Here is a 72,089-nt window from a genome sequence, read left to right on the forward strand (position 1 = left end):
ACGTACCTTGTTCGAATGTCCCTGGCGGCGGCGGCTCTGGCGGCGGTTCGGGGCAGTTTGGTGGTGGCGCCAGTGGCAGCCGGTCTTCCGACTGACTGCTGCCGCCACCATTCCCAATTAAAACAAACAAACAAACATGATAGGCTACGTAAAGATTTATGTAGCCTATTACGGCTAGATTTTTAAAAAACACTGTGATAGGCTATGTAAATATTTACGTAGCCTATCACGGCTGACTTTGGGGTGGGGGAAAAGCGCGTACGCAAATGTTTCATATAACAGAAGTATGATGTAGTGGTTAGAGTCCAGCCCAAAATCACCCAGGGAGATAACTAACAGGAGGTTTACTAATGAGCTGGATGTGGAAATATAAAGCTGAGCTGGGAGCTAGTGGGGTGCTGACATGTGCAGGAGTAAGTTGCCTTGAACTCAGTAAGACTTACTTCTGAGTAGACATGCACAGAGTTGGTTCTCCTCTCCATTTTAGCCTCACAATGTCACCAACAAGTCTGGCTGTGGAAATAGAAAGCCTAGCAGAGGGAATAACACTTGTGCAGGTCTCCAGACCGGCACGGTCATTTTAAAAGGTTCTTTCTTTCTTTCTTTCTTTCTTTCTTTCTTTCTTTCTTTCAAACAGCGTTGCTTTAAACCAAGAGTGCATCGCTGAGGCACACCTAGGGCAGCCTTGTTTGGGAAGCCCCGAGGAGGAGGAAGCGTTTTGGCTGAAAGTAAACGGAGACGGAGGATTTCAATTGAAAAAGAACACCCACAAACAAGGCGGTGAGCACAATTCATTCTTTAAAATGCGTATTATTTGCGTATTATTGTCGGAATATACTACCTTGCATTTTTATTTACGAAAATTCTGCAACTCTGTGCAGATGACCAAAAAAAAGCCGCATGACTGCTGGCTCCGCAGGACCTCGTGGTGCCGTTCCACAGAGGATTCCGTGGCACAGACTGAAGGGAATTTGATCCCATTTCAGTCCGTGGCAGAATTCTCTGACATCCCTACCTCCTGGCTCCTCCCCAAATGGCCTGTCCCTCCCGCCACTGCTGCAATAACGGGGACAGGAGGAGTTGAGAGGAAGCACCTTTACTCTCCTCCTCCATCCCCTCTGCCGTGCCGGTGGCAGGAATAGGCTTTGGTCGTTTTCCCTAAGTGTCTGACACTTTTGTAAAAAGCTCTGCCTGTCGCCGTCCCACCCACCATGGTAGCAGAGATGAGAGGAGGGGAGGGGAGTGGCGCTCTCTTCTTCCTCTCCCCATCCCCACTACTGCAGCCAACTTAATGCTGGATTTTTGGTGCAAGTGTTTCCTACTCCCTGAAGAGGCTCCTTCAGGGACAAGAAAACACTTGCACTAAATGGCTGGCGCTCAATTGGCTGGCCCAGTCTTCTTGCGAAAATGTTTCCTGCTCCCTTCAGAGAGAAGGAAGCATTTCTGCCAAACGAGGGGATGCCACCACCAAGAAACTGCCTCCCTATGCCCTGCCTGTCAGAGCACTTTGCTCATGGTGGCAGAATCAGAGCCGAGAGGTTCCCATCCTGCTGCCGCTGCTTTCACCACCATCTTCGCAAGTGCTGAGCAACCTTGCCTCTCTCTGTCGGGCACTGGCAGAGGGACGAGCTGTTGCTCAGCAGCAGTGACCCCTCATGCACTTCCTTGCAAGGAGAGCATGAGGGGATGACTGACAGGTGGCAGGGCCAGGCTCGGGACCAGCCACAAGCTGTCACCAAGCACCCACAGATCACAGGGCAGCTTGCACCATGCCCTCGCTGGGGTCGGGTAAGGGGGGCAGCTGTAGCGAGCAGTGAGTGGGGTGAGTGTGCAGTATGACAATGGAACCAATGACCTAGGGAGGGGGTGGGCTCTCCCACACTGGAGGCATTCAAGATGAAGCTGGACAGCCATCTGTCAGGGATGCTTTGGATTCGATTCCTGCATTGAGCAGAGGGTTGGACTCGATAGTCTTATAGGCCCCTTCCAGCCCTACTATTCTATGTTTTTATGGTTCATGCATCCCTAAGTTTTGCCCCTATTGCATGAGGCTGGCAGGATTCATGCAGAATTGATGTTCCTGTCATGACGAGTTCCTTTTGAAGTAGGCAGTGAAGTGGCGACCATGTGGGGCTTTGACTGGGGAGGCCAGAGTTCAAATGCTGCTCATGTATGGCACTTACAGCTCAGGGGTCTTGGATGAGGCACTGGGCAGTCTCGACCTAAGCAAACACACAGTGGTGCAGGTAGAATCGGAAATCTTGATTTGTCCTGCCCAGAGCCATATGGAGGGCTTGGCAGAGAACGCATATGAAATTAATAAGGAACAAACTAAGATTGTTAATTAATTAGAACAAAATTAATGAGAACAAAATAGCATTGCCCTTATTTTCGCCGTAGTTTACGTGAATCTTTATGTAGACTACAGGGACCAAATAAGGAACGCGAATGGCGGCTCCCTAGGGGGGCCGCCATTAGCGTACGCGCTTTTTTTTTTTTTCAAAGTCACCCGTGATAGGCTTAGGGGTGGACGAAAGTCCCTTACCTTTTGTTGAAGGCCGTTCGCAGTGGGGGGGAGGCACTTCGCTGCTCCCCCCGCGAAGTTCAGGCCGGGGGGGAGGCTTCCCGCCTCGCCCGGCCGAAATTCAGGCCGGGGAGGAGGCGCCTCGCCTCGCCTGGCCGCGAACGCGAAAGTAAAAAAAAAAAAAAAAACTTCCCCTGATAGGCTACGTGACGATTCACGTAGCCTATCATGGCTAGATTTGCAAAGTCAGCCATGATAGGCTACATGAATCGTCACGTAGCCTATCACGGGTGACTTTAAAAAAAAAAAAAGCGCGTACGCGAATGGCGGCCCCCATAGGGAGCTGCCATTCGCGTTCCTTATTTGGTCGCTGTAGTCTACGTAAATGTTTACGTAGACTACGGCGAAAATAAGGGCAACGCAAATAGCATTGCCCTTATTTTCGCCGTAGTCTACGTAAACATTTACGTAGACTACAGCGACCAAATAAGGAACGGGAATGGCGGCTCCCTATGGGGGCCGCCATTATCTGTACACTTTTTTTTTTTTAGTCACCCGTGATAGGCTACGTGACGATTCACGTAGCCTATCACGGCTGACTTTGCAAATCTAGCCATGATAGGCTACGTGAATCATCACGTAGCCTATCAGGGGAAGTTTTTTTTTTTTTCTTTCATTGGAATGGCGGGGGCGGCAGCCGGTCGAAAGACTGGCTGCCGCTCCCGCCTCGCTCGAACACCCGCCGAACCGCTGGCCGGACCAGCCACCGGGAGGGACATTCGGTGAAGGTAAGTCCCGTCCCGGGGGGGGCGCGGGGGGTGGGGGGGTGCGGAGGATTTCTCCCCGAAACTTGTTCGGGGGGCCGAACACGTTGGTGCTCGGCCCCCCGAAGTTTCGGGGAGAAATTCTCCGCCATCCCTAGATAGGCTACGTGACGATTAACGTAGCCTATCACGGCTGACTTTGCAAATCTAGCCATGATAGGCTACGTTAATCGTTACGTAGCCTATCACGGGGCGTTGTTTTTTTTTACTTTTCTTGTAATGGCGGTGGTGGCAGCTGGTCGAAAGACCGGCTGCCGCCCCCGCCCCTGACGAAGACCTGCCGAACCGCCGCCGGGACCCACCGCTGGGAGGGACATTTGTGAAAGGTAAGTCCCATCCCGGGGGGGGGGCGGGGGGCGGGGGGGCATGGAGAATTTCTCCCCAAACAACCTTTGGAGGACCGAATGCGTTGGCACTCGGGCCCCCGAAGTTTCAGGAAGAAATTCTCCCCCATCCCTAGATGCAGCCCATTGCAACAAGTGTCCAGATGATGAGCATCCAAATAAGGACCGAGATCACTGTGTTCCTAAGCTTATACACTTCTTAAACTACAAAGACACTTTGGGAATCATCCTATCTCTCTTTTCCCTTCTCTTGTCCCTAACCACTGCACTTCTTTTGGGAATCTTCATTAAATACCGAGAAACTCCAGTAGTCAAAGCCAACAACCGTGACCTCACCTACATGCTCCTCATCTCCCTCATGCTTTCCTCCTTGTCCTCCTTCCCATTCATCAGTCGGCCCATGAAGGTGACTTGCCTTCTCTGACAAACCACCTTCAGCAGCATCTTCTCAGTTGCCGTTTCTCCTTTGTTGGCAAAAACCCTCACGGTGGTGGTGGCATTTATGGCCACAAAGCGAGGGAACAGGATGAGGAAATGGCTGGGGAAGAGTTTGGCCAACACTCTTGTCATTTCTTGCTCTAGTGTTCAAGTGGGCATCTGCATTCTGTGGTTGGGAATCTCTCCTCCATTTCCAGACTCTGACATGCATTCCCAACATGGGCAGATCATCCTGCAATGTAACGAAAGCTCTGTCGTCCTGTTTTATACTGCTCTTGGCTATATGGGCTTTCTGGCTGGCATCTGTTTCACTGTAGCTTTCCTTGTGAGGAAGCTGCCTGGGGCATTCAATGAAACCACGTTGATCACCTTCAGCATGGTGGTATTTTGCAGTGTTTGGGTGTCCTTTGTGCCAAAGTACCTGAGTACCAAAGGGAAATACATGGTAGCCATGCAGGTCTTCTCTATCTTGGCCTCCAGTTTGGGGTTACTGGGTTGCATCTTTATCCCCAAATGCTACATTCTTGTATGGAGGCCAGATCTAAATAAAAAAGAGCATCTGATGATGAAACTTAAAAATGACATCTGATGTTTGACTACAGATATTTTGTGCAGGAGGAAATAATGAAAGTGATGTACCTGCCTTAGCAGTGAAGGACTTTTAGATGCTATTCTAGCCAATCTCGATCTTCTCAGTGAACCTATGAAAATAAATGGGCTTTGAATAGTGATGAATGAATAAAGAAAATGGATAGCCATTTCATTGTAAAGAATTCCATTTCCTTTGTGCCAACCTACCTGCACATGAAAGGGAATGATATGGTAGCTGTGTAGGTGTTCTCTATCTTTTCCTGCATTTGGGGGTTATTGGGTTGCATCTCCATCCCCAAATCCCAGATTTGAATAAAAAAAGAGGATGTAATAATGAAACCTTAAATGGCGTCTATTTTTTAGTACATGTTTTGTTCAGCATGGTGGTCATAGAACCTATGTACCTTGCTTGGGTAACCAATCAAATTTTGAATGATAATGACTGAACAATGAGTAAGCTGAAATGCCACAGACCATTTTCTTTTAGAGATTGTAATTTAAAGTGAAGTTCTTTTGTATGTTATATTCTCATCTCTCCATGTACATAGTAGTACCTTCGAAAGTGATGTAGCATGCTAGATATCAGACTTTTACATATAAAGGATATTGGGAAAAGGAGTAGTTGAGTTTTCCTGGGGCAGTGCGGAAGGGATTTCACTTACCATCCATGTATTTTTTTGGGGTGGGGATTGTATGAAAAATAGCATACAGGGCTTTGGAAAATGAGCAGTCTGAGTCTCTGGGACCTCCAATGCATCCCTAAAGTTTCAGGATGTGCCAGATTTGATTCTGGATGCCTCAAAGGACATTTGCTTACCTCAGAAGAGCCCCTAATCTCTCTGAAGTAGCCTGATTTGGCTCAGGATTCAGTCAAAGCAAACGCACACCCTGAACATTATTTGACTTTGTTGGTTTTTATCCAGTGAATGCCCAACTAGTGTCACCGGACCAGTTTTGCATGATCTAATTTTAAAACGATACATGTGAAAATGATGGATTTTTGTAGTCCATCTTCCACACATAATTGTCAAGGAAACAGTTTTTGTGGCTCATGGTTCTGTACATATGTTCTCAAAGGTCCTCCTTAATGGGCTGCTGAAATGGTTTTTGCCTTTGGTCACTGTATGCAGGCAAACCCGAAATTCTATAAAATGCCTTGTTAATTCTCAGTCTCACAAATATTTTTGTTTTCCGTATTGGACATCTGATCTTCCTGTGCAAATAGGTATTCCTCACCACTTTAGCAAAGAAAGACTTTCCTTCTTATTAGTACCAGTGCTATGCACGAAGCCACTTAACCAATGTTTCATCATGACTGCATGAAACCCCTTTCTATTCTGCCCATCCAGCATTTCATTTGATTTTCAAGGCAAGCTGTTAAGGCTTACTACTACTAGGGTTGGCGGAGAATTTCTCCCCGAAACTTCGGGGGGCCGAGCACCAACATGTGGTCAATCGTCAATCGACACGTCAATGGTCACGTAGCCTATCATGGGTGACTTAAAAAAAAAAAAGCGCGTACGGATAATGGCGGCCCCCATAGGGAGCCGCCATTCCCGTTCCTTATTTGGTCGCTGTAGTCTACGTAAAGATTTACGTAGACTACGGCGAAAATAAGGGCAACACTATTTGCGTTGCCCTTATTTTCGCCGTAGTCTACGTAAAGATTTACGTAGACTACAGCGACCAAATAAGGAACGCGAATGGTGGCGCCCTATGGGGGCCGCCATTAGCGTACCCGCTTTTTTCTTTTTTTTTTAAAGTCACCCATGATAGGCTACGTGACGATTGATGTAGCCTATCACTGCTGACTTTGCAGATCTAGCCATGATAGGCTACGTTCATCGTCACGTAGCCTATCAGGGGGTGTTTTTTGTTTTATTTAAAACTTTCACGTTTGCAGCCGGGCGAGGCGGGAAGCCTCCCCCCCGGCCTGAATTTCGGCCGGGGCAAGGCGGGAAGCCTCCCCCCCATCCTGAACTTCGCGGGGGAGCAGCGAAGCGCCTCCCCCCCACCGCGAACGTCCTTCGAGGACAGGTAAGGGACTTTCGTCCACCCCTAACTACTACTACTACATGTGTTCTCAGTTCAGTGTTTTGTATTTTAATATTCGCCCTCTGTATTCAACTTTAATTTATTTTAATTATATATTATTATTGTTTTATTGTAAGATCCATTTTTAGGTATTTTGGAGGGCAAAAGTCAATATATAGATATCCTTACACATGAAATAAAATGTTGCATCTACCCTTTGCTGTGCCTCCTTACTTAAAACTTATTTTTCTTCCCTGTGGCATCTTAGAGCAGATCTTCTGATCCAGGGTTGCTCATTTGTTTTTAAAAGGCAAAACTCCATCTGTGGATTAGAAGTAGGGATGGACAAAAGTCCCTTACCTGTTCTCGAAGCTTGCTTCGCGGTGGGGGGGAGGTGCTTCGGTTCTCCCCCCGAAGTTCAGGTGAGGGGGGGAGGCGCACCGCCCCGCCCAGCCAAAATTCAGGCTGGGGGTGAGGCCCCCCATCCCTCGCCGCCGAAATTCAGGCCGGGGAGGAGCGCCCCATCTCCCAGCCGTGAAAAAAAAAGTAAAGTAAAAAAAACCCCACACACCCGTGATAGGCTACGTGACAATTTACGTAGCCTATCACGGCTAGATTTCCAAAGTCAGCCGTGATAGGCTATGTAAATCGTTACATAGCCTATCACAGGTGACTTTGGGGGAAAAAAAGCGTGTACGCAAATGGCGGTGCCCATGGGCACCGCCATTTGCATTCCTTATTTTGGCATGTCTAGTCTACATAAAGATTTACATAGACTACGGTGAAAATAAGGGCAACGCAAATAGCGTTCCCTTATTTTCGCTGTAGTCTACGTAAATCTTTACGTAGCCTACCCCTGTCCAAATAAGGAACGCAAATGGCGGCGCCCATGGGCGCGTGTTGTTGTTTTTTTTCAAAGTCACCTATGATAGGCTACGTGACAATTTACGTAGCCTATCATGGCTGACTTTGGAAATCTAGCCGTGATAGGCTACGTAAATCATTATGTAGCCTATCACGGGTGTTTTTTTTTTTAAGTTTACTTTTTTATTTTGTAATGGTGGTGGCAGCAGCCTGTCAGGAGACCGGCTGCTGCTCCCGCCGAAACGCCGCCGAAACACCACCGGGACCCACTGCCGAGAGGGACATTCGGCCACGCTAAGTCCCATCCCGGGGGGGGGCGGGGGGCCGGCGGAGAATTTCCCCACCAATTTCGGGGGGCTGAATGCGTTGGCATTTGGCCTCCCGGAGATTCATGGAGAAATTCTCCACCATCCCTGATTAGAAGATTCTATGAAACTCATGGCATCTTGAACCACAAACTCTGGCTGCAGCACCCAGGTGTGAAACTCCCCACACCTCCTCGCTAGCAAGGCAGATAGGGATGTATGAATTGTGCTCATACTGTCCCGCTTGACTTCCGCAGTTTGCGTCCTCTGTCCCGTTCCGCTGTCCGCAAGCCCCCAAATCCTCTTTTTCCCTGCCTCAGAAGTTACGTAAATAAATCTGTAGCAAATGTCGAAAAATCCTCCACACCCAACAGCCACCCATCCTGTTCCACCATTCCGTGAAAGACTATTCTTCGCAAATATTTACGTAGTTTCCGTTGGCCAGAACTGACCCTATGTAACTTCCGCCGCACTCGGCATTGTTTGTTGTGATTCCTAACGTATTCGTATTTTCTCCCTTGGAGGGAATCCCCCCGTAACTTCCACCGCACTCTAGGGATGTACAAAAGTCACTTACCTGGTCTCGCAGCTTGCTTCGCGGTGGGGGGGAGGTGCTTCGCTTCTCCCCCTGAAGTTCAGGCCGGGGGGGGAGGCTTCCCGCCTTGCCCGGCCGAAATTCAGGCTGGGGGGGAGGCTTCCCACCTCGCCCGGCTGAAATTCAGGCCGGGGAGAAGCGCCCCGTCTCCCCGGCCATGAACTTCAAAAAAAAAAAAAAGCCCCGTGAGAGGCTACGTAAGGATTTACGCAGCCTATCACGGCTAGATTTTCAAAGTCAGCTGTGATAGGCTATGTAAATCGCCACATAGCCTAACACGGGTGACTTTGAAAAAAAAATTAAAAAGCACGTACGCAAATGGTGGAGGCCCATGGGCACCACCATTAGTGTTCCTTATTTTGACACGTCTAGTCTACGTAAAGATTTACTTAGACTATGGCGAAAATAAGGGCAACGCAGCGTTGCCCTATTTTCGCCGTAGTCTACGTAACTCTTTACGTAGACTAGACATGCCAAATAAGGAACGCTAATGGCGGCGCCCATGGGCCGCCACCATTTGCGTATGCTTTTTTTTTTTTCCGAAGTCGCCCGTGACAGGCTACGTGACGATTTACGTAGCCTATCAAAGCTGACTTTGCAGATCTAGCCGTGATAGGCTACGTTAATCGTTATGTAGCCTATCACGGGGTTGTTGTTTTTTTAATTCAGCTGTAATGGTGGCGGCGGCAGCCGGTCGAAAGACCGGCTGCCGCCCCCGCCCCCGGACGAAAGCCCACCGAACCGCTGCCGGGACCCGCCGCCGGGAGTGACATTCGGAGGAGGTAAGTCCCATCCCGGGAGGGGCGGGGGGCGGAGAATTTCACCGCCGATTTCGGGGGGCCGAATGCTCCTTGAAGATTCAGGGAGAAATTCTCCCCCATCCCTACCGCACTCGCCATTGTTGTGATTGCCTGGGCCGGAACTTTCCCGCTATTTTCGTAATTGTTTACGTATTTTTTTTCATTGCCACCTGGAATGTTTCCCACCCTCTGTGCACTCCCCTGCTGTCTTGTTTTCTCAGACAGGGACAGGGACTGTGATTTTATTAACTTCTGTGTATTTGTGCTTGATGTTCCTCGCATTTACTGGTCTTGTTAACCTAACCATCTCCCAAATTATGAGAAAACGGGGCTGCAGCTCCGCTTCTGCAAAATCTGTCATCAACTTCCTGCCAACCTCCTGAATGTTGTCTGCATCTGCGTTTGCATCTGCATGGTGATTTGTGGGTGGAGTTCTGTTGTGTGGTGGTGGTTGTGTGTTAGTGGTGGTGCTTATTGGATTTGCTTGTGTCAGTGTTGTTTGTGCATTGTGGTGGTTTTGTCTGTTCTGTGTGTGTGTGTGTGTGTGTGTGTGTGTGTGTAGTTGTGCACTGTGGTGTTTTTGTCTGGTTTGGTCTGTGTGTGTGTGTAGTTAAGTGGTGGTTGTGCATGGCTTTCTGGTGTGTGTGTGTGTTTGTGTGTAGTAGTGTGGTTGCACTAAAATGGCTGCACCAGTGCTTGGCAGGAGGTGGGACCATGAGAAGACCAAGGCCCTCCTCATTAACATTAGGAGAAGCGAGGCGATGGCAGCTCTGTTTGGCAGCTGCTCTTGCCGCAATGAAGTTTATCGGGGCCAGATGAAGAGGAGGATGGAGCGAGCGGGCCACCATCGGATGATGGGACAATTGTGATCCAAATGGAAGGAGATTGAAAAGGAGGAGGAGGAAGAGGAAGAGGAAGAAGAGGAGGAGGAAGAGGAGGAGGAGATCCAAGAGCCCCAACTGCAGCCAGAGCCAGCAGCAAGAGGGGCAGCAGCTGTGGAGGAAGGCCACCCTTCTTCCACAGATGAAGCCACTCCTCTTGTGCTCCTGAGGTGTCTCTTGACAGTTGTCCAGAGGCTCAGCAGGACCTGTAAGTAGTACTGCAGAAGGGCACCTGAGCTAACAACTCTGCCTGCAAGATGCATATTACCACTGTGCTTTATTCTTCTCTTTCTACACACAGGTAGAAGGGTGGAGGCCATAGAGCAGGAACTGCATCCTCCTCTGAACTGATGCCTGCAGCCAGCCAGTGCCCAGCCCAATGTTTCAATTGTTTCTGTGTTTTGTTTTGATCTGTTCTGTTTGTATATAAAGTTCTTTCTAAAAAAAAAGTTAACAATTCCTTAGTTCAAGTCCACAGATGTAATTTTTTAAATCTAGATCATTTTACACAATGATCTCTGTGTTTGCTTACTGTTAACCGCAACAAGAATGCTTTCCCAGCCAAACAAGCCCAGCTGCTGTAAGCTTCCCTCACAGGGAGATGGTCAGTCAGCATCCCTGATGTTATGAAGTATGCTTTATTTTACATGGAGGTGCATATCACATACATGTAAACTAAACACATAACAGAGGGATCTTTTCACATAGAACTCTTGGTGCTTAGGAAAACCCAAAAGCTGAGGGAGTCCAGAGAGAGACCGCAACAAGGTCTTTGAAAGCAATTCCTTGATTTATGAAAGAAGAATTTAAAATGAATTAAAAGCACACATCAAGAGAATTAGAACTATATTAGAACTATACATACATGTGGGGGATCAGAATCATACAAACATTCAGAGGGGTAAAGATACACATATACAGTCAATAGCAAAGTACACTGGGATGCATAGAAAATTGTATGTGTGTGTGTGTGTGTGTGTGTGTGTGTGTGTAGTAGGGATGTACGCTGTTGCATAGTCCGCCACACACAGTCGGGCAGCGCAACTGGACTCTGCATGTGAGGTATTATAAAGCTCTGCCACATATCGCCAGTGCTTTGGGCTCTGCCCAGGCCAGACAGGGACTGCAGGTTTGGACAAAGTTCTGAGGGACACCTCAGTGTGACCACACTCACAATTACATGATTCTGCCTCATTGTCCCTCAGAACTTTGACTCACGTTAGCAGCAGTATCATCATCCCAGGGGTCCTCCTCGTCACTTGATGACTGCTCTACTCTGCTGACAGCTGGTGGTGGTGGAGGGAGGTGCTGCTCGGGAATCCATCCCCTGTTGGAGAGTATGAAGGCAAGGGTGGAGACATGTTCTGGTGTGAGTCTGCTTCGGCGGGTGGTGACAATGTTGCCAGTGGTGGAGAAAAGCCTTTCAGAGGACACACTCGAGGGAGGGCAAGATAGATGCCAAATGGCGACTTTGGTCAGATTTGGCCAAACGCCACGTTTTGTCTCCCAGTATAGGAGAGGATCACTCTCTGAGCTGCTCTGCATTCCCGAGAAACTCTCTGTGGCATAAGCTTCCAGTTCCTGGATAGCCACATCATAAGTTGATCCTTTCCTGGCTGCTTTGGCACATTTCCCCTGCCCGCTCCCGCTTACACCGAGCTCCACTGCCATTGAGGAGTGCAGGTAGAACTTTCCACAAGATGCCCCTGTATCTGTACGTTGTGTTGGTGGTGCAGCTGCTGTGGCGTCATCATCGCCCCTCCTGCTGGTGATGGTGCTACTGCTGCAGATATTATCTTCAGGGGAGGTAGTAGTCCTACTAGCCTCACTCTTCCCCAGCTCCTTCTCATCCAGAACATCTCTCTGGCAGCACTCCATGACTTTTTCATCAAATAGCTTTTTAGACTTTGGAAGTCAGGGTTCTGGTTTGGCAGCACCGCCCTGGTTGTGCTATCCTGGAACCGTGGTTCAAGGAATGTGGCAGCAACATATTTCATGTCCCCCCTCATCGAAGTGATGTGTTTGTTGGTGCCCAGCTCCTGCAGAAGGAATTCAGCAAGCCTAACTGCAGGATTGGGGACTTGACTGCCTACAGCACTGGTGCGCTCACAAAGCTCAGCATGGCGTTTTCTCAGCACCCCCTCTATAATCTTCAGCACAGGTAGAACTTGGCCCAGTGTAGCATAGTCTGCACTCAGTAGCATTGTGCATTCATCAAATATGTTTAAAAAGTCCACCAGGTCTTGCATCCGGAGCCATTGATGTGGTGTGACAAAAAATTTGGAGTGGTGTTGTTTCTCAGTAATATAGTCGTTTATAGCTGATCTCTGCTCACAGAGTCTCTGAAGCATATGCAGTGTGCTGTTCCAGCATGGGCACACATTCAAAATGAATTTGTGTTCTGGAAGGCCAAGGCTACGTTGGATGGCACCAATTGCCTCCATTGCTGAGCAGGACTGCCTGAAGTGGGTGCAAATGGATCGGGCCACCTTAAGTAGCTTGCCTATTTTAGGAGATGCATTGCTCATAGGTATGGTGGAGAATTTCTCCCCGAATCTACGGGGAGTCGAGCGCCAACGCATTCAGCCCCCCGAAATCGGCGGTGAAATTCTCTGCCCCCCGCCCCCCCCCGGATGGGACTTACCTTTGGCGAATGTCCCTCCCGGCGGCGGGTCCCGGCGGCAGTTTGTCGGCCTTTCGCTGGGGGCGGGGGCGGCAGCTGGTCTTCTGACCAGCTGCGGCCGCCGCCATTACAAAGTGTAAAAAAAAAAAAAAACCCGTGATAGGCTACGTAACGATTTACGTAGCCTATCACGGCTAGATTTCCAAAGTCAGCCGTGATAGGCTACGTAAATCGTTATGTAGCCTATCATGGGTGACTTTGAAAAAAAAAAAACACGTACGCAAATGGCAGCGGCCTATGGGTGCCGCCATTTGCGTTCCTTATTTGGTCCCGGTAGTCTACGTAAAGAATTTTTTTTTCAAAGTCACCTGTGATAGGCTATGTAACGATTTACATAGCCTATCACGGCTGACTTTGGAAATATAGCCGTGATAGGCTACGTAAATCATTACGTAGCCTATCACGGGGTTTTGTTGTTGTTGTTTTTAGACTTTGTTTTGCGGCCGGGGAGACGGGGCGCTTCTCCCCAGCCTGAATTTTGGCCGGGTGAGGCGGGATGGCTCCCCCCTCTTGCCTGAACTTCGGGGGGAGAAGAGAAGCGCCTCCCCCCCACCACGAAGCACCCCTGCGAAAAGCTAAGTGACTTTCGTACATCCCTAGTTGCTCAATCTGGAATGCACCACAAGGTTCAAACAGTGCGCAACGCACTGAACGTGGTTTAGCCATGCGATGCGGGCTGCTTTTAGGTAGTTGGAGGCATTGTCTGTTGCTACACAGCCCACTGTTAGATTTAAGGGGGCCAACCAGGACTGAACAACACCACTGATGCTACTGCTGATGTTTTCTGCTGTGTGTGTCCCTGAGAGCATTGTGAGGGCCAATGTCGCTGTTCTACGAGTCAGTTGGCTGCTCGCACTGACGGATACCCATTGCGCGGTGACACACAGATAAGACTTTGTTTGATTACTTGTCCATGCATCACTCGTTAAATGTACACTTCCTCCAACTGCACATTTCAAATCCTGTTGGAGTACCCTTCTGATTTCAGAAGCCAGGGCTGGAATGGCAACACTACTAATGTAATGACGAGAGGGGACATCCTATCAGGGGCACAATCTCTTCATGAAGCGCAGGAAGACCTTGTCTTCCACCAGGGAGAAGGGAAGCATACATTGAGCAATGAGCTCTGTCAGGTCGTGATTCAACCTTCATGCCTGGATACTGTCAGAGGGGAATTTCTGTGTCAGCGTGAGGCATTTCTCCATTGACGCCTGCCTCTTAGCTAAGTTGCCTTCTGTGCCCTTCTCACCCGGACCACTTTGCGTAAGGTCTTTGGAAGATGAGGCAAAGAAGGCGGTAATGTTCTTTTTGGATTGTTGTGGCAGGGACTTTCCATTGTTATCTTTGGGCACAAGAAGTGCATGATGCACCTCCATGTGTCGCCTCATGGCAGACATGCCCAGTCGTCCACAGCCCCCTTCTTTTCCTAGCTGCACATGGCTTCTACAAATATCGCAAAGCATAACATTGCAGTAATTCTCTGCATAATTGAAGAAGCACCACACATAGGAACTCACCCTGCCACCACCATTTCTTCTTTGAGGAATGGGAGTATCGATTTCAGATGAGGTGGCATCGGGAGCTGCACGTTTCTGCTCATCTGTGGATGGTGTTGTTGTTGGTGATGTTGATGGTGCTGACCAGCGCTTAGTAGGGGGTGTTTGTTCCTGAGGTTTGAGATTGCTCCCAAAGAACCCAGCAGGCTGGAAGTGGAGAACAGAGTCAGACGCAGTCTCAGCAGGGACATTGATTTAGAAGGGCTCCTCATCATCTTTGCTGTCTGGATCACCGATGAAACTAAGTCCTCCGGCTTTTTTTCCAAAATCACGTGAGCCGCCGCCCACGAGGTGATTATCAGCAGGCAGCTGTGGACCTGGTTCACCTGTCCCACTTCCGCTCTCTGATGCAGGGAGGATGGTTGTGGGCGTCTCTGTAAAGATTCAAAATAGATAGAAGCAGAGTTTCATGAGAAATGCAACTTTTACACATGAGCAATAGCCAAGAGAATAAAACTGTGTACTTGTAGAAATCTGTGAAACATAGCTTGGAATTGCGATCAATCAACATGACACAAGGTGCAGATGTAAGGTACTATTGCACTAGCTAGCACTGAGAAAACAACACATGACACAAGGTGCCCAAAAAATCTACTGTACAGACTTCAAAACTCCACGAGATTTATCTAAATGTGTCCTCACTGGTAAAAGTCTGAAAAGCATGGGGGAGGAGATATCTGGCTCCCTTGCAAGGTCCACTCCTTTGTATCAGCTCTATTATACCACTGTGTGAGACTCAACACCTACAGGGCTGGCCCAAAGAGTTTTGCTTCCTAAGGTAAAGGATAAAATGGCACCCCTCCATCCTAAAAAGGTAAAAGGTAAAGGTGTCCCCAACCAGTCGTGTCCGACTCTAGGGTGCGGTGCTCATCCCCGTTTCTAAGCCGAAGAGCCAGCGCTGTCCGAAGACGCTTCCGTGGTCATGTGGCCGGCATGACTGAACACCAAGGTGCACAGAACGCTGTTACCTTTCCCGCAGAGGCGGTACCTATTTATCTACTTGCAATTTCTTGCTTTCGAACTGCTAGGTTGGCAGAAGCTGGGACTGAAGACGGGAGCTCACTCCGTCACGCGGCACTCGGGTCTCGAACTGCTGACCTGCCGACCTTCCAGTCTGCAGTTCAGCGTCTTAACCACTAAGCCACCGCAGCCCCACCCCTCCATCCTACATAGAGCAATAGCTGAATCTTACTTGAACAGTGACAATGGGAGAGCTTCTTCCACCACACCAGAGGACAACAAGCTGGCTGTGGAGGTACAAGGCCATCTGAGGAGCACCCACAGTTCTGTGCCCCAACACCTCGCTGATACCTAATGATAGGGCTGGTCCTGATTTGCCATACTTGGCAAATCCCACTGCCTTTTTCCGGGGTGCATTTGTGGTTCCCCAGGAGCAGTGCCTGATTAGTCAGGCCCTGTTTTAAAAACCATCCTCAGAAATGTAATTGCTTAATCAATTCACATTGCAGCTCTAGTTAAAAGAGATCAAGGCCAAACATGACAGCAAACTATGATGAATGGCTTTGGAAACAAAGCAAGCACAAAACACTGAAGTGTTTTCCCACCGAAGAGGTGTATCGTTTGAGAAAGTATTGCAATTCTTTTAAAGAGTTGGGGTTTTCTTTAGTACTGGAGTACCATATAATATTTTAATATTATGAAATATGAATGAATGTAAAACGATCGTGTATGTTTTGTGGTGTTGAAGAAGAAGATCCCACAGGGTAGTCTTCCCCAAATGGTTCCCTCCAAAGGTTTTGGACTTCAACTCCCATCAGGCCCAGCTGGCATGACCAATGGTCAAGAATGCTGAGAGTTGTAGCCCAAAACATCTGGAAGGCTGCAGGTTGCGGAAGGCTATTGTAGGGACTATTCAAATGTTCAAAGATATTTATTTGTATCCAGATATTTACAAGCACTTGTGATGACAGAGTCTTACCAGATTCATCCTTTGGAATGACATAGATATCTTGACTTTCATTCCGCCGCTGTAGAGTCTCCCTGGGAATATTTTCATCTGCTTTGGGTTTGGAGACACTGCCCTTCCGCTCACCATCCATGAACTTTCTTCCTCTTCCTCTGGAGTTGTGGCCGGCTGTGCCTGTGCCACTTTCTGTGGAGGTAATTGGCGGTGTGCGCTGCTTACAGTTGCGGGGTGGCCTACTGCTGGGGCTGCTGTCACTGCTGGTCACACCTTGGGGTTCCTCCTCTTCCATCTCATTCTTAAAATACCATTGAAATGCAACCTCAGCAGTGTATGTTCTCGCTGGGCGTCCACGCCTCTTTTGAGTGCTGGATTGACTACGGGTTCCTCTTTTCTCCATGTTCATGTCTCTGGGCAGAAGGAGATACAAATGCATGTGGAAAAGCTGAAATCACGTGAACAGCCTACAATCGCAGATATAGTGCAGTGTAGAAGTAGTTCCCCACCAATCCAGCCATCCATCGCTAACTAAATAAGGGCATATTGTACAGCAGAATAGGCTGAAAAGCCCAGGATGGAGGATGTAGTCCATCCATGCGGCCTGAAAAACTCAAGCCTACAGTACACACAGGATGCTGGAGGATGGAGTCCTTCTCAGCAGGCCTAAACAAACACTGCTGGCCTGGCCCCCCAGGCAGGCCCTCCCCAGAATCACTCAGCAACACTAAGGACATAGGGGCACATGACTCTTGGAGTTGAAAAGCACATGGATTAGTCCTGGAAAGCCCAGGAGGATGGAGGATGGAGTCCTTCTCAGCAGGCCTAAACAAACACTGCTGGCCTGGCCCCCCAGGCAAGCCCTCCCCAGAATCACTCAGCAACACTAAGGACATAGGGGCACATGACTCTTTGGAGTTGAAAAGCACATGGATTAGTCCTGGAAAGCCCAGGAGGATGGAGGATGGAGTCCTTCTCAGCAGGCCTAAACAAACACTGCTGGCCTGGCCCCCCAGGCAGGCCCTCCCCAGAATCACTCAGCAACACTAAGGACATAGGGGCACATGACTCTTGGAGTTGAAAAGCACATGGATTAGTCCTGGAAAGCCCAGGAGGATGGAGGATGGAGTCCTTCTCAGCAGGCCTAAACAAACACTGCTGGCCTGGCCCCCCAGGCAAGCCCTCCCCAGAATCACTCAGCAACACTAAGGACATAGGGGCACATGACTCTTTGGAGTTGAAAAGCACATGGATTAGTCCTGGAAAGCCCAGGAGGATGGAGGATGGAGTCCTTCTCAGCTGGCCTAAACACAGTCTGCTGGAGGATGCCTTTCCAGTTCCCCGACCCACCCCAAAATCACTAAGCATAGGGGTACATTCAGGTAAAGTAAACATATGAAAGAACATACCTTCACTGTAATAAAGGTTGAACTGCAGTGCGGTAGAACGGGGACACACAGAAACACACTCGTTGCAGCTGCTGGGCATGGACACTCTGTCTGCAGCAGCGGCGCCTCTGGTCTCTAGTCTGAACTGGTGCAATTGAGGCTGCTGGATGCTCACACACCACCGTCCTATGTGTGAAGGCGGGAAAAATGGTCGAAGAGTTCCCTCCCCTCAATGACGTTATCTCTCTGGTGGAGTAGGGGGGTGGCCTGGAGGGATCTCACTCACCTGACCTCACCTGACCTCACCTTCACAGACAATAAAAAAAAAAATGATGAGGCTACGTGCATTTCGTGACTCAGGCAGGCTACGTGCGCTTCGTGACCCCGTCCCTCCCAGAGAAAGAAAGCCGTGTCGTTGCAGGAAACTGCGTATTTATTTATTAAATAGTTTCGTAAAATCCCTTTCGCCGTTTGTCTATTTCTTTTGCCCCAATTTGCGAAGTTTCCTTCGTAAATACTTTCGTAAAATTTTCAGCGACGAAAAATAAAAAGGGTCTGCGTGAGCTCCGGTCCAAATAGACTGGGGCGCCCTGTTCTTTGATCCCATTTAACTTTTTGATCCCATTTAACTTTTGGACAGGATTCTCTAACATCCCTGAGACTGCTAGCTTAGTTTTGACTGAGCACCAGGACCACCAAATGGTCAGACACTGGAACTACAGCCTTCAGCCCAGCTGTGATCATGTGACAGAAGGAGCCAATGGGGTTGTATAGCTGCTGTTCATGGCCCGACTGTGTAGTCTGAGGAAGTTGTTTGACAAAAACAACGCTGTGCAGAATCAGTGACAGAGTTCCAAGTACTGAGTCTTTTATTCCAATGTTTGGATTTCCAAGTAATGAATCCTTTTTGAAATAAAATAGGAAACATAAAATCCTGTGCTCAGAAAGGAATCCTACTTTTTGTTTAACTCTGATAAGGATGGCAGAGGTGCTCGATTCAGTCTAGGATTCCGGCACACCCACTTCAGCCCCTGCCCATGCTTGCCTCCTACCCATGCTCTGCAAATGGCCGGCACTCAGCTCGGTAGCCTTGTCGACCTTCGTGGTCACCATTTTCTGAGAAATAAAATGATGATTGCAAAAACACGTAATTTGTATGCACATGAAAATGCGCATTTCTGAGATTTCACATATGCATATTTCATGAAAAATGCAAATTTCCTTACACACACTAATGAGAGCCTTCGCAAAGATGCACCTTTCACACATAAGATTATCGCATTCACAAAATTCATGTTTTTGCACATACAAAAACATGAGCATTTTTGCAATCGCCATTTTTTTTTTTTTTTAGAAATGTCTACCTTGAGCGGAGGGGAGAGAACAGGAATGCACCAGGAGCCTTGCCAATGCCAAGTTGCCTCATCCACCACACCCACAGGACCGGCTGCCCCAGGACTCCATTGGGAGAGGATGGGGCGAAGAGAGAGTGCAACAGCAGCAGTGAGACCAGCTGGAGGGGTGACCGACTTCCAGGTTGCTGCCCTCATAAAAGCAACACCCACAGCTGAGGCCAGTGCCTCAGCATGCACCTCAGCAATGTGCGTAGTGTGTAGGGATGTACGAAAGGCACTTACCTGGTCCCGCAGCTTGCTTCGCGGTGGGGGGGAGGCACTTCAGTTCTCCCCCCGAAGTTCAGGCCGGCGGGGGAGGCGCCCCGCCCCGCCTCGCCCGGCCGAAATTCAGGCCAGGGGGGAGGCGCCTCGCCTTGCCTGGCCAAAATTCAGGCTGGGGAGAAGCACCCCATCTTCCCAGCCGCGAAATAAAAAAGTGAAAAAAAACAAACACCCGTGATAGGCTACGTAACGATTTACCTACCCTATCACAGCTAGATTTCCAAAGTCAGCCGTGATAGGCTACATAAATCGTTACGTAGCCTATCACGGGTGACTTTGGAAAAAAAAAAAAAAGCGCATACGCAAATGGTGGCGCCCCCATGGGGTTTGCATTGCCCTTATTTTCGCCGTAGTCTACGTAAATCTTTACGTAAACTACTGGGACCAAATAAGGAACGCAAATGGCGGCGCCCATGGGCGCCGCCATTTGCGTACGTGCTTTTCTTTTTTTTCCAAAGTCACCCATGATAGGCTATGTAATGATTTACGTAGCCTATCACGGCTGACTTTGGAAATCTAGCCATGATAGGCTACGTAAATCGTTACGTAGCCTATCACGGGTGTGTGTTGTTGTTTTTTTACTTTATTTTGTAATGGCGGCGGCGGCAGCCGGACGGAAGACCGGCCGCTGCCCCCGCCCCCGACAAACCGCCACCGAACTCCCGACGGGACCTGCCACTGAGAGGGACATTCGAGGGAGGTAAGTCCCATCCTGGGGGTGCGGGGGGGCGGAGAATTTCACCAACAATTTTGGGGGGCCGAATGCATTGGCATTCAGCCTCCCCAAGATTCGTGGAGCAATTCTCCGCCATCCCTAGTAGTGTGGCACTGCATGTGGGCGGACTTAAAGCTACACTTGGAGCTGAACTAGAGCTAGGAGTTTAACTGACTGACCTCAACTTAGCCTGTGCTGTAAGCTGAATTGGTAAGGCTAACAAACGGGTTCATTAATTTTCTAGGACTTATCATTGAGGATGTATAAATTTGCAAGGCTCATAGAAGGGAATGTATTGAAGTGATTATTATTTATGACTTTAATTTCTAACAAATTCCTCACATTTGATATTTTCCACATTTGATTAACTTTGTTGAGAAATGAATTAGTTGCAGAATTAACTAACTGTTATAAACTGAATGGAAACAGGTCTTACATTTGGGAAATCCGATTTTTTTATGATTGGTAGGAAGGATAAAAAAGCAGAAAGGGATGATGAAACAGGAACATCCATTTGATTAGTAGAGGAAATCAAAGCACTCATAACTAAGGAATTTGAAGAATTTGAAGTGTGTGCAATAGAAGAAGTTAAGGAAACTGAGCAAACACTATTGAAAAAGACAGAAGAGAAACAAAGAGGGAGAAGTCTCACTATCAAATCTGATTAAAGAACATGGTAAAGAAGTATTATCTAAAATAAGTGAGATATCTACTGCAGTTAAGGGTTTGGAACAACGTTTTGTAGACACAGAAAAAACACTGAAAACTCATAATGAAGAACTTGTATTATTAAAAACAACAACAACAACAACTAGAGAAGACCGTGGAAGGTTTTGTGGCAGGCGCCTCAGTGATTACCCAAGCTGAGATCTGGCCTCCGTGGAGCAGGCCCTAGGACCTCAGCCCTGTGCATAGGGGGAGGAAGGTCTCCACACCAAGAGAGTAGGGAGAGGAAGAAGAAGAAAGATCACCCACAGGTAATTATTGCTTCCCAGCTGCTAGTTACCAATTGTTCAGTTTTACTGACATATAGTAGCTGGGGATGGATGAGAAAACCATTTTCAGATCATTTTTTGATCAGGATTTACCTAGTTCACACCTTCAGAACCAAACATGGACTTGAACACAATCTGCGGTGGAAGTCCATACATTTCTATGCTTGCGCTGTGATTCGGGGATCAAAACAAATGTGTTTTGTACATTAGAAAAAGGTGTGTGAAAAATGTGTACATTGGAAAATGTGCCAAAGGCACTTTAATCAATGGGAGAAGAGTGTAGACATTTCAAAGCAGTGCACAACTGATGAGTACATTTGGAAAAATGCGCATGAACATACGCATGGATTTCCATTTGAATTTTTTTAAAAAAAACTATCTATCTGATATGGACTTGAGTTGGGCCCAGCTTCAAAATGGAATTCAGAGAACTTTCATACACCTGACTTTTGCTGATTCACACATCCCTAGTTGTCGCCCATAATACCTTAAGAATTTGTTTCTTCACCAAAGGTCAGTCAAACTTTGCTCCCACCCATATCTGTAATAATTCCTGTCTCCTGGACACATGGGACTCCATAATTATGGATTGTAAAGCCCACTTTTCCAAAGATCCCCTTTAAACCACTTAAAAACCAGGTTAGGGCTAGGGATGAATGGAAGTCACTTACCTTTTCACGGATTCTGTTCATGGTGAGGGGGGAGGTGTTCCGTCCCTCCCCCCGGAATCCTCGACGGGGGGGAGGCGATCTGATCCTCCCCCCCGGAATCCTCGATGGCCAGCTGTGCTCTGCGGCGGCTCCGTGGAGCAGCTGGCCAGGCCCAGGCCAGGGCCATCTGCAGCTGGATTTCCAGCCACGGAGGGCTCTGGGTAAACAAAAAACAAAATGCATATGCGAATGGCGGTGGCTATGGCACCGCCATTTGTGTTCCTTATTTTTCTTCGTCTTAGTCTACGTCAATATTGACATAGACTACGACAAAGAAAAATAAGGAACGCAAATGGCAGCAGCCGTAGCCGTCGCCATTTGCATAGGTTTTTTTTTTTTTACCCAGATGTGATAGGCTACGTAAGTCTTTATGTAGCCTATCACGTCTATGGGGGCAAAGAACCCACAAAAAAACACAGACTGCAAATGGCAGCGGCAGCAGTCAGTCGGAAGACCAGCCGCTGCCGCCGCCACAGCTGCCGCTGGAGCCGCCGCCGCCCGGAACATCCGCCCCAGGTAAGTCTCGTCCCAGGGGGGATCCGCGGGGGCGGGGGGGTGGCAGGCTGTTCTGCGATGGATTTCGGGGGGGCGAATGCACTGGCATTCGGCCTCACCGAGATCTGTCGTGGAATTCTCTGACATCCCTAGTTAGGGCCTGCCAAGTTGTCCAGGTATGAGTAAGACCAACCTAAACACCAAGTGAAATCACTAAGGGAGCACCCTATGGGCGCTAGTCAGCTGCTACATGGCCATAGGATATCTTGTTTTATGGTCCTGGAGAGCCAACCTTCCCTGCCTCCTGCACTGACTTGCAGGCAGTGCGGAGAGGCCCCGTCCTCTGCGCTCGCAAGAGGAGCACGGAGCAGCTGAAACGGGGTGTGCCAGGGGGCATTCCGGGGCAGGGAGGGCGGAAATGCCAGTAAGACGCATCCAATGTATCATCAGGCAGCCTCCCTCCCCCACTCTGCCCTCCCACGGCTAGACAGCTGAAATCGGCTGTCTAGCTGAAAATGAGGGGCAGGAGGAGCACGGAGGGAATGATCCCCTCCATGCTTCTCCTACCCTGCATTGGATAGGCGGTCACCTCCATGTTCGGAGGAGGCTACCTATCTGCATAGGACTGAGCCCTAAATCAACTCCAGTGTTGAAATGAGTGTCTTTACTCAAGAACCAAGCAGAGAACCATTCATCAACTGTTGGTTGCTTTTAAAATCATACGGAACGTAAGCTTAACCGGCTCAGGTCATTCAAACTTTGCTGAACTGTTTCCTCACTGCTGTATGAAATAGAAGTGCACTGATGAGTTGTGAAAACATGTTTTCTCCAGATGGGCACCTGCACATGAGGCCCAGTCAACAAGCTTGCAGGAGTGATTTTGTGCTCCTTTATAATTATAAAAATCATGGTTATTTATTCCTTGGCTCATCAAAGCTCAAGGGATCTTTAATTCCAAGCATGATGTTTGAATTTTATGGGATAAGCCTCAAGTCAAGAGCCACACTCAGTAGCACCTCACATACAATGCCTGAAACACTGGTGCATAAATATCTCCTGAGCCTCCGAGATCCTGGGGGGAGATCCAGGGAAGGCAGGGACCGTGCCAGCAGTGTGAGGGTCGATATCACCCCCTTCGGATCTGAGGCCATGGCTGGACCCCGTCTCCATTGGTAGTCTCTGCAGTTGCGGTCTAGTGAGTCAGTCTGGCTTCTAGCTGGCTCTGAGAACAAGTCCCGTGTGTGTGTTTGCACACATGGAAGAGAGAGGGAGAAAGAGGATGTAAGAGACCACTCCAGTGTGATGTTGCTGCTGTTTCTGACTCTATTGCTCTTTGTTCCCTGTGTGACACTTACAGCAAAATGTCCGCTGAATTTGATTAATGATCGAAAAGACCCATTCAATTATTACCGGCCAGGAGAGTACATGATTAATGGGATCATATCTACAACAAATATGGTATTTGAGCCCTACGTGTTTTTTGAGCCCCCTTCTCCAAGATTTGCCTTGTAAGTAATAAAGTGATGAGCTATGAATTATACCCTCCAGCTGTCCATTTCAGCAGGGTCAATGAGTCGGGTCAATCTTATCCTTACTCTGTCTGGTTTCGTTTACTTCTAGGGATGTATGAAAGTCACTTACCTTTTCGAAGGGTGACATTCATGGTGGTGGGGAGGTGCTCCGTCCCTCCCCCCGAAATTCTTCCCGGCCAGCTCAGCTCCACGGTGACTCCATGGAGCTGCCAGCGGGGGTCACCTGCAGCCAGACATCTGGCCACTGGGCAGCCTGCACAGGGACGCAAATGGTGGCCACCGTAGCTGCTGCCATTTGCGTCCCTGTATTTTGCCATGATAGGCTACATAAATATTTACGTAGCCTATGATATCACGGAAAAACAACAACAGCGAATGCAAATGGCGGTGGCTACGGTAGCTGCCATTTGCGTTCCCTTTTTTTTCGCCGTGATAGGCTACATAAATATTTACGTAGCCCATTATGGGAAAAGAGAGGGGTGCAAATGGCAGCCACTACACCATTTGCGCCCCTCTCTTTTGCTGTAATAGGCTACGTAAATATTTATGTAGCCTATCACGGTGAAAAAAAAGGGAATGCAAATGGCGGCTGCCATAGTCACCGCCATTTGCGTTCGCTGTTTTTTTTTTTTCCATAGCCGCCACCATTTGTGTTCCCTTTTTTTTCTTTCTTTCTTTGCACTCTTCTGTCAGGACTGGAATCAGCATCTTGTTTCAGAGTCAGTTTTGTCTGACCACAATTGAGGGAGAAAAGAATGGCAAGCTTTAAAAAGGACCTTTAGTCAGCAGTAACAGGCATCTTCTTCTAATATCTAGAGTATGCAAAATAGCATAGGTAAAAGTGAATCTAAAGCCAGCATCCCAAACCCCTACATTCATGAACCATGTAGTGGCTTTTTAACCAGTTCCTTTTCTCGCCATGCAGTGGGTTTTAACTAGTGGTTGCTGTTTATACCAACACCCCACTCAACAGACAGACACTTAGCCCATTCAACCCAATTCTCTCCATCCCTTCCGGTGACAATGCCCTGATAAATGTCTCATTAGAAGCTCTGCTCTCGTATCTTCCATAGGGCAGCACTGCAGGTCTACAAACCCCTGTTCCATTAATCTCTTAACCTATGACACATCCTGTCTATATGCTTAGTTCTGGGTTTTACCTAATGGATGTTGCTTATTCCAACAATCTTAAGGAGTGGGGGCTTCAGACCATCAAGTCCAGGGTCTAAAATAACCTAGCTACAACCCCGGCCTCTAAGGCCCATGGCTGATGTGCCCCCCACCCCATTTCTGTTACTGGGTAACCATTCATAGCAGTGCCAGGCTGCTGGATCAAGCCACCATTTCAGTTCCCAGCACTGCCCTGAGCTAGTGCCATTCTGGGGGATTCTGGGAAGTTAAAAGGGTGGCTAGACCCAGCTGTGCAATGTTGCCCAGAGTGCTGCCACTGCAGCCAGATGAGAAGGCCCTTCTCAAGGTATGCTGGTGCCCCAGTGGACATGCTGCCACCACCTGTCCCCTCCCCCCACCGGCTCCTGTTCCAGTTGCCAGTCAGCTGTGCCCTCCTCAAGGACGTTCCATTCCATTCCTCTGCCTTTTCCATTTCAAACTCTGTGGGTGGTCAACATGCTGAGTCCTCCTTGGGCAGTTTTTTCTGGAGATCTGTTCTACTTTTGCAAGCTTTGCTGTTTCTCTGAGCATGCTGCTCCCTGCATTTTTCTCAATTGCTCCATTTCAGCTCCATTTCTCTTGGCCCTCACCGCCTGAATTTGCTATTACAAGGAGTAAAAGCCTCCATGGTTCAGTGTCCTGGCAAATGAAGGCAAATGTTGTGCTCTGTTAACAGAGGTGCCTGCTTCAGAAGTAAGTGCAGGCAGCTTATTGCAGAGATAAATAATATGGCATCCACAGCAGGCAGAGCAGAGCCTTCAGTATTGGCATCCATTCAATGGTAGAAGTAAGCATAAAATCCATATATTTCTAATGTAATGTAATTGAACAGAGGATGAAAATCTGATGACATCGATTTTTGTTGCAGTAAGCAAAGCATGAGGTACTGGTACGTCCTGCCCTTCCTTTTTGCCATTCATGAGATCAACCAGAATCCAAAGCTCTTGCCCAATATCACCATTGGCTACAGCATCTATGAGAACTATTTCAATGCAAGAATGACTTATGAGGCCATGACAGACCTGATGTCTGTCGGGGAGCAGAATATTCCCAACTACAGCTGTGGGAGACAGAATCACCTGTTGGCAGTTCTTCAAGGGGCTGACTCTGAACTCTCCCAGCAGATTTCAACCATGCTCAATATCTTCAAAATTCCACAGGTATGAATGGGGATGCAAGCAGAGAGTAATTTCACATTCCTGTCTCTACAGAGAAGTCCAGAAGGTGGCATGGGCTGGGCGTCACCAAGTAAGGCTGGAGACAGGCAGTGATTATCAAAAGAGTTGAATGTGGTTTGTGAGAGATGTTACTTGCCCTTTTGTGCACATTCTCATGTCTTTTGTCCACCTCTCACCCCTGCACTGGGAGGTTTTGTGATCTTTGAAACAGTACGGAGTATGCAGTGAGTTTCCAGTTTTTTGATATTGGGTTGAATCCAGACTAAGGATTCCTCCAGATGGAGGGCTCCAAGCAGTAACACTCCAAAGGCATTCCATTCCCCCACCCCTGTTAATACATTTTTTCTTCTGTCAGAAGAAGCAATAGGGAAATACAGGAGGGTTACAAAGTGAAGACAACGTCCTCTGTACATCCTGCAAAAATCCCCATCTGGGGGCAATGTAAGCAAGTCACACACAATCCCATTGGAATGGGACTTAAATATGACATATTTAGGCTCAATCCTATGTCATATTTTTTGGGATTATTGTAAACCACCCTGGAAGCTGTAAAACTGAAGAGTCAGATATAAATATTTGAAATATGTAACTAAAAACAAAGTTTTGTTGTTCAGTCGTTAAGTCATGTCCAACTCTTTGTGACCCCATGGACCATAGCACGCCAGGCCTTCCTGTCCTCCGCTCCCTCCCGGAGCATGCTCAAGTTCATATTCATTGCGTCGGTGATGCTATCTAGCTATCTCATCCTCTACCATCCCCTTCTCCTTTTGCCTTCAAGCTTTCCCAGCATCAGGGTCTTTTCCAGTGACTTTTCACATTTGGTGTCCAAAATATTTGAGCTTCAGCTTCAGTATCTGTCCTTCCAATGAGCAGTCAGGGTTGATTTCCTTTAGGATGGACTGATTTGACCTCCTTGCAGTCCAGGGGACTCATAAGAGTCTTCTCCAGCACCACAGTTCGAAAGCATCAATTCTTTGGCGTTCAGCCTTCCTTATAGTCCAGCTCTCACAGCCATACATTACTACTGGGAAAACCATACTTTGATTAGACAGACCTTTGTCGGCAAGGTGATGTCTGTGCTTCTTACTATGCTGTCTAGGTTTGCCATAGCTTTCCTCCCAAGGAGCAGGCGTCTTTTAATTTCACAGCCACAGTCACTGTCTGCGGTGATCTTGGAGCCCAAGAAAATAAAACCTGTCACTGCTTCCATTTCTTCCCCTTCTATATGCCAGGAAGAGATGGGGCCAGATGCCATGATCTTAGTTTTTTTAATGTTGAGTTTCAGACCAGCTTTTACAGTCTCCTCTTTCACCCTCAACAAGAGGCTCTTTAGATCCTCTTCGCTTGCTGCCATTAGGGTGGTATCATCTGCTTATCTGAGGTTGTTGATAATTCTCCCGGCAATCTTAATTTCGACCTGTGATTCATCCAACCCGGCGTTTCTCATGATGTACTCTGCATAGAAGTTAAATAAGCAGGGCGACAATATACAGCCTTGTCGTACTCCTTTCCCAATTTGGAACCAATCGGTTGTTCCACATCCGGTTCATACTGTTGCTTCTTTACCCTTCTACAGGTTTCTCAGGAGACAAGTAAGGTGGTCTGGTACTCCCATCTCTTAAAGAATTTGCCAGAGTTTGTTGTGATCCACACAATCAAAGGCTTTAGCGTAGTCAATGAAGCAGAAATAGACGTTTTTCTGGAATTCTCTTGCTTTCTCCATGATCCAGTGAAAGTTGGCGATTTGATCTCTAGTTCCTCTGCTTCTTCGAAACCCAGCTTGTACTTCTGGTAGTTCTCGGTTCACATACTGCTGAAGCCTAGCTTGTAGGATTTTGAGCATCACCTTGCTGGCATGTGAAATGAGTGCAATTTTGCGGTACTTTGAACACTTTTTGGCATTGCCCTTCTTTGGAATTGGAATGTAAACTGACCTTTTCCAGTCTTGTGGCCACTGTTGAGTGTTCCAAATTTGTTGGCATATTGAGTGCAGCACTTTAACAGCATCATCTTTTAGGATTTTAAATAGCTCAGCTGGAATACTGTCATCTCCGCTAGCTTTGTGGTTACTAATGCTTCCTAAGGCCCACTTGACTTCACTCTCGAGAATGTTCAGCTCAAGTTCAGTGACCACACTATCATGGCTATCAGGGACATTCAGATCTTTCCTGTATAGTTCTTCTGTGTATTCTTTCCACCTCTTCTTAATCTCCTCTGCTTCTGTTAGGTCCCTGCCTTCTTTGTCCTTTATCATGACCATCTTTGCACAAAACGTTCCCTTGATATCTTGGATTTTCTTGAAGAGATCTCTAGCCTTTCCCATTCTGTTGTTTTCCTCGATTTCTTTGCATTGTTCATTTAAGAAGGCCTTCTTGTCTCTCCTTGCTATTTTCTGGAACTCTGCATTCAGTTGGGTATATCTTCCCCTTTCTCCCTTGTTTTCCGCTTCCCTTCTTTCCTCAGCTACTTGTCAAGCCTCATCGGACAGCTACTTTGCTTTCTTGCATTTCTTTTTTCTTTGGGATGGATTGAGTTGCTGCCTCTTGAACAATGTTATGGACCTCTGTCCATAGTTCCTCAGGCACTCTGTCTATCAGGTCTAATCCCTTACATCTATTCCTCACCTGCACTGTATAGTCATAAGGGATATGATTTAGGTCATACCTGAATGGTTTAGATTGTGTGTGTGTGTGTGTGTATACAGACACACACACACTGATTATATATATATATATATATATATATATATATATATATAACCAGTCTTTTAATTAAATTACCGTTGAACCACTTTCTTTTCGCTTAAAGGACAAAGAGTCTTGTGGCACATGAACAACTTAAATGTTTATTATGGCATATGCGTTTGTGGACAAAAGAGTTCACTTTTTGGTACATTTTTTGTAATGTAAGCCTCTCTGTCCGTTCATATACACAGTGCAAAATTCCCCTTCCTGCCATCCCACCATAGGACAAGGAATCACTGGTGAGCTCTGCTAGGGAAAGAGGGGGAAACCACTGTACAGGAGCATTGTGTACTGACCCCAGATCCTGCTTGGACCCCGATTCAGTACTTCAGAAACAGCTGAATTTGGTTTGGACCAATTCAGCGGCCATCCGCTTCAACTGGGATGCCAAACCTGAGCTGAAATTCAGAAACCCATGCCTGCCTTGGACTGTCATGGAAATTTTTCTAAAATGAGGATAACTGTTTTCTCTTTGCCAGAATTGGATGATATCTGCAGGCATATCAGCTACTGAGAAGGGGATTATGCTACCAAATAGTTGCTGGTGTCTTCGTGCTACATCCCTTTATACTTGCTTTTTCTCTTAAAGGAACTGCTGCTGCTTTTTAAAAAAAATTCTTGGCACATTAGGTGACATTTTCAGGTATAGTTGACCCTCCTTAGGGGAGTGGTCCTGACAACGTTTAGATTAATAGGTGCAGGGGTTTCCATTCAAGAGCAAAATTGATGTTTTGATGGTATCCCAAAGATGATGTCATTATCCTCCTATGTTCCTTGTGGACAATTGTTCTAAAAATGACAGGATACCAAGAGGTCTGCCCAGCTAAGAACTTCGCATAGTTTCAGAAGGATCGATGTAGTAGTTCATGTTGAAAGGGAGTCCTCAATTTGGGGGAGGGGGTATAATTTGCTTCCCCTTCCCTCACCCCCAGTATTTTGGCCTGTTAATATGAAGATGGAACACATCACAGAGATTTTTCTAGGGATGGCGGAGAATTTCTCCCCGAAACTTCGGGGGGCCGAGCGCCAATGTGTTCGGCCCCCTGAACATGTTTCAGGGAGAAATTCTCCGCACCCCTCCCCGGGACGGGACTTACCTTTGCCGAATATCCCTCCCGGCGGCGGGTCCAGCCGGCGGTTCGGCGGGTGTTCGTCCGGGGCGGGAGTGGCAGCCGGTCTTTCGACCAGCTGCCGCCACCGCCATTCCAGTCAAAGAAAAAAAACAAAAACACCCCCGTGATAGGCTACGTGACGATTAACATAGCCTATCACGGCTAGATTTGCAAAGTCAGCCGTGATAGGCTACGTTAATCGTCACGTAGCTTATCACGGGTGACTTTAAAAAAAAAAAAAAAAGTGCGTACGGATAATGGCGGCCCCCATGTGGAGCCGCCATTCCCGTTCCTTATTTGGTCGCTGTAGTAAGACCAAATCTTTGGTCGTAAAGATTTACGTAGACTACAGCGAAAATAAGGGCAACGCTATTTGCACTGGGACAGCAGTGGAGCGGAATGTAAAGGGTAAATTGTGGGGGGAGAACCTCCAACCTGCAGGCCTAATCCTGGGGCTGAGTTGCTTGTGCTCGGACGAGCGGCCAGTCTTCCCAGCACAGGAGGGTCAGACAGCCCCCCCCCCATCCCCACTGATATATCTCCCAGCTCTCGTTGGAGATAACAGTATGGATGCAGGGCAGCCTGACATGGTCCACACCAGGATGAGCAGCTGAATAGCTTTGAATGGAACCAGAAGCCTTGGGAAGCCAGGGACTCCTCCGGCAATGAGTTAAGCAGCTGCTGTCCCTGGCACCACCAGCTGAGACCCTCTGTCTGTGCATCTCACATGGGAGAGGGAGACAAACGTAGGGGTGACTTCCAGGTGGGGCTATGCTTCCTTGATGTCATCTTTTCTACAGTGGGCCTGGTGAGGGGGAGTCGCTCCCCTCATCTAAACACAGGTCTGCCCTCATGAGATACATGATGAATGACTCAATCAAATTAAACTGTATCAAACATTGTCAGGGAGAATTCATTAGAATCGCTAGACTCATCCTGTATTGCACCAGTGCATCTCTCACGCCCCTGGAAGACTCCACCTCAGAGGAAGGGCTGGAAGACCAGGATCCACCCACTGCAAGCAATGTCCAGGATCTGCCAGTAGACCATGGCAGGAATCACCTGTGGAGGACAAGGACTCTGCCTCAGACAAAAAAAAAAGACAAGGCTGGACACTCAAGATGAAGGTGGACAGCCATCTGTCAGGGATGCTCTGACTTGGATTCCTGCATTGAGCAGGGGGTTGGACTCAATGGCCTTGTAGGCCCCTTCCAACACTACTATTCTATGATTCTATGACATATCAACTGAAACTAGGCAAAGTCAAAACTTCTGATTTCTATACAATATGGGATTATATATAATAATCAGGGAAATAAGCAGCAATATATGTCAAAGTGTTTCCTCAGACTAGGGCAAATAAAATAAATCCAATTATAAATAGAATACAAACACAAATATAGGGAGAATCCATGCAGCTGATGGATTCTCCCTATATTTGTACAGTAAAGGGAAATATATGGTAAATGTACTATGCTCTGGTTTTTTAAAGAAAAAAATGTTTAAGGCTTTTTTCATAGGGAAGACTGTTTGGTGTTGAAAAAATGGACATCCCATGGTCCCATCTTTGCTGTCCTCCAAAGCATAATGATTGGAGCCCCTGGTAGAACATGTCCTAGGATAAGAAGGTGGGCCTGTCAGTCATTCAACCACACTCCCTCCTTCCCTCTGCTCATCAGCATTTTAGAGAAAGGGAACCAAAAAATGCTACTTGGAGAGGAGATAGAACATTTGTATCTCCAAGCACAAATCAAAAGAAATCCTCCTTCTGGCCCAGGTTCAGTTCTGGCAGCTTCAGACGGAAGGCTGCTCCACCTTGGGAAGCACCAGAAATGGTCCAAAGAGCCCCAGATGTGGCCAGGCTTTGGGCTTCTTTCAATTCCAATGCACATCCCGACAGCATAGTATGCAGAATATATAGGACAACACCTCAGCAGGGTGTCAAGGGTCTGCAAAAGATATTGTAAGCATGAATTTCTCAATGGGGAATTCAAAATCAGCACGTGTCCTATGAATTACATCTGACAGTCCTTTATTTCTTTGGTTTGGAGGTTTAAACTTCTGTGCTTAAGAGAAATATCCAATATGGAAGCCCTGACAGAAATGGATGGATGGGATGTGTATGGTGTGGGAAGGAAGGGAAAGAGGAAAAAGGGATTTGTGGGGAACCAGTGAGTGGGTTAGAAATGATAAAACATGCTAAAAGAGGACTCTGGGAGACCTAAACATTCACTGTATATTGAAATTCAGAAAGGTCTGTTACTTTAGAGTAGTGAAGTGGTAGCCAATGGCTGCTTAGTGATAATTCTAAATTAACAAACACCTGAATTCTGACTCTGAGGGCAAGACAAAACATCCATTTCTTTCTCTCCTTACAGGTCAGTTTTGGTGTCATCAGTCAAGTTCCAGAGCATAGAAAAAAGTCCCCTTTTTTCTACCGGATGGTCCCAAAACAAGAACCTTCTTACCTGGGGATTGTCAAACTGCTCCTGCATTTCAGATGGACTTGGATCGGTCTCCTGGGCCGAGAAAATGACAGTGGAGAGAGGTTCCTGAGAACCTTCACATCCATGGTCAGAAAGAACGGGATTTGCATTGCCTTCTCAGGAAGCATCCCAGTGATGAATTGGAGGAGACTAAACTTCAACATGATTTTGAGCTTAATGGACACTCAGGTCAATGTAATTGTTTGTCCAGTGGACCCTCAGATCATCTTTAAAATAAGAGCATTGATGCATGTAGTTGAAATGAGAAAAAAATCAACTGTGGGGAAAGTTTGGATTGCAACAGCTTTCCCGGACCTCAGTGTAGGAGTACTAAAGGAAATGTTTGATCTCCAGCACACCCATGTTGCTTTCAGTTTTTTAATCAAGGTACACAAAAGGACACAATATGGCAACCTTGAGCAATTTCTCTTTGCTATCATGCAGTTCGGGGACAGAGTATTTCATTGTTTCTCTTCCAGGCATGTGTTGTCTGTGAAACTCTGGCAAAGATGCAGAGAAAAAGAGAACTGGGAGAACCTGCCCCAGGATGTGATTGAAATGATCTTATCCCAAGATGCCTACAGTATCTACAATTCTATCCAGGCTGTGGCACAGACCTTACATGCTGCATACTCGTCCCAGCCAACGCAGATGAGAGTGGTGGGTGGAGATGAGTTGGGATGTTCAAAGGTACAGTCATGGCAGGCATTCCTCGTCCTTCATAGATTTTATGTATTTGACTTATTATATTTATAACCCACTGTGACAAAGTCACCTGCTTGTTATGTTGCTCTGTTTTGTTTTGTTGATATGAATGTGTTTAGTTTTGCAGGGAAAGTATTACAGGTGAGAAGGGGTTAACTGTGAGCTGGATGGGGCTTGTGCGTGAATGGCCATTTTAGTTCTATCAGTGGGGAGGGGGAGTGAGAGATGTTACAGGAGGGTTTAATGCCTGTTTTGACAGTCAGTTTCCTCATATGGGGTTTGGAGTTCAACAGAGTACCATCTTGGATGGGGAGGGAGGATTTAGTGGGGTAGCGAGGAAGGTTTAGGCTAATTACCAATATCTATGAAAAGGAATGATAACACCTATAACACTGAAATAACATTAGTAAATAATAAATGTTTATTTTGTTTTCCTGTGCCAGAGCTCTGTCTTCATTTACGCTACCTTATTCAGAAACACATAATAACCAGCACTCACTTCCCAACAGAATTGTCATACTTGGCATGAATTGTGGCTGGGTAAAAGGTAAGCCAGGTCATTGGGTACAGATGACTTGGCAGTGACGTCCCCCCCCCCCTTTAGGGTTATTATCCTAGGCATGAAGGGATAAAAGGGTAAAGCCAGAGTAAACGGAGGGGTGGACGTCACACCCACTTTTGTAATTTCTTCTAAGTAAGGAGGACCCAGACAAGGTCTGGAAGTAAACAGAACTTCACTTCATTAATACACCATAATTTTCTATGGGTTTTTTATTTTATTTTCTCCTAACTTCCTCCTTTTCTCCTTCTCTCTCCCTGTCTCCTTTTTCCTCCCAGCTCCTGGGGCCCACTAGGGATGAAATTCTTCACAAAACAATGACGTGCCTACAGCTATTAAAATACAATGCCCACCTTTCCTCCACAGAGCTCAAGGTGGCATACGTGGTCCTCCTTCCCATTTTCACCAGCCCAGCAATCCTATGAGGGAGGTTCGGCTGAGAGCTAGTGTCTGTCCAATACTCAGTAAACTTCATGGGAGAGAGGGGATTTGAACCCAGCTCTGGGCAGGGATGGGGAGGCAGAGTTCCTGTGGTCAGGCACCCTGGTCAGCAATCCTTCAATTTTTAGTGTTTGTGGAAGGACTACATGGGGAACTCCTGGCCTGAGCTAGGTGTGGTGGTCTGAGATGTGGTATCTGTGTCTCCTCAGTGGATGGTGTGGGTTCATTTCATGCAGTAGGTGCCCTGTTGGGAGTGACTCGGATTTCATGGCTGACATAGGGCTGTCCAAGGCTGTAATATGACACAGTCCAGTTCTCATTTTTGTGTCAGATGTGATTACAGTGATCTGGGGATGGAGATACAGTATGTGTGTCATGAAAAAATCATTACCTGGTTGGACTGAAAAACTGACCAGAACTGCCCTACTTTGCCTAACAAGAAGACCATTTAGAAAATAAGGGTTTTTATGTCATTCTAGCTTCATCGTTTTCTGAGAAACTTCCAGCTTTATAATACTTCCAATGATGTGGCTTCTTTGGATGAGAATGGGGATCTGGTAGCCAACTTTGATATTGTGAACTGGATGGCATTTCCAAACAAGTCAATGGCTAGACCGGCCATTGGGAGTATAGAGAGAGGGGCCACCTCAGAGATCAAGTTCACCATTCATCAGAATGCCATTCGGTGGCCCAGGTGGTTTAACCAGGTGGGGAGAAACACCAGTTTCTTGTGATGCCCTTCAATATCTCCTACCAGGCAATGTCTACTCTGGATATGTCTCATTGAGTTCAGTGGGCCCTTTCCATTGAGTTCAATGGAAAGTGGGAAGAGGATTGCAGCCTGAAGCTGTATCACTTATTAGGTATTGTGTGTGATACTGAAAGCTGTACTACCTATCCCATTCATCTCTAGTGAAATAACACAGTGCGTATGAACAGAAAGGGTGTAGCATGATTTTAAGGAACCCTCAGAAGTTTGCTGTGAAGTTTGCTAGGCCAGAGGTCCCCAAAATTGTTGGGCTTGAGGGCACGTTTGAAATTTTGCAAAGTACTGTGGGTGCTGTTATTGCGGGCATACCTGTCCCATGACACCCATTTCACAGAAGGCAAAGTGGTGAGGCCAAAAGGCAAGTAACTCCACCATTGCCCTGTAATCCACCCCAACCTCCTGACAGCCCCACACCACTGTGCTCGTTCCTCCGCTGACCATTATGCATCATCACCATTGCTCCCCCCGCCCCCAAGCGTACAGCACTTTCCTTTCTGTTCACTTTAACACTCAGTTTTGGTGCACTTCCCCCAAAGCCCAGGCCACCACCTTCATTTGCTGAGAATGCCTCTTAGCCCACATGGGGCTAGAGGCATCCTGAACAAGTAAGTTCACAGTTGAAAGGGGGTCACATGGCTTTACTCTATCATTTCTTTCTGTAGTGTGGGATACGGGGCTTCTTGGGTGCCAACAGGTTGCTGAAAGCATCCTGGTACCTGTGGACACCACACCGGACACCCCGGTTGCTAGACCCTTTGGTGGTAAAACAGCTCACATCTGCCTCAACCAAGACATGGGTAGTCAGATGATGAGTCCAGAGCACCACCAAGCCTTGCATATTGGAAAAGTGAGGCAAGTCTGCTTGGCCGTTGTCTGTCCTGGTTCATTACAACATCCAGCTGGACAGGGCTGATCAGCTGCTTCTGGGAAGTGATTAATGCCTTCTACTGAGAGTGGAATCTCAGCTCTGTTTTTGCTGTCGAAATCACCTTGGACATCTTGGGAGGGGGTGACGGGGAGTTCAGCTCTGCTCATTCCCCTGAACTGGGTCAGCTGGATCAATGAACAATGATTGACATCATAGACTTCAGTATGAGTATTATGGGAAATTAAAAGGGTGGCTAGCCCAGTGCTACTTGGAGCTTGGTCACTGCAGGCAGATAGGCCCAGCAGAGGACTTTGACAGAGGGGAGGACCCACCGTAGGACATGTTGCTCAGGGGTCCTTCAAACCTGGTTATGGCCCTGACTTTGGATGAGGCAGTTGACCAGGCCTGGTCTGGCCTGGTCTAGGGAACTGCGGATTCAGCAACAAATGCATAGTTCTCCCTGGGAACAGATCAAGGTCAGGGATAGACTGGAAAAGGGCAGAGACTCAGGAAACAAGCCAAGAACAGAATGCCCCCCAGGTGTTGCATACATGAAACAGAAGGCTTTATAAGCCTGGCCTAGTCAGCTCCACATGAATGTTGATTGTTCATTTCTGCTGAAACCTGTTTCTGCTTTGTCCTGAGCTTTCTGTTTTCCACTGGAAAATAAGCTGCTGCCTTATGACAGGTCAGATTATTTGTCAATTTATCCCATTATTGTGTACTCTTTGGGGTGTTAGGTAGGGATGAATGAAAGCCCTACCTGGCTCCATGCCGGGCAATCCGCAGTGGGGGGGGTAGGTGCTCCGTCCCTACCCCCAGAATCCTCCCCAGCCAGCCATGCTCTGCGGTGGCTCCATGGAGCCGCTGCATCCACCACCAGGTATACTCCGTCCCGAGGGGATTCTGCGGGGTGGCGGGGGGGGGAGGCCATTCCGCCAAGGATTCTGGGGAGCTGGATTCTAAAAAATCCAGCCTCACTGGAGTCCATGGTGGAATTCTCTGACATCCCTAGTCTCAGGTAAAGGTCTTTCACATGACTTCGGCTCCCTGATCCTTCTCACTGAAGACAGTGCCAATTCATGATCTGAAGAGAGCCCAACACATTTTGATCAAAGGGTCTTTGTGTGTCTAAATGCTGGTACAATGTTCAGAAACATAGATTTGGAAGGGGTAATTGAGGCCATTGAGTCCAACCCCCTGCTCACTGCATGAAGCCAGTTCAGAGCATTCCTGACAGAGGGCTGTCTAGTCTCTTCTAGAAAACCTCCAGTGATGAAGAGCCCACTGCCTCCTTAGGCAATTGGTTCCATTGTCTGAGTGCTCTGATAGTTATGAGGTTTTCCTGACAGTCAGTCAAAACCTTCCTTCATGTAACTGAACCTCATCATTTCATGTCTACGGTCTTGGATGATACCGAACAATTTTATTTTTTTTTTAATTTTAAAACCGCCCAATAGCCAAAGCTCTCTGGGCGGTTCACAAAAACTAAAACCAAACAACACACAATAAAACAATTTAAAATATATAGAACATTAAAACCACAATATAACAATACAACCACAATAAAACCTAGCAGCAGTACAGGAGTTTAAAATATAGATTTAAAACAGCAAAGATAAAAATTTAGAAAGCTAAAATGCCTGGGAAAATAAAAAGGTCTTCACCTGGCACCGAAAGGAGTACAATGTAGGCGCCAGGCGAACCTCACTAGGGAGCTCATTCCAGAGCCGGGGTGCCACAACAGAAAAAGCCCTCCTCCTAGTAGCCACCCGCCTCACTTCCTTTGGCAGGGGCTCACGGAGAAGGGACGCTGATGATGATCTTAAGGTCCGGGCAGGCACATATGGGAGGAGGCGATCCTTCAGGTAACCTGGCCCCAAGCCGTTAAGGGCTTTGAATGTTAACACCAGCGCTTTGAATCGGGCCCAGAAATGGACTGGCAGCCAGGGCAGCTGGAAAAGTCCTGGTGTAATATGAGCTCGCAGGCCAGTCCCTGTTAACAATCTTGCTGCCCTATTTTGGACCAGCTGAAGTTTCCGGACCATTTTCAAAGGCAGCCCCACGTATAACGCATTGCAGTAATCCAGACGAGAAGTTATCAGAGCATGGATCACTGTAGCTAGGCTATCTCTGTCCAGATAAGGGCGTAGTTGGTAAACCAGCTTTTGACCTTCTTCTGTGTGACAACCCTTTAGGCACTTGAAAAATGCTGTCACACCCCTCCTCAGTCTTCTCTTGTCAAGGCTAAATATACACAGTTCCTTCATTCTTTCCTTGTAGGCCATAGTTCAGAGTCCCCAATTTTCTTTGTTGCCCTTGTCTGAATTAATTCCAGTTTACCTTAGGGATGTACGAAACCCCTCTTACCTGGCTCCGCTGAGTTCCGCTGGGGGGGGGGAGGTGCTCCATCCCTCCCCCCGGAATCCTGGCCAGCTCCGCTCTGTGGGGATTCCGTGGAGCCGCCGGCTGGCTGCGCCAGCAGCTGGACATCTGGCCACTGGCTAGCAGGGACGCAAATGACGGCAGCTGTAGCCGCCACCATTTGTGTCCCTGTATTCAGCCGTGATAGGCTACGTAAAGACTTACATAGCCTATCACATCTGGGTTAAAAAAACAACAACAACGTGTATGCAAATGGCGGCGGCTACGCTATTTGAGTTCCCCCTTAGTTTTGCCATCTTAGTCTATGTAAATATTTACGTAGACTAAGACAACCAAAAATAGGGAATGCAAATGGCGGTGGCCATAGCTGCCGTCATTTGCGTACATTTTTTTTTAACCCAGACATGATAGGCTACATAAGTCTTTACATAGCCTATCACGAATGGGGGGGGGGGAGACTGCAAATGGCGGCGGCGGCGGCAGCTGGTCGGAAGACCAGCAGCCGCCGCCTCCACCGAAGCTGCCGCTGGAGCCGCCGCTGTCCGGAACATCCACCCCAGGTAAGTCTTGTCCCGAGGGGGATCCGCGGGGGGCGGGGAGCAGGCTGTTCCACCACGGAGTTTGGGCGGCTGAATGCACTGGCATTCGGCCTCACCAAGATCCATGGCGGAATTCTCTGACATCCCTAGTATCTGAATCATTCTAAATGTGATGTCCAGAACTGGACACACTATTGAAGGTGAGGTCTGACCAGCACAGAGTAGAGTGAAAGTATTACTTCCAGTCATTTTGAAAGTATACTTCTATTGATGTAACCTAAAATGGCATTTGCCTTTTTGTGGCCATATCACACTTCCTCAAAAATCTAGTTTCAATATACATTATAAGGTATGTTAAAGTGTACTCTTGGGTAAGTGGGCTTACCAGAATTATTACATATGTAGACCCTCTGCCCTAAGGAAGACTATGGCCTGTAACATGTGGGATCTCTTAGTGCAATTAAGTGTACCTCCCAAGCACCAGCTTGATGCCTCCTTCCCCCTACTTCTACTAGGGATTTACGGATTCCCCACCTTCCGTTAAGTTGAGAAATCCACCTGGGGGGGAGGTGATCTGTTCCTCCCCCTGGAATCCTCTGGAGTGGCTCCACTCCACAAGGATTGTGCAGAGCCACACTCTGGCTTCGTACCGCTCCACTTAACTCTGCTCCAGAAGGATTCTGGCCGGAACGGCACTCTGGCTCCGGAGCGCTGGCAATATGGTAATGGTGGCTGCCATTACCGTATCACTGGGAGGAATACGGCCGCAAATGGCATAGTGGACACCACTTGTGGCTGTAAAGCCCTCAGTTTAACCTAATTGCAGCCGTTTATGGAGCTGGAGTGCCGTTCTGGCCAGAATCCTCCTGGAGCGGAGGTAAGTGGAGCCATTCCACTGTGGATTCCAGAGGCCGGATTCCAAAGAATCTGGCTTAATTTGAGTCCATGGCAGATTTCTCTGACATCCCTAACCTCCATCCACAAATACAGCTCTCAAAAATAGGGCTGATAAACAAGGGTGATAAAATCAGGGGTGGGGCTTCCTTCTGATGCCCTTTCCAACTCTATAACTAATTTCCACTGATATTAATGACACCTCCAAACTGACACATTTTCCTTGACGCTTCTCCTCTTCATGGCCAGACGGTGCCCTTTTCTAGATGTACCCAAAGTTGTCAGCTTGGATATGCCAAGATGATTCAGGAAGGAGAGCCCATCTGTTGCTACGTTTGTGCCCCATGTGCAGAAGGAACAATTTCCACTCAGGAAGGTAAGAAACTCCAGAGCAAAAAGCTGTCATTGAACAGGGCAAACATCCACTGACATCTCTTTGGGGAAGGTTTATTAATCATTCGATCCTTTCTGGCTTTGTGTATAGTTAATTACCAATGTATTCACTAATTAATATCAGAAAGTGAGTTGAAATAAGTATCCTGTGTTAACGCAGGAAAAGTAGCCAGCTGGAAAAGTGTTCAGTATGAACCATGGTTCCACCCTTTTGTGCTTTCACTCGCATGTCCACTGTCTGCTTTACACAAATGCATCTGTTATGTAACGTGCTGTCGTTAGACCTGTTTACAAACTTGCACACATTCTTTTTGATATAACAATTTTTATTTTTTTAAAAAAAAAAAACAGAAACAAAACACAACAACATAAACACACAATACACATACATTAAAATATCTCTTAAGATTGTAAGATATCTACCTTTGGCTCCCCTTACACAACAAATGCTCATTATTTTTATCTACGTCTTGTCTTAGTTACATATCATACATTGAGTTCACAGACGTTATCTCATTTCTCCTAATTTTAACAACAGAAAGAAGAGAATCAACTATCTCAAAGTTCAAAATGCACATACATTGATACCATTTTTCTCTATTTCTTGTACAAATGCTATGAAATGTTTCCAATCTAACATACATTTAGTTGTTGACCCTTCTGTAATTATAATAGTTTTGCCATCTCTGCCAGTTCCATCGTTTTCGTGATCCACTCGCTCACAGTTGGTATTCTTTCATTCTTCCACTTCTGTGCATGCAATAACCTTGCAGCCATCGTCATGTAGAGAAAGAGGGTCCCCCCCTTCTCTTTCACATGTTTATCTGTTAATCCCAATAAAGAAGTTTCTGGCTATTGTTCTATAGTAGTCTTTATTATTCTTTGAGCTAAAGACTGTATTCATTTCCAGAATATTTTAGCTTTTTTACAAGTCCACCATAAATGATAAAACATTCCCTCTTGATCTTCACATTTCCAACATTTTCCAGAAACACCTTTATACGTTTTAGACAATTTAAATGGTGACATATACCATCTATACATCATCTTATAAAAATTCTCTTTAAGACTTGTACATCAAGTAAATTTTAAATCTTTTCCCCACATACTTTCTCACTCTTCCATTGATATATTATGACCAACATTTTGTGCCCATTTTACCATACAATCTTTTCCTTGTTCATCCTCGGTCTCATGCTTTAACAGTAATTTATACAGTTTAGCAATAATATGTTCATCATTTGTACACAGTGCTGTTTCAAACTCAGATTCTGTTTGTTCAAATCCACAATTTTTCTCCTCTATTTTAAACCTTTCTTTAAGTTGCAAATATGAAAACCACTGACAGACATGACCTTCTTCCAAGAAGCTTTCCCTTGATTTTAACTAATATTCCCCTTGTGACAGTTCCAGTAAATCATTATACCTTATCCATTTATGTGTGCTATCAAAATCTCTTCTATGCATTGCTTCTTGTGATGATATCCAACGTGGTATTTTTTGATAGAGCCTTAATTTATATTTATTCCAAATTCTTAATACAGCCCTTCTTATACAGTGATTATTAAAATCTACATTCACTTTTGTTTTATCATACCACAAATAACCATGCCACCCATATCTCAATTCATGTCTTGCTAAAAGTCTTCTATTTTTCAATGTCACCCATTCCTTCATCAACATCAAGCAGTAGGCAGAAACATAGGTTTTAAAACCTGGTAATCCCAAGCCACATCTTTCCTTTGTAAGTTGTAAAATTTTTATTTTAACTCTTTTTTTTTTTTGCTTGCCATATAAACTTTGTTATATTTCTCTGCCACTGCTTAAATCTGATGTAATAATAGGTATCATTTGAAACAAAAATAACATTCTAGGTAATACATTCAGTTTGACCGTTGCAATTCTTCCCAAAAGTGATAGTTGTATTTCCCCTCCATTGTAATAGGTCTTGTTTAATTTCATTCCACACTTTAACATAGTTATTTTGAAAAAGCATACAATTCATATTTGTCAAAAAGACTCCCAAATATTTTACTTTCTTTTCAATTTGGAAGCCAGTCTTATCCATCAACTTTTTTTTCTTGAACATTCATATTCTTTGTTAACATCTTTGTTTTCTGTTTATTAACTTTGAACCCTTCCACTGATCCAAATTCTTTTTAATTTTTTCATTAAAATTTCAATTCAAATTTAATTCAATTCAAATTTAATTCAATTCAAATTTAAGGTTCTTCCAACATAAACACCAAGTCATCTGCAAAAGCCCTTATATTTCTCCTTTTTAATCTTTATTCCTGTAATTCGATCATCTTGTCTTATATCTCTGTTCAATAATTCTAAAACTAATAAAAACAGTAGTGGTGACAATGGGCAACCTTGTCTTGTTCCTCTTTGTATCTCACAAGGTTTAGTCAAATCCCCATTTATAATTATTTGAGCATTTTGATCGGTATATACCTATTTCACCGGTTCTATATAGTTTTCTCCAAAGTCCAGTTCTTCTAAAGTCTTAATTAAAAAATTTCCAATTGAGATTATCAAATGCTTTCTCTGCATCTAAAAAGATCAGAGCAGCTTGTTTTTCTGATGTTTTTCCAAATATTCCACCACATATCAAGACGGTTCTTACATTATCTCTCATCTGTCTCCTTGGTAAAAACCACTTTGGTCCTCACATACAAACTCCTGCAATATTTTCTTGAGCCTTTCTGCCAGAATTGTTGCAAATATCTTATAGTCATTGTTCAATAATGAGATTGGTCTGTAGTTTTTTGTTGAGGTTAAATCCTGTCCTTCTTTAGGTATTAATGTTCTATATGTTGTTGTTCAGTCATTCAGTCGTGTCCAACTCTTCGTGACCCCATGGACCATAGCACACCAGGCCTTCCTGTCCTGCGCTCTCTCCCGGAGCGTGCTCAAGTCCATATTCATTGCATCAGTGATGCTATCTAGCCATCTCATTCTCTGCCGTCCCCTTCTCCTTTTGCCTTCAGTCTTTCTCAGCATCAGGGTCTTTTCCAGAGAGTTTTCTCTTCGCATTAGGTGGCCAAAATATTTGAGCTTCAGCTTCAGGATCTGTCCTTCCAATGAGCACTCAGGGTTGATTTCCTTTAGGATGGACTGATTGGACCTCTTTGCAGTCCAGGGGACTCATAAGAGTCTTCTCCAGCACCACAGTTCGAAAGCATCAATTCTTCGGTGCTCAGCCTTCCTTATAGTCCAGCTCTCACAGCCATACGTTACTACTGGGAAAACCATAGCTTTGATTAGATGGACATTTGTCAGCAAAGTGATGTCTCTGCTTCTTCCTATGCTGTCTAGGTTTGCCATAGCTTTCCTCCCAAGGAGCAGGCGTCTTTTAATTTCATGGCTACAGTCACCGTCTGCAGTGATCTTGGAGCCCAAGAATATAAAATCTGTCACTGCTGCCATTTCTTCCCCTTCCATATGCCAGGAAGTGATGGGGCCAGATGCCATGATCTTCATTTTTTTAATGTTGAGTTTCAAACCAGCTTTTGCACTCTCCTCTTTCACCCTCAACAAGAGGCTCTTTAGATCCTCTTCGCTTGCTGCCATTAGGGTGGTGTCGTCTGCGTATCTGAGGTTGTTGATACCTCAGATTGATATTGATATTGTTGATATTCCCGGCAATCTTAATTCCGACCTGCGATTCATCCAACCCGGCGTTTCTCATGATGTACTCTGCATATAAGTTAAATAAGCAAGGCGACAATATGCAGCCTTGTCGTACTCCTTTCCCAATTTGGAACCAATCAGTTGTTCCATGTCTGGTTCTTCCTGTTGCTTCTTGACCCTCGTACAGGTTTCTCAGGAGACAGGTAAGGTGGTCTGGTACCCCCATCTCTTTAAGGATTTGCCACAGTTTGTTGTGATCCACACAATCAAAGGCTTTAGCATAGTCAATGAAGCAGAAATAGACGTTTTTCTGGAATTCTCTTGCTTTCTCCATGATCCAGCGAATGTTGGTGATTTGATCTCTAGTTCCTCTGCCTCTTCGAATCCCAGCTTGTACGTCCGGTAGTTCTTGGGTCACATACTGCTGAAGCCTAGCTTGTAGGATTTTGAGCATAACCTTGCTGGCTCTTTTCCATATTTCCAGTATCTCCCCCTTTTCTAAAATACTGTTCATCATATTTTTCAATGGTTGTAAAATTTCTTCTTCATACTTCTTGTAATATAATCCTAATGTTCCATCTGGTCTCGGAGTTTTTCCCAATTTAATTTTTTTTTATTGCTTCCACCATTTCATTTACTGTTACTGGGCCATTCATCATTTGTTTTTGTTCCTTAGTAATTTTTTGTAGGTTTTGTTTATGGATATATTTATCCAGTAATTCTGGGGAGATATCCTGTCCTTTATAAAAATTTGAATAATATTGATAAAAGGCTTTCTGAATTGCCACATTATCAGTTAATTCTAATCCACTTTCGCTTATTTTCACAATTGTTTTCTTTTCTTTTTCTTTCTAAGGTTACAGGCAAACCATCTTCCTGGTTTATTAGCAAATTCAAAATATCTTTGTTTTACGAAGTTTAATTTTTTTGCATATCCTGGACTGTTAACATCGACAATTGTTGTTGGAGTAATTTAATCTGTCATAGGAGACTTGCCTTTCCTGTTTTTTTCTTTAGGAATTCTTCTTTCTCCTTTATCTGTTTTAGAATATTTTGTGCTTTCTCTTCCCCTTTCTTTTTCAGTTGTGTGTTTTGTTGTATATAATAACCTCTCATATAGACCTTACTTGCATCCCATACTGTTCGGATATTTGTTCCCTTGTCCAGATTCAATTCAACAAATTCCCTCAGTTTCTTTTTAGTGTCATCAACAATACTTTTATTTTGAAATATCCTTTCATTCAATCTCCATCTAAAAGTAGTGCTTCTTTTCACATATGACATAGATAAAGGGTTATGGTCCGAAAATGATCTTGGTAGAACTTGTATTTTGCCAATCTTTGTAGCAAGCTCTTTAGTTGTCAAAATCATATCAATCCTTGAAAAAGATTTATGTCTTTCTGAAAAATATGTATATTCTTTTGAGTTTCCATTTTAATCTCTCCATACATCTACTAAAGCCAAATTGTCCATCAATTCAAAAAATCTTTTAGGTAATTTCCCTTGACTACTCTTTATTTTTTTTCTCCGATACTCTATCAATGTGAGGTGCAATCGCCCCATTCCAATCTCCCACTGAACACCAAAAGTCAAAAGTTAGATCCACGAGTTTGGATAAGAGATCCTCATAAAATTCTGCTTTCTGGTCATTAGGTGCATAAACCCCTAAAAACCAGGGATGTCAGAGAATTTCGCCACGAATCTAGGGGAGGCCGAATGCCAGCGCCCCCCGAAATGGGTGGCAGAACAGTCTGCCACCCCCCGCCACCCCCCGGGATGGGACTTACCTGGGGCTAGGGGTGGACGAAAGTCACTTACCTGTCCTCGAACATTTCCCGTGGTGGGGGGGAGGCACTTCGTTGCTCCCCCCGCGAAGTTCAGGCCAGGGGGGGAGGCTTCCCGCCTCGCCTGGCCAAAATTCAGGCCGGGGGGGAGGCTTCCCACCTCACCTGGCCGAAATTCAGGCCGGGGAGGAGGCGCCTCGCCTCGCCCAGCCGCAAACTAAACAGTTAAAAAAAACAAAAACGCCCCCGTGATAGGCTACATGATGATTAACGTAGCCTATCACGGCTAGATCTGCAAAGTCAGCCGTGATAGGCTACGTAAATCGCCACGTAGCCTATCACGGGTGACTTTAAAAAAAAAAAAAGTGCGTACGCAAATGGCGGCCCCCATAGGGAGCTGCCATTCGCGTTCCTTATTTGGTCGCCATAGTCTACGTAAACATTTGCGTACGCGCTTTTTTATTTTTTTAAGTCACCTGTGATAGGCTAAGTGACGATTTACGTAGCCTATCATGCCCATGGGCACCGCCATTTGCATACGCATTTTTTTTTCTTTTAAATCAGCCATGATAGGCTACGTAAACATTTACGTAGCCTATCACGGCTGACTGCAGGGACGCAAACGGCGGCATCCATGCTAGCCAGCAGCCGGATGTCCGGCCGCTGGCAGAGCCGGCCAGCAGCTCCACAAAATCCCCGTGAAGCAGAGCCAGCCGGCTAGAAGTTCGGGGGGGGAGGGACGGAGCGCCTCCCACCCACCACGAATGTCACCCTTCGAAAAGGTAAGTGACTTTCGTACATCCCTACTAAAATCAATGTTGATTCACCATTCAGTGTAATTTTTAACTCCCACAAAATGACCTTGTCATCTGACAATACCAATTCTGGACCCAAATGTGGCTTAATATATAAAACTACTCCATTTTTCTTTTTTCGGCTTGCAGTTATAAACTCTTCACCTAATTTTTTATTCATTAAATATTTGGTATCTTCTTTCTTAATATGACTTTCTTGTAAGCATCTTATATCTTGTTGCAATTTTTGTAAATAGTAAAATATTTTCTTTCTCTTTTGAGGAGCATTCACCCCATTAATATTCCAAGTTAAAAATTTGCAATCCATCTGTTTTAAAATATAAGATTAAGGTATATTCTTAATTTCCACCTGCTACACCCTGAGTGCTGTCCTCTTCTTGGATATCAGGTTGTAGGTCTGTCCAATCTTTTCCATAAGTTCGATGGAACTCTCTTGCTTTTTGAACTGAGTTCAACTTAAATCTCCGTTCTCGGTAAGAAAAGACCACACCTTCTGGGAATTCCCATCTAAACATGATCTTTTTCTGTTTCAGGGTTGTTGTTAAAAATGCACAATCTCTCCTTTTCCTCAGAAATCTTCCAGGAATATCTTTCATGACGATAATCTCTTTGTCCACCATCTTCAGTTTTGTTTTATTATTATAGTGTTTCTGGAGAATTGAATCCCTTGTAGTTTTCTTTACAAAATGGACAATAATATCTCTGGGTAGACCTTTGGTTTTTGCATATGTCGAACTCAGTCTATAAGCTCGATCTATTTCCAGTTCCATGGTTTTCTCTTCTTTACTCAGAAAGGCTGCTATAGTCTTTCCTAGGGATGTGCGAAAGTCACTTACCTTTTTGAAGGGTGATATTCGCGGTAGGGGGGAGGCGTTCTGTCCCTCCCCCCGAAATTCTGGCTGGCTGGCTCCGCTCTGTGGAGATTCCGTGGAGCTGCTAGCTAGGGCCGCCCGCAGCTGGACATCCAGCCTCTGGGCAGCCTGCAGGGATGCAAATGGCGGCTGCCGTAGCCACCGCCACTTGCGTCCCTGTATTGTGCCGTGATAGGCTATGTAAATATTTACATAGCCTATCACGGCAAGCAAACAACAAAGAAACAGTGGACGCAAATGGCAGCAGCTACGGAGGCCGCCATTTGCATTCCCTTTTTTTTGCCGTTTTAGCCTACGTAAATATTTACATAGGCTATCACGGTGGAAAAAAAGGGAATGTAAATGGCGTAATGGCCGCCATTTGCGTTCCCTTCCCCCCCCCCCCACTGTAATAGCCTACGTAAATATTTACTTAGGCTAAAATGGCAAAAAAAAGGAATGCAAATGGCGGCCACCGTAGCTGCTGCCATTTGCGTCCACTGTTTCTTTGTTTTTTGCTTGCCATGATAGGCTATGTAAATATTTACATAGCCTATCATGGCACAATACAGGGACGCAAATGGCGGTGGCTACGGCAGCCGCCATTTGCATCCTTGTAGCAATGAATTTTGAAATGAGCCTCTTCTCAGGCTCATTTCACACTGTTAGTTCATGCCCTCCCCCAAATCCCTGACTTTATCTTGCCTTGTGGCATATAGGCTGTAATTGATGGCAACTAAATTCTTGCAATGCTGCTCTTCTTTTCAGATGCAGCCCATTGCAACAAGTGTCCAGATGATAAGCATCCAAACAAGGACCGAGATCAGTGTGTTCCTAAGCTTATGAACTTCCTGAACTACAAAGAAACTTTGGGGATCATCCTAGTTCTCTTTTCCCTTTTCTTGTCCCTAACCACAGCTCTTCTTTTGGGAATCTTCATTAAATACCGAGAAACTCCAGTAGTCAAAGCCAACAACCGTGACCTCACCTACATTCTCCTCATCTCCCTCATGCTTTCCTTCTTGTCCTCCTTCCTATTCATCGGTCAGCCCATGAAGGTGACTTGCCTCCTCCGACAAACTGCCTTCAGCATCATCTTCTCAGTTGCCGTTTCTTCTATGTTGGCAAAAACCCTCACGGTGGTGGTGGCATTTATGGCCACAAAGCCCGGGAACAGGATGAGGAAATGGCTGGGGAAGAGTTTGGCCAACACTCTTGTCATTTCTTGCTCTAGTGTTCAAGTGGGCATCTGCATTCTGTGGTTGGGAATCTCTCCTCCATTTCCAGACTCTGACATGCATTCCCAACATGGGCAGATCATCCTGCAATGTAACGAAAGCTCTGTTGTCCTGTTTTATACAGCACTTGGCTATATGGGCTTTCTGGCTGGCATCTGTTTCACTGTAGCTTTCCTTGCTAGGAAGCTGCCTGGGGCATTCAATGAAACCAAGTTGATCACCTTCAGCATGTTGGTGTTTTGCAGTGTTTGGGTGTCCTTTGTGCCAACGTACCTGAGTACCAAAGGGAAATACATGGTAGCCGTGCAGGTCTTCTCTATCTTGGCCTCCAGTTTGGGGTTATTGGGTTGCATCTTTATCCCCAAATGCTACATTATTGTATGGAGGCCAGATCTAAACAAAAAAGAGCATTTGATGATGAAACTTAAAAATGACATCTGATGTTTGACTACAGATGTTTTGTACAGCAGGAAATAATGAAAGCGATGTACTGGCCTTGGTAGTGAAGGACTTTTAGATGTTATTCTAGCCAATCTCGATCTTCTCAGTGTACTTAAGAAAAAAAAGTACACTTTGAATAGTGATGAATGAATAATGAAAATGGATGGCCATTTCACTGTAAAGATTTCCATTTCCTTTGCTCCAACCTACCTGCACATGAAAGGGAACTGTATGGTAGTTGTGTAGGTGTTCTCTATCTTTCCTGCATTTGGGGGTTATTGGGTTGCATCTTCATCCCCAAATGCCAGATCTGAATAAAAAAGAGGATCTAATACTGAAACTTTGAAATGGCATCTAATTGTTAGTACATATTTTGTTCAGCATGGTGGTAATAAAACCTATGAACCTTGCTTGGGTAACCAATCAAGTTCTGAATGATAATGACTGAAGAATGAGTAAGCTGACATTAGGGATGGCGGAGAATTCTGCCATGGATTTCAGTGAGGCTGAATGCACTGGCATTCGGCCCCCCAAAACCCATGGTGGAACAGCCTCCCACTCCCCGCCACCCCGTGCAATCCCCCCAGAATGAAACTTACCTGGGGCAGTGGCGGCAGCAGCGGCGGTGGCTGGTCTTTCAACCAGCTGCTATGGCTGCAAATGGCGGCTGCCATAGCGGCCGCCATTTGCGTCCTGCCAGGCTGCCGTAATAGGCTACGTACCATTTGCGGCCATAGCAGCTGGTTGAAAGATCTATCATGGCAAAGAGCAGGGATGCAAACAGGGACTCATTATGTAGTGGCCGCCATTTGTGTGGCTGCCTTTACCGTGATAGGCTACGTAAATACTTACGTAGCCTATCCCAGAAAGAGCAGCGGTGCAAATGGCGTAGGGGCGCCATTTTCATCCCTGCTCTTTGCCATGATACGCTATATAAATACTTATGTAGCCTATCACGGCAGCCTGGCAGGATGTAAATGGCAGCTGCTACAGCGGCTGCCATTTGCGGCCACAGCAGCCGGCCGTGGCTGGAACTCCGGCTGTGGATGGCCCTGGCCAGTGGCTCCGCAGAGCTGCTGCAGAGTGGAGCCCACCAGGGGGTCCCTCCGGGGCGAGGGACTGAGCGCCTCCCCCCCACCGTGAATCAAAGCTGCAAAAAGGTAAGTGACTTTCGTAAATCCCTAGCTGAAATACCACAGACCATTCCCTTTTAGAGATTGTAATTTAAACTGAAGTTCTTTTGTATGTTATATTATCTCTCCATGTACCTTCCAAGGTGATGTAGCATGCTAGATATCAGTAGGGATGTACGAAAGTCACTTACCTGGTCTCGCAGCTTGCTTCGCGGTGGGGAGGAGGCGCTTCGCTTCTCCCCCCGAAGTTCAGGGCAGGGGGGGAGGCTTCCCGCCTTGCCCGGCCAAAATTCAGGCTGGGGGGGAGGCTTCCCGCCTCACCCAGCCGAAATTCAGGCCGGGGAGAAGCACCGCGTCTCCCCGGCCACGAACTTCAAAAGAAGAAGAAAAAAAAAAGCCCCGTGATAGGCTACGTAACGATTAGCGTAGCCTATCATGGCTAGATCTGCAAAGTCAGCCGTGATAGGCTACGTTAATCATCACATAGCCTATCACGGGTGACTTTAAAAAAAAAAAAAGCGTGTACGCAAATGGCGGCCCCCATAGGGAGCTGCCATTCGTGTTCCTTATTTGGTCGCTGTAGTCTACGTAAAGTTTTACGTAGACTACGGCGAAAATAAGGGCAACGCAAATAGCATTGCCCTTATTTTCGCCGTAGTCTACGTAAATCTTTACATAGACTACAGGGACCAAATAAGGAATGCGAATGGCGGCTCCCTATGGGGGCCGCCATTAGCGTACGCGCTTTTTTTTAAGTCACCCATGATAGGATACGTGATGATTAACGTAGCCTATCATGGCTGACTTTGCAAATCTAGCCATGATAGGCTACGCTAATCGATACGTAGCCTATCACAGGGGCGTTTTTTTGGTTTTTTTACTTTTCTTGTAATGGCGGTGGCGGCAGCCGGTCGAAAGACCAGCTGCCGCCCCCGCCCCTGACGAAAACCTGCCAAACCGCCGCCGAGACCCGCCACCGGGAGCGACATTCGTGAAAGGTAAGTCCCATCCTGGGGGGGGGCGGGGGGCGGAGAATTTCTCCCCAAACCTTCGGAGTACCGAATGCGTTGGCACTCGGCCCCCCGAAGTTTCGGGGAGAAATTCTCCCCCATCCCTAGATATCAGACTTTTAGGTATAAAGGATATTGGGAAGAGGAATATTTACGTTTTACTGGGGCAGAGGAGAAGAGATTTCACTTACCATCCCTGTATTTGATGGTGGTGGGGGGGAATTGTATGAAAAATAGCATACATCATTGAGGTGTCCCTTTGTAAATAACAATAAAAAATTTCAGGGGCTAGGCACAGGCATTAGGGAGTTAAGTTGAAGGAAAATCTCTCTGAAGTTTTGTTTTATGCTCATCTGACACCTTTTCCATCCCCAAAGCATTGTGAATAGAAGTAAAAAGGGGAACCTAGGAAATGCTATGCCTTGGTCAGAAACTAGAGATGACCAAGGTGAAGACCTTTTTATTTCCCCAGGCATTTTAGCTTTCTAAACTTTTAGCTTTGCTGTTTTAAATCTATATTTTAAACTCCTGCACTGCTGCTAGGTTTTATTGTGGTTGTATTGTTACATTGTGGTTTTAATGTTCTATATATTTTAAATTGTTTTATTGTGTGCTGTTTGGTTTTAATTTTGTTTTAATTTTTTAATGAACCACCCAGAGAGCTTCGGCTATTGGGCGGTATAGAAAGAAAGAAAGAAAGTCAGTCACAACTTTATATCCTCTCCTCTTCATACCCTCAACTCCTTAAATGGAGGGCTCGGGGAGACGAGCATTCTGAGTCTGTCTGAGTTCTCTGGGACCTCCAAAGCATCCCCAAGGTTTCAAGATGAGCCAGATTTGATTCTAGATGCCTCCAAGCACATTTCCTTCACCCAGATCTCTCTGAAGTAGCCTGATTTGGCTCAGGAATCATTCAAACCAAATGCACACCCTAAACATTATTTGACTTCATTGGTTTTTATCCAGCGTATGCCGAACTAGTGTCACTGGACCAGTTTTGCATGAATGAATTTTAAAACAATACATGTGAACATGATGGATTTTTGTAGCCCATCTTCCACACATAATTGTCAAGGAAACACGTTTTGTGGCTCACAGTTCTGTACATATATTTTCAAAGGTCCTCCTTTATGGGCTGCAGAAATGGTTTTTGCCTTTGGTCACTGTATGCAGGCAAACCCGAAATTGTATAAAATGCCTTGTTAATTCTCAGTCTCACAAATGTTTTTGTTTTCCTTATTGGACATCTGATCTTCTTTTGCAAATATTAATTCCTCACCACTTTAGCGAAGAAAGACATTTCCTTCTTATTAGTACCCCTGCTATGCATGAAGGCCCTGAATCCCTGATTCATCATGACTGCATCAAACCCCTTGCTATTCTGCCTATCCAGCGTTTCATTTGATTTTCAAGGGAAGCTGTTAAGGCTTACTAGTACTACTACCACCACGTTTGTTCTCAGTTGAGTGTTTTGTATTTTAATGTTCCCAGTCTGCATTCAATTTTAATGTATTTTAATTATATATTATTACTGTTTTATTGTAAGGTACATTTGTTGGGTATTTTGGAGGGCAAAGGACAATATATAGATATCCTTACAAATGAAATAAAATGTTGCATCTACCCTTTGCTGTGCCTCCTGACTTAAAAAAACTTATTTTTCTTCCCTGTGGCATTTTAGAGCACATCTTCTGATCCAAGTTTGCTCATTTGTTTTTAAAAGGCAAAACTCTATGTGTGGATTAGAAGGTCCTGCACCATTCTAAGCACCTTGAGCCACGAACTCTGGCTGTAGCACCCAGGGGTGAAACTCCCCAAACATCCTCGCAAGCAGGGGAAACCGCTAGCTTAGTTTTAACGGAGCACCAGCACCACCAAATGCTCAGACCCTGGAACTACACCCTTCAGCCCAGCTACGCTCATGTGACAGAAGGAGCCAATGGGGTTGTAAAGCTGCTGTTCATGGTCTGACTGTGTAGTCTGAGGAAGTTGCTCACCAAAAACACTCTGTGCAGAATCGGGGACGGACTTCCAAGTAATGAGTCATTTTTCTCAAATGAGTTTGGATTTCCACGTAATGAATCCTTTTTGAAATGATAGTGGAAACAAAATCCTCTGCTCAGAAAGGAATCCTACTTTTGCTTAACTCTGATATGGGTGGCATGGGCACCCAATTCAGTCCAGGATTCCGGTGGACCCGCTCCTGCCCCCACCCCCAAGCCCCACCTCCGAGCCTTCGCAAAGATGCGCATTTCACCCTTGAGAATATGGCATTTGCAAAATTCACATTTTCACACATAGCAAAACATGCACATTTTTGCAGTCTCCACTTTATTTTTTTTTAGAAATGCCTACCATGGAGCTTGACGAGATCACTGGGGTGAGTGTCAGCTGCTCGCCGAGAGTGGGAGGGCCTTGAGCGCAGTCTGGGGACCAGCGAGCAGGGGCAGGGGCTGGGCAGGAGTTCGAAGAACCCAGATGAGTGTGAGTTCATGCATCCCTAACTCTGATCCTGCTCGAAATAACAATGCCATGTCCTCTTTCAGTCACAAACAGTAATGTTACTGATCTTCATGTTTCCTTTGCAGGGCATTGAAGTACGTCTTGCAGTTCCTTCAAACACCTATGTTATCTTTATGTAGATGTTTGAGGGAACTGCAAGCATCTGCAGCTGGACTTGAGGGTTGTACAGGATGCTTCCAACCCTACTATTCTATGATTCTATGTTTTGTATTCACAGACTGAATCCTTTGAAGGCAATTGTGGCTTACCCAGATTTTTCAAGGAGACCGCTTTACTTGTGCAGGGCTCCACGAGCAAATCTATTGCACCAGTAAAAGTTGCTTCACAGAACATTCTTGCAGCTCCATTTTGAGGAACAACTGTCCCCAAGTGACACTATCTGGAACTATCTTGAGAGAATCATAGAATCATAGAATAGTAGGGTTGGAAGGGGCCTAGAAGGCCATCGAGTCCCACCCCCTCCTCAATGCTGGAATCCAAGTCAGAGCATCCGACACATGGCTGTCCAGCCTCATCTTGAAGGCCTCCAGTGTGGAAGAGCCCACCACCTCCCTAGGTAATTGGTTCCGTTGTCGTATTGCTCTAACAGTCAGGACGTTTTTCCTGATGTTCAGCCGGAATCTGGCTTCCTGTCACTTGAGCCCATTATTCTGTGTCCTGCACTCTGGGATGATCAAGAAGAGATCCTGGCCTTCCTCTCTGTGACAACCTTTCAAGTACTTGAAGAGTGCTATCATATCTCCCCTCAGTCTTCTCTTCTCAAGGTGAAACATGCCCAGTTCTTTCAGTCTCTCTTCATAGGGCTTTGTTTCCATTCCTCTGATCATCATCTTTGTTGCCCTCCTCTGAAGGGCAGAACCACTGAAGAGCACTGTCTCTAACTCCCTCTGGCAAGCCAGAAGGATATCATGGTTGATGGTCTTGAATGCTGCAGAGAGATGTCCAAAAAAGCCAATAGGGATGCACTCTCCCTATGGATTCCCAGGCAAAGATCATCCACCAAAGGTGACCATAGCAGTCTCAACTCCATATTCTGTTCTGAAGCTGGTTTGAAATGGGTCCAGGTAATCAGTTGCATCCAAGACTGCTTGGAATTGAATGGACACCACCTTCTCAATTACCATTGGGAAGGAAATTACTTATGGGCCTACAATTGTTGAAGTCGAGGGGGTCAAGAGCGGGCTTCTTCAGATTTTTCTGCTTCCATCTAGGGATTTCAGCGAATTCCGCCACGGATCTCGGTGAGGCCAAATGCCAGTTCATTCGGCCCCCCAAAATCTGTGGTGGAACAGCCTGCCCCCCCTGCCCCTCCCCCGCGGATCCCCCCAGAATTAGACTTACCTGGGGCCGATCTTCCGGGCAGCTGCGGCGGCGGCTGCAGCGGCTGGTCTGCCAACCGGCTGCCGCTGCCTCCATTTGCAGTGTGGTCGTCCGGGGTTTTGTTTTGTTTTTTTACAGAGACGTGATAGGCTACGTAAAGACTTACGTAGCCTATCACATCCCGGTTAAAAATAAAACGGCGTACGCCAATGGCGGCGGCTATGGCCGCCGCCATTTGTGTTGCTTATTTTTTGTCATCTTAGTCTACATAAATATTTATGTAGACCATTACGGCGAAAAGAAAGGGGAATGCAAATAGCGTAGTGGGACGCGAATAGCACCCACTATTTGCATCCCACTAAAAGTCCCACAAAAAGGGACGCAAATAGCACCCACTACGCTATTTGTGTTCCCCTTTCTTTTTGCTGTAATGGTCTACATAAATATTTATGTAGACTAAGATGGCAAAAAATAAGGAATGCAAATGGCGGCGGCCATAGCCGCCGCCATTTGCATACCCATTTTTTGTTTTTTTTTTACACAGAGCCCTCCGCGGCCGGAAATCCGGCTGCAGATGGCCCTGGCCTGGGTCTGGCTGGCTGCTCCACAGAGCCACTGCGGAGCACAACCGGCAGCTGAGGATTCTGGGGGGGAGGACCGGATCGCCTGCCCCCCGTCAACGATTCTGGGGGGAGGGACGGAACACCTCCCCACCCACCATGAACATAATCCGCGGAAAGGTAAGTGACTTTCATACATCCCAACTTCCATTCCTTCCGGTGCCTTCTTTTAAAGAGGGTTGTCTCCAGTTTGGAAGAGGCCCTTGGCAAAATGGCTACTGAGAGCTGCCCTCCTATATCGGAGATGGGTCCTCCTGGCAATCTGATGTGATAGCAGTGGCAGACAAAGTTGGAGACCACAGCAATGTTCTGAATCAGCATGAGGTGACTGGGAGCTGCCGTTTTAGTTTCCCATGATGCCCCCAATGCAGCTTCATTGTGGGGCCCTGTGGGAAATGTCAAAGGTGACTCTGAGTTCCAGACATTTTTCTTGAAAAGGCCGGGGGGGGATCGCTGGGGAGTGATGAGGGCAGAGCAGTCTTGTGTGTGTGTGCATATGTGTGCCTATATATATGACTATAGATCTTAATATCTTAATATCTTTACAGTTGTTATTTATCTGAAGAAGCAATGCATATGCAAAACAGGATTACACCGGATTCCTGTAAATACTATTTGGATGGACTTTAAGATCCTTTGAATAAAGTATAATATTAATATGTATATACCTGTGATAAAGATGCTTCCGTTATCTTCCAATATATGTACAATTGTATTCACATTGTTTTCATATGTATAATTATATTGTTCCAACAACAATCCTATTTTAAATAGATCACTAACACCCACCATGTTCATTGTGTGTTTTCGTATTGCTACAACATTATACTAGCATTACCTGACCCATTTCCAATTGTGTGCTTGTTCTCTAATTTCGTATCGGTTTTTACAACTGTGGCCCTCTTTTGTACTTAGACACCAAAGGGATGACACCAAAGGGGCATGGAGGAGGCAGCCAATCTAGCATGTTTAACCAAGACTTCAGTGGGCAAGCAGTGGGGGGGAGTCCCTCCCCATTGTGCCCACTGGGGTATTTAGTTCAGCATCAGCATAGACTTGAGGGTAAAGGAGGGGGGAGTTGCTGTGGTTGATAGGAATCCTCTCTCATTCTAGGCTCCCTATCTGACTGACAACTGGTCTGCAATATTTGCATCTTATGTTGGGCCAGCAGGACAGATCGGGGATTCTGGGGTATACCACCCATCTCACTGCTTAGCAGCAGTCTCCCTAGCTGAGATGAAGGAAGGGGTCTTTGATGTGATAGGCAGGTACCACAGACTGCTGGTTCAGGTGGACATCAACATTCATGTTGTGGGTGCCTTGTCTGGGGCAGCTCAGGATTTCATGGCCTCCATGACAGTCATGGGGTTGTCCCAACATGTCATCAGCCTGACATATGTAGCAGGGCACACAGTAGACTTGATGTTTTCAGCCGGCCATAGAACTAGTGATCAGAAGGGGGGTGGGTGTGCATGCGCACACACATGCGGCACTGGGGGGGGTGAACTGGTCCCCTTGTCATAGTCAGATCACCACCTATTGAGGTTTAGATTTACAGCAGTTTTTCCCCCTCTGCAAGGGTGGGAAACTTATTAAAGGTCTTGACCTTTAAAACCCAATATGGTCCAGCCCAGCCTATCTGAAGGAGCGCCTCCAGCAACACCAGATGGGCTGCTCAACAAGATCAGCCTCGGATGGCCTTCTCTCTGTCCCATCAGCCAGGACAGCAAGGTTGGTGAGGACAACAGAGAGGACCTTCTTTGTGGTGGCCCCCAATGTAGGGATGTACGAATGTTCCGCCACGGATCTCGAGGAGGCTGAATGCCAGCGCATTTGGCCCCCCGAAATCGGTGGCGGAACAGCCCGCCACCCCCCCACAACCCCCCGGGATGGGACTTACCTTGGGCAGATCTTCCTGGCGGCAGTGGCTCCGGTTAAAAAAACCATTTCCAGTTAAAAAAAAAACAAAACCCTGATAGGCTATGTAAAGATTTACATAGCCTATCACAGCTAGGTTTTAAAAAACACTGTGATAGGCTACGTAAATGTTTACGTAGCCTATCACGGCTGACGTAAAAAAAAAAAAAACAAGTGCGTACGGAAATGGCGGCAGCCACAGCCGCCGCCATTTGCGTTCCTTATTTTGGCATGTCTTAGTCTACGTAAACATTTACCTAGACTAAGACGGCAAAAATAAGGGGAACGCAAATAGCGTAGACGTAACTCCCATTGTGCTCAATGAGGCTTGTCCCCGAAATGCACACTCCCAGAGTTACTTCATACTGATGAACTGAAATAACACACTTAGGAGCCTTAATGTCGAAGCTTTGAAGCTTCGACTGATCACATCATCTGCTGATCAGGGCAGAAGGAACATTATGTTCTTTCAGTGATTGTTCTTGAAATGGAGTAAATAATGCTGGGGGTAGAGGTGGGGTGAGACAGGGAGAGGGAAGGAGAGTGATTTATATAGCAACACAGGAGGAAACATCCTGGTATTTTATAAAAGATGAAAGTGGGGGGAACCTGGAAGGGGGGGCTCTCTTATTGGTTGAGCAGCCTCTGTTTGTCAAATGACGTTCACTCTATCACACACACACACTCACACACACACACAGACACACCTGAAAGAATATTCTGTGAAGCAACTTTTACTGGTGCAATAGATTTGCTCGTGGAGACCTGCACAAGTAAAGCGGTCTCCTTGAAAAATCTGGGTAAGCCACAATTGCCTTCTCCTTCCATCTCCTTCTGTTGTCGTGGAGAAACTCCCCAGGATAAAATCTGTTGAATCTGCTGGGACTTATACTCCACTGTTATAGCAGGTGAATCAGGTGAGGTATCCAGAGTGCAGTCTTGTCCAGTTTGGTTGGATGACTTTCAGTTAGGGGTGGACGAAAGTCACTTACCTCTTCTCGCAGCTTGTTCGTGGTGGGGGGGAGCGCTTCGCTGCTCCCCCCGCGAAGTTCAGGCCGGGGGGGAGGCTTCCCGCCTCGCCCCGCCGAAATTCAGGCCGGGGAGGAGGCGCCTTGCCTCGCCCGGCCGCGAACGCAGAAGTAAAAAAAAAAAAAAAAAACGCCCCCTGATAGGCTACGTGACGATTCACGTAGCCTATCACGGCTAGATCTGCAAAGTCAGCCGTGATAGGCTACGTGAATCGTCACGTAGCCTATCACGGGTGACTTTAAAAAAAAAAAAAGCACGTACGCGAATGGCGGCCCCCATAGGGAGCCGCCATTTGCGTTCCTTATTTAGTCGCTGTAGTCTACGTAAATGTTTACGTAGACTACGGCAAAAATAAGGGCAACCCAAATAGCGTTGCCCTTATTTTCGCCGTAGTCTACGTAAACATTTACGTAGACTACAGCGACCAAATAAGGAACGGGAATGGCGGCTCTCTATGGGGGCCGCCATTATCCATACACACTTTTTTTTTTTTTTTAAGTCACCCGTGATAGGCTACGTGACGATTCACGTAGCCTATCACGGCTGACTTTGCAAATCTAGCCGTGATAGGCTACGTGAATCGTCACGTAGCCTATCAGGGGACGTGTTTTTTTTTCTTTCTTTTATTGCAATGGCGGGGGCGGCAGCCGGTCGAAAGACCGGCTGCCGCTCCTGCCCCGCTCGAACACCCAATGAACCGCCAGCCGGACCCGCCGCTGGGAGGGACATTCAGGGAAAGTAAGTCCCGTCCTGGGGGGGGGTGCGGGGTGCGGGGGGGTGCGGAGGATTTCTCCCCGAAACTTGTTCGGGGGGCCGAACACATTGGCGCTCGGCCCCCCGAAGTTTCGGGGAGAAATTCTCCGCCATCCCTACTTTCAGTTGGTACAGCTCAAGGACATTGACCAAGTGCTTGGACAGGTTCATGCAACCACTTCTGTGTTAGCCACTGTGGTGTTGTTGTTATTGTTGTTGTTGTTGTTGTTTAAAAAAAAAAAAGCACGTACGCGAATGGCGGCCCCCATAGGGAGTTGTTGTTGTTGTTTTATAGCACTCTGGGCAGTTTACGGAGATTAAAACATTAAAATACAATATTCAAAGTTTAAAAGCAATTTACATAAAACACACAGACACAAAGACAACATATAACTAAAATAAACTTTGAACAGTCAGTCAGAACCCAAGACAGATCCACTGTAGTGTTTTGTAGTGCTACGGAGTAGTTCCTCCCCCTTTTCTGTTTTTTTTTGCGGGGTGCTCCTCTGAGTGCAACCCAATGGGGGGTGTCCTGGGGCCCAAAATGGCCCCTGGGCCTCCTTAAGTTGCCCACCCCTGTCCTGGAGGATTTGATAGCCAAACCCTTTGAGGTGATGGCCACATGGACATGTGCCTCCTCACTTGGAAGGAAGCATTTTTAGTTGCTGTTTTGTAGGCCAGATGGAATATTTTGACAATATAATCACTGGAGTTACAGGTTCAGGTGTTAGATCCTTGGTACCATTTAGCAAGAAGTTGTTTTACAATTAATATGTTCATTTGTATTTTCTGATTATCCCATTCTGTATATATGTTATTTAGTGCTCCTTAGGAAGGATTTCCAAAACACGATGGGCCTGCAAATAAATCTTATTTTGGCATCTGTAGTTTCTCCCTGTTTTCACCCCTTATTGGCCAGATGGGCCAGCCAAGTGAACATGGTCTGAGTGGATCCCCCTGACACGCATGTCCATAGAGATCAGCAAATTTCATCTAAAGCAAGATCTGGTGTTGCCTAATTTTTCCCCAGATCCAGGTATACCCCTGGAAGTATTACCCCCTTGCTTGGACATACAATGAGCTCTTGCTTTCTACAAAGGTTGCACCAAAAACGTCTGTCAGTCAGAGAGACTGTTCCTGTGCTATGAAGGAGTGCATAAAGGCACTGTCTCATCACAGAGACTGCCTTCCCACCAAAACCTCTCAGTTATGGAAAGTTCCTGAATGGGGCTCCATGCAGGCACAGAGCACATATGTGTGAATGAATGGATGACCACTCAAAGGACCATGGTTACAGGTAAGCAACATATCCATCCTGGACACATGAGAATCTAGACTTATTGCTTGTATTTATGGGGAAGGAGAGGCCACTTTTTCCAAGATCTCCTTTAAACTCCTTCAAAGCCAGGTTAAAAATCAAGTTGTCCAGGTGTAAGTAAGACCAACTTCAAACTAGGCCAAAGAACTAAATCAAATCCAGTGTCCAATCGAATATATTTATTCAAGAACCAAGCAGAAAGAAATTCAGAAATGTCTGGGTGCTTTGAAGATACAATGTTGGCTTCTCTTATTAACTTGCTAAAGTCAGCTCAGCTGCTCCCTTGCTGCCCCATGACACAGACGTACCCTGGTGAGTTGTGCAAACTTGTTTTCTCCAGATGCGTGCCTGCACATGGAGCCAAGGAGACAGTCAGTGATGTTGCGGGAGTGATGTTTCCTCCCTTCTAATTATCAAAATCATGGCCATTTATTCTACTTGTCATCAAAGCTCAAAGGATTTTTATTCCAAAGATGACTTTGGAAACTGATGCAACAGACCTCAAATCAAGAGCAGTTCTTGGTCACTCATAAGACATGAAGCCTGAAACGCTGGTCCATAAATACCTCCTTGCCTCTGAGAGCCTAGGGTGAGATTTACGGGAGGCCAGGACTCTGCCAGTGCGAGGTTTAGTATCATCCCCTTCAGATCTGAGGCCCTGGCTGGACTCCATCAATGTTAGCAAAGTCTCTGCAGCTGTGCTAGAAGGTCTGGCTTCTAATTAGTTGGCTGTGAGACCCGTCACACGGGAGGGGACCTGCACGGACATTGAAGAGTGAGAAAAAGAGACCATAGGGGATACCTCCTCCAGCATGTTGCTGCTGCTATTGCTTATTCTGCTGGCTACTGTTCCTTGCAGGATGTTGAAGACAAAATGCCCCTTGAATCTAATAAGTAATCAAAAAGACCCATTGAATTATTACAGGCCAGGAGAGTATGTGATTAGTGGGATCACATCCACAGCAAACACTCCATTTAAACCCTACGATTTCTTGAAGCCTCCCTCTGCCAGATTTGCTCGTAAGTAGTTATGTGCCCAGCTCTGAATTCATACTCCCCAGCTTTTCCTTTCCAATGTGAGGAGTGGAAGAGGGGGCAGGGCACTGGATCTCCCTTTTACCTTTGCCTCTGGTAAATCCCATCCTTACGTTGACCTGCTTTCCTACACTGAAGATGGAGGAATGCTCAAGCACCATCTAATTAGTACACACCCTGTTATTTGAAATGCTTCAGTTTGTGAGGTTCATTTCGTTTGTATGTTTGTCACCTTTATATCCCACCTTTCCAAGGCAGCATACATAATCCTCCCTCTCCATTCTATCATCACAACAACCATGTGAGGTAGGTTATGCCGAGAGTCAGTGACTGTCCCAGTGTCACCCCGTGAGCTTTATGGCCCAGTGGGACTAGAAACACATTTCCCAAGTCCCAGTCCAACCCCTCACCACTACACCACACTGCCTCTCTTTCAACCATATGTTGAGCTCTTCTGTAAAACCATTTCAAGCTCTTCTGTCAGGACTGGTGTTAGCATCTAACATCCCTGGGCACCACCTGATGGGGACAGTGGCATGCTGGGACCATCTGGGGCGGACACTGTTTACCGCGGCTAGGGATGCACGAAAGTCACTTACCTGGTCTCGCAGCTTGCTTGGCGGTGGGGGGGAGGCGCTTCGCTGCTCCCCCCGAAGTTCAGGCCGGGGGGGGAGGCTTCCCTCCTTGCCCAGCTGAAATTCAGGCCGGGGGGGAGGCTTCCCGCCTCACCCGGCCAAAATTCAGGCCAGGGAGAAGCGCCCCGTCTCCCGGGCCGCGAACTTTAAAAGAAAAAAAAAATGCCCCTGTGATAGGCTACGTAACGATTAACGTAGCCTATCACGGCTAGATCTGCAAAGTCAGCCGTGATAGGCTACGTTAATCATCACGTAGCCTATCACGGGTGACTTTGAAAAAAAAAAAAGCGCGTATGCAAATGGCGGCCCCCATAGGGAGCCGCCATTCGCATTCCTTATTTAGTCCCTGTAGTCTACGTAAAGATTTACGTAGACTACGGTGAAAATAAGGGCAATGCTATAAGGGCAATGTAGACTACATATAAGGGCAAATAAGGGCAATGTAGACTTATTGCCCTAATTAGGGACTTATATCCCTAATTCGCGGCATCCTTTGTTTCTTTGCTTTTTTAAAAAATATGTTGGGCTATAATCAGCTGGGGTTTTACATTGTTAGAGATGCTCATTTTATTATTTTTATATGTATATTATCCTTTCCTTTTCTTTTTTTACAATGAGTGGTGCTTATTTCAAAGTAAATGTGTTTTGCATCAGGGCAGCAGAAACAATCTCAATTTGATTACAGAAGAGCACAGGAAGAGCCTTGCTGGATCTGACCAGAGCCCAGTCCAGTCCAGCATTTGGTTCACACAGTAGCCAAGCAGCTGCCTGTGGGAAACCCGTGTTTTTAAAAATACAGATAGATGCCAGGGCGGGGAGACTATTAGACCCAGGACTTTAGGGGGTGGGGAGAGGGAGTATAACCCTTTCGCTGCCTGACATGGTCCCGAAAAACACACACACACACACACACACACACACACACACTGATACTGCTCTTGGCATTGGGAGGGATGTTCCCATTGGTGTCAATGAGAATGTAGTTCTTAGAGTAAAGGGCAGAGATTTCTATTGCCTAGAAAGCCCCTTTTAGTACATGATGCAGGAATGTGATATGTTTTCATGGACTAGAGAATTAAAATCTGATGACATGTATTTTTGTTGCAGTATAGAAGGTATGAGGTACTGGTATGTCCTCCCCTTCTTCTTTGCCATTCATGAGATCAACCAGAATCCGAGGCTCTTGCCCAATATCACCTTGGGCTACAACATCTATGAGAACTATTTCCGTGCAAGAATGACTTATGAGGCCATGGCAGACCTGCTGTCTATTGGGGAGCAGAGTGTTCCAAACTACCAGTGTGGAAGACAGACTAATCTCTTAGCAGTTCTTGAAGGGGCTGACTCTGAAATCTCCCACAAGATTACAACCATGTTGGGCACCTACAAAATCCCACAGGTATGTAAGCTGAGTCTAAATCCACTTTGCAGTGTCTCCAGAGAAATCCCGTAGATGGCAAAGGATTAGACGTTACCAAGTCTCCTTCACCCTGAGCTTTTACCTTGCAATTGAGTTTGCTCCTTCATGGACGTTTGCAGGCTCTTTAGTCTTTACATGGTAGCTTGACCCTGCTGTGACCCTCCCGGGCATCTCCTGCACTAAATGCCCTTCGTTCTGTTTTTAAACAGATCACAGATAATGAGCTATCAAATTACGCTGTTGCATTCTGCTTCGGCTTCCTCCGTGAAAACAATTAAAGCAGCAAGAAGAGGCACGAGATCAGTGAAAAATAGAGGAAGACTCAGATACAGGGAGAAGGAAGGGGAAAGGGGAGGGGGGAAAGGAAGTGCGTGTAAAGGGAGTCAGTTGTGATCCTGCATTTAAAATGGAAGCAGAAAGCCCCTTAAGTGAAGAGAGCTTGCCGCCTTTTTTCCCAAACAGAGATCAACTTTCATAGTTTCCCTTTGAACTCCCTGAAGGCTGTTTCTTTTGTAGTCTGTGAGTCTCTAGCAATTTGCATCTGTATGCCTCATTGGGCTAAATGGAATTAAAGCCTTGGAAATGCAGCCTCTGGACTGAGTGTTGATTTGGCTCTTGGAGTTCTCAGCTGGGCAAAAAGGGAATCCTGACACCTCCAGTACCAGAGACAGTATGCCTATGTACTCCAGTTGCTGGGGAACATGGGCAGGAGAGTACTGTTGCCCTCGTGTCCTGCTTGTGTGTTCCCAGTCAACAGCTGGTTGGCCACTGTGTGAACAGAATGCTGGACTAGATGGACCTTTGGCCTGATGCAGCACAGCTCTTCTTATGTTCTTATGTACTTTCCCTAGTGTGCACACCCCCATTTCTTTTGTCCCACTCTGCACAGGGAATGTTGTGATGTTTAAAACAGCAGAGATAGTGGGGTGAGTTTTCACTTTTTGATATTAGATTGAAGCCAAACTAAGGGTGCTTCTGGATGGAGGCAGAAAATAGACAGAAGAGGAAATCAGAGGGTTACAACGTGAACACATTGTCATTTTTACCTACTATAAAAATCTTCATCTGAAAGCACCCTAAGTCAGTCATGGATGTGCCCATAGCAATCAGTGGGACTTAAGTCATAACTTCTTTTCCATTCATTTCAATGGGACCTAATTTAGACTTACTTAGGCTAGATTTGACTTTGTGTTTTTAAGATGGTTGGAAACCACCCTGGAAACTGTAAAACTGAAGGGTGAGATATGAGTGTTTAAAGGCCCTTCTTGGATGAACAATCTCAAAGGTGGTGCTTGGGGACTTCTATTCCACCCCATGGCCATTGGCCTGTGGTGTTCTAGAGGGTTCCACAGGGTTCCACGGGGGAGTGGGGTAAAACATAGGGTTTTTGTTTATAGAATTTCATGGATTTGTGTCATGGATGAATGGATATTATATAGTTGACAACCAAGCTAGTGGCAGTCTGGACATTCCATCATGTCAACATCAAATATAAAATCAAAGCCAGGTTTGTGAGTTCAACCACATTTTTAAATTAATAAATGAGCCCCAGAAGTTATGCTCTCTCTCACTTTCAACTTGATGATACTCATTTTAACTTTTCTGTAGCCAGTGTCAGAAGGAGAGAAAAGCTTTTAGAGCGCCTAATGAGAAAGAGCCATTTTGCCATTTGTGTCTGTGTTTGGAGACTGCTTAAATGATGGTTGTACTGGAATTTAGAAACCTTAGTTTATCAGCTTGGTTCTATAGTAGGTGCCACCTTTATCCTCACGACATTTTCTCCACACAACAGCCCTGTGAGGTAGGTTAGGCTACGAGTTTATGACTGGCCCAGTCATCTAGTGAGCTTCTCCTCCTCCAGACCTTCAAGGAAATATAAGTGGAATGCTTGGTTCTATGGCATGTGCCACCTTTATCCTCCCAACATTTTATCCTCATTACAACCCTGTGAAATAAGTTAGGCAAAGAGTATATGAGTCACTTTTGACTTTTGACAGGGGGAGGGCTTTTTGCTTTAAACTGCTCTTTCTCCCTGAAACTTTCACCACTCTTTCCAAAATTTTCAGGGTGTGTAAAACCAACACTTCTTTCTGGGACCTGTACCTTTCAGGAAGATTGAAACCATTTCCATTCTATGAAGTTTAGAATGACCCACCCCATCACCTCTTATAAAGATAGAACACTTGTTTTCTTGACCACTTTAACTATGGTCAACACAGCTGTGGCAGCTATGATCTAACCACTGTACCTTATTCCCTTGAGTAGAACTCAGGGAGACCTCCCAGCTTTTATCATGTTTTGGTTAGTGGGCTGCTTGGCAGGCTGGAGGGGCTGTTGAATCTGCTGGGAAATCAAAGAGTGAGGAGAGTCCTCCTCATGCACCAGTATGTCACTGGAACCAGGGTGCCCTCCCCACCCCACCCCACATTTCTCAAAAGATTCAGCTCCCCCACCAACACAGCAGACAGCACCATCTTCTCTTTCTCCTGCTCAGCCACTAATAAACTGAAGTGAACAGCAGTTCTTGGCCCATGGGTGCCGCCATTTGCGTACGCGCGGTTTTTGTTTTTTTTTCATTCAACCGTGATAGGCTACGTAAACATTTACGTAGCCTATCATGGTGTTTTTTAAAAATCTAGCCGTGATAGGCTACATAAATCTTTATGTAGCCTATCACTTTTTTTGTTTTTTGTGGGTTTTTTTTAACTTGGAAATGGCGGCGGTGGCAGCCGGTCAGAAGACCAGCCGCCGCAACCACCGCCGCCGCTGCCGAACTGCTGCCAAACCGCCGCCGGAGCCGCCGCCGCCAGGGACATTCGCACAAGGTAAGTCCCGTCCCGGCATTCGGCCTCCCCAAGATTTGTGGAGAAATTCCCTGACATCCCTATGTGGTGCCCAGAACTGGACACAGTACTCCAGATGAGGCCTAACCAGTGCTGAGTAGAGGGGAACTAGTACTTCCCGGGATTTGGAAGCTATGCTTCTATTAACGCAGCCCAAAAGAGCATTTGCCTTTTTGGCAGCCACATCACATTGTTGGCTCATATTCAGCTTGTGATCGACAACAATTCCAAGATCCTTCTCGCTTGTTGTGTGGTTGAGCCACGTATCCCCCATCTTGTAACTGTGCATTTGGTTTCTTTTTCCTAGGTGCAGAACTTGGCATTTATCCCTATTAAATGTCATTCTGTTGTTTTCTGCCCAGCACTCCAGTCTATCCAGATCACTTTGAATTTTGTTTCTGTCTTCCAAAGTATTAGCTATCCCGCCCCATTTGGTGTCATCTGCAAATTTGATCAGCATTCCCTGAATGCTGATCAAATGGTTGTTGTGGTGAATGGTTGTTGTGGTGGTGGTGGTGTATGCGTGTGTTGCTTTTTTGCTTTTAACTGCTGTTTCCCCCACAACATTTTCAAGGCATGTACAATGAACACTTCTTTCCGCCATCTGAAAATTTCCAGAAGTTTAATCAAAATATGTTGCTTTAATAAAGGTTAGAATGATCCACCCACCCTGACCATCCTTTAACATGGAAGAATTCTTAATTTCCTGATGGGCATTAAACATTACTTACCATCACTGCTGTGCTGGTTATAATGAGTCTCATAATTAACTTAACTTTGAACCACTTCCTTTTTGTAATAAGGACAAACAATTGTGTGGCATCTGAATTAATTATGGAATTTACCTTTGTGAACAAGGCTCCACTTGTTTGTAATATAAACCCCCCGCCCCCCAGTTTATACACCAAATGTATATACCCAACTTAGGGAATCATTGTGAAACACACACACACATACACACACAGAGAGAGAGATTGAGAGATTGAGAGATTGAGAGAGAGAGAGAGAGAGAGAGAGAGAGACTAATACCAATAGCTGGGTATGTCGTGGAAATGAATAGATATGTCCCTCTAAGTTCAGGAAGGCTTAGTTCTAAGTTCAGGAAGGCTTAGTTCTAAGTAAGCCTGCACAGGATTCCAGCATTCCTTCTCCTTCTCCCTCCCTAAGTTCTCTATCAGTGGTCTATCAATCAGTGGGAGTGATCTATCAGTGGAGCGCAGGCAGCATTCTAGCCTCAGAGTGAAACGGAGCATGCTTGACATAACTTTGCCAGCGATTGCTGCCATAGGCTTTCATGGGGCAGAAAAGCCTTAATGCCTTTTGAACCGCTGCTTGGAATTTCACAAAACCAATGAAAGGCACACCCTCTTCACAAGCTAGAATAACATACATCAGTACTTTTCACCAAAATTTGAAAGGAATATATGATATGCCAAGCTTGGAGTAAAAAGGACGGATGTGTCAATTTTCAGCACTTTTTCACTAGCTGCACCCGTGGCCATTTTTATCATCACACAGAAACACACGTGCCAGTAACTTTTTCTTGTTTCTTGAGAGGATTAGGTGGCATTTGCAGGGATAGTTGCCCCTTCTAAGGGGATCAAACCTGCCAATTTTCAGAAAAAATGTAAGAGCCCTGTTGAATCAGTCCAAAGTCCTATCATGCCCACAATTATTTTCACACAGTGGCCAACCAGTTGCCAGTGGGAAGGCCACAAACTGGACGTGTGTACAAGAGGATGCTCCCAGCCATGTTTCCTAGCAAATGGTATTCAGAGCCATACCGCCTTAGTTCTGGAGATAATAAATAGCCATTTATAGGGGTGGACGAAAGTCCCTTACCTGTCCTCGAAGGTTGTTTGCGGTGGGGGGGAGGCATTTTGCCGCGAAGTTCAGGCCGGGGGGGAGGCTTCCCGCCTCGCCCTGGCTGAAATTCAGGCCGGGGGGGAGGCTTCCCGCCTCTCCCGGCCGCGAACTCGAAAGTTTAAAAAAAAAAGCCCCCTGATAGGCTACGTGACGATTAACGTAGCCTATCATGGCTAGATTTGCAAAGTCAGCCGTGATAGGCTACGTCAATCGTCACATAGCCTATCACGGGTGACTTTAAAAAAAAAGCACGTACGCTAATGGCGGCCCCCATAGGGAGCCGCCATTCGCGTTCCTTATTTGGTGGCTGTAGTCTACGTAAATCTTTACGTAGACTACGGCGAAAATAAGGGCAATGCTATTTGCGTTGCCCTTATTTTCGCCGTAGTCTACGTAAACATTTACGTAGACTACAGCGACCAAATAAGGAACGGGAATGGCGGCTCCCTATGGGGGCCGCCATTAGCGTACGCGCTTTTTTTTTCTTTTTTTTTAAGTCACCCGTGATAGGCTACGTGACGATTTACGTAGCCTATCACGGCTGACTTTGCAAATCTAGCCGTGATAGGCTACGTTAATCGTCACGTAGCCTATCAGGGGGCATTTTTTTTTCTTTCTTTCATTGGAATGGCGGCGGCGGCAGCCGGTCGAAAGACCAGCTGCCGCTCCCGCCCTGCATGAACACCCAACGAACCGCCGGCCGGACCCGCCGCCGATAGGGACATTCGGCGAAGGTAAGTCCCGTCCCGGGGGGGGGCGGGGGGCGGGGTGTGTGGAGGATTTCTCCCCGAAACTTGTTCGGGGGGCCAAACACGTTGGCGTTCGGCCCCCTGAAGTTTCGGGGAGAAATTCTCCGCCATCCCTAGCCATTTATATCCTCCATGAATGTGTCTAACCCCTCTTTAAAGCCATCAATATTATCAGCCATCAGTACATCTTGTAGAAGTGATGTCCATAGTTTAACTATGCCATCTGTGAAAGAACTTCCTTCTGTCTGTCCTGCATCATGCACTATTCAACTTCATGGCATGACCCAGGTTCTAGTATTATGGGTGGGGTAACAAATATCTGTGTTTTGTTCTTAAAATTGAGACTAAATATCCATCTCTTTCTCTTCTTACTAGGTCAGTTACGGAGTTGTTAGCCAAATTCCTAAGGACAGACGCAAGTTTCCTTTCTTTTACCGGATGGTCCCAAAACAAGAACCTCCTTACCTGGGGATTGTCAAACTGCTCCTGCATTTCAGATGGACTTGGGTCGGTCTCATCGCTCCAGACAATGACAATGGAGAAAGATTCATGAGCACCTTTCCCCCTGTGGTCACAAAGAACAGCATTTGCATTGCCTTCTCAGAAAGCATCCCAAAGACAAATTTGGGAACAGTACGGAAGAACCTGATTTCAAACCTACTGGACTCTAAAGTCAATGTAGTTGTTTGTCCAGCAGACCCTCAAATCATGTTAACTCTAGGAGCAATGTTGTATGGACTTGAACTTGTCAAAAAATCAGCTGTGGGGAAAGTTTGGATTGTAACATCTCTGCAAGACCTCAGTGTGAGATTGTTTTACAAAATGGTTGATCTCCAGCACACCCAACTTTCTTTGTCCTTCTTAATCCGCACAAACAGAAGGACACAATATGACAATTTGGACCCCCTTTACTTTGCAATGCAGCAGTTTGGGGAAAGAGCATTTCGTTGTTTTTATCCCAGGCATGGGTTGTCTGTGAAAGTCTGGAAAAGATGCAGAGAAAAAGACAACTGGGAGAACCTGCCCCAGCATGTGACTGAGAAGATCTTGTCTCAAGATGCCTACAGCATTTACAATTCCATCCAGGCTCTGGCACAGACCTTACATGCTGCACGCTCATCCCGATCGCATCCGATGGTGGGTGGAGCCAGGCTGGCACTTCAAAGGATACAATCATGGCAGGTACTTCTTCTCCTTCGCAGATATTATTTATTGATTACTTGATTACTTTATTTATTTATTCATTTATTATTTGCAGTTTTATTCAGCCTTATCCTCTAAAAAGCCATCAAGATACTGAACAATGATTTAAAAGAACAAAACTATACAACTACACAAAGAAAAACATTAAACACATTAAACTTTAGAACTATATATTTTAAATGCTAAATGTGACAGATCCATGTTTAAACTGTTTCTAAAAGCAAAGCGAGTAGGGGCAATTCCAGCTCTTCAGAGAGCTCATCCAGAGTTTGGGAGTAATGTCTTATTTATTCATTCATGACATTCATATACCGCTAAATATAATAAAATCCCTAAGTGGTTCAATACAGGAGAAAAAACTTTATGTATGTGTACTTGACAAATGGGCCTCTGTGTGTAGTGGCTCCCTTCAAAGGCCTTCTCTGCTGATCTTAATAGCCAAGCCAGGCTCCCCGTGAGACTGATGGTCCCTTCAGGAGCCAGGTCTTCAGCCACATAGGGCTTTAAATGGGGATCTCAGGGGAATCCGCAGTGGATTCAGGTGAGTTTGGATTTCCGTGAATCTCTCCTGAAGGTTCTGCAGTGGACCGGCTTTTTCTGAGCTGTGCAGATTCCACGGACTTGCAAACCAGTGTTTTACTTTGGGGGTGGATGTGTGGCAAATGCACACTAATGCTCAGGGGCACTGGTGCAAGTACACAGTAGCACAGATGTGCATTTGCACAGGAACAAAATTCTCATACATCCCTCAGAAAAATCCAATTCCATCCATGAGTGGATGATGGGACAGGAGGCGTCTGACAATCTGCAAAACACAAAAGGAATGGAATTTTTAAAATCAAGACATACCGACTTAAAAGGTTAAAAACAGCACTTTGAATTGTGCCTAGATAGCAACTGGCAGCCGGTGCAGGCCTTTCAGGACAGCTGAATATGGTCCTGATAATGTCTACTAGAAATTAATTCATTTAATTTTTTTTGTACCCCACTTTTGTTCCAAAAATGGCACTCAAGGCAGCTTACAGGCACAATTAAAATGGATTAAAACAATGCAATACCATAAAAACCTAACCATTACAGCATTATTTTTTTTTTTAAAAAAAGCACCCAATCCAACAGATTTACATACAGGCCAGAGGCCTTCTTGAATAAAGTGGACTTTGTCTGCGAACACAAGGACAGCAGAGAGGGAGAGAAGCTAGCCTCCCTTAGGAGGGAGTTCCACAACCTGGAAGTGGCCACCAAAAAGGCCCTCTCTTGGGTCACCATCAAACGCCTCTCTGAAAGAGGTGATATCGAAAGAAGGATCTCACCAGAGGATCTTAAGAACTGGGCAGGCTTGTATGGGAGAAAGTGGTCCTTTAGGTAGGGTTTTCACAAGCTGTATAGGGCTTTATAGCTCATAACCAGCATTTTGAATTCTGCCCAGAAACAGACCAGTAGCCACTGAAGCTGTTGTAACAAGGGAGTCACATGCTCCTTGTAACTGGCCCTGGTCAACAGTCTGGCTGCAGCATTCTGGACCAGCTGAAGTTTCTGAACAGTTTTTGAAGGTTGTCCTACATAGGGCATGTTACAGTAGTTCAAATTAGGGATGGCGGAGAATTCCGCCACAGAACCCAGTGACGCCGGATTTCAAAGAATCCGGCCTCCGGAGTCTGTGGCGGAATGGCACCACTCACCCTTGCCTCCCTCCAGAACCACCCAGATCCGGATCCTGCCCTCGTCGATCCTGCCGCCGTATTGCTGGCTGAGTGAGGGCTGACTCCGGACCGCTACATCATTTGCGGCCGTAAAGTTCTTAGATTAAGCTAAATGCAGCCATAAACGGCTGCA

The 72,089-nt window shown here is 46.2% G+C and overlaps 1 protein-coding gene across 1 annotated transcript; it reads left to right on the forward strand.

Annotated features, from left to right (window-relative positions):
- Positions 1-25,919: 25,919 nt before the first annotated feature.
- Positions 25,920-48,879, forward strand: LOC146355538 (vomeronasal type-2 receptor 26-like). The gene is made up of 3 exons (XM_084829932.1): positions 25,920-26,201; positions 35,730-35,832; positions 47,969-48,879. Exons 1-3 carry the CDS (start codon positions 25,920-25,922, stop codon positions 48,877-48,879), a joined length of 1,296 nt encoding a protein of 431 aa, XP_084686058.1.
- Positions 48,880-72,089: the final 23,210 nt, after the last annotated feature.

The sequence above is a fragment of the Heloderma suspectum genome, chromosome 2 (genome assembly GCF_057233095.1).
Source record: "Heloderma suspectum isolate Gila_16-S chromosome 2, 16-S_ref, whole genome shotgun sequence".
Taxonomy (NCBI): Eukaryota; Metazoa; Chordata; class Lepidosauria; order Squamata; family Helodermatidae; genus Heloderma; species Heloderma suspectum.

Coding starts and splice junctions, on each gene's coding strand:
- LOC146355538 (XM_084829932.1), top strand. CDS start 25,920: ATGAGGTACTGGTACGTCCTGCCCTTCCTTTTTGCCATTCATGAGATC. Junction 26,202..35,729: donor ATATCTTCAAAATTCCACAG/GTATGAATGGGG, acceptor GGGTGCCAACAG/GTTGCTGAAAGCATCCTGGT. Junction 35,833..47,968: donor CTGCCTCAACCAAGACATGG/GTAGTCAGATGA, acceptor TCTTCTTTTCAG/ATGCAGCCCATTGCAACAAG.